At 43.4% G+C, this 72,089-nt stretch overlaps 2 protein-coding genes across 2 annotated transcripts in view; both read right to left on the bottom strand.

Annotated features, from left to right (window-relative positions):
• Positions 1 to 5,404, bottom strand: part of PLAC8L1 (PLAC8 like 1) — a 13,961-nt gene extending 8,557 nt beyond the window's left edge. The window contains exon 1 of the mRNA XM_040976057.1: positions 5,140 to 5,404. Coding sequence (XP_040831991.1) covers positions 5,140 to 5,264 — 125 coding nt within the window. The 5' untranslated portion in view covers positions 5,265 to 5,404. The remainder of the gene's footprint in view (positions 1 to 5,139) is intronic.
• A 7,128-nt stretch (positions 5,405 to 12,532) lies between these two features.
• On the bottom strand, positions 12,533 to 63,129 carry LARS1 (leucyl-tRNA synthetase 1). Its single transcript, XM_040999143.1, has 32 exons — positions 62,981 to 63,129; positions 57,747 to 57,865; positions 54,781 to 54,868; positions 54,325 to 54,405; positions 51,980 to 52,117; positions 50,006 to 50,167; positions 49,366 to 49,478; positions 47,827 to 47,890; positions 45,783 to 45,850; positions 45,463 to 45,688; positions 44,139 to 44,226; positions 43,983 to 44,059; positions 43,474 to 43,527; positions 42,340 to 42,480; positions 40,222 to 40,299; positions 37,194 to 37,279; positions 37,043 to 37,108; positions 36,870 to 36,952; positions 36,341 to 36,479; positions 34,471 to 34,683; positions 32,289 to 32,346; positions 30,455 to 30,518; positions 29,652 to 29,835; positions 28,376 to 28,466; positions 27,343 to 27,483; positions 25,992 to 26,132; positions 25,362 to 25,472; positions 23,502 to 23,612; positions 22,368 to 22,472; positions 20,435 to 20,530; positions 18,641 to 18,773; positions 12,533 to 12,919 (listed from the first exon to the last, which is right to left on the bottom strand). Exons 1-32 carry the CDS (start codon positions 62,984 to 62,986, stop codon positions 12,714 to 12,716), a joined length of 3,531 nt encoding a protein of 1,176 aa, XP_040855077.1. The 5' UTR covers positions 62,987 to 63,129; the 3' UTR covers positions 12,533 to 12,713.
• Positions 63,130 to 72,089: the final 8,960 nt, after the last annotated feature.

The raw sequence follows: 72,089 nt of genomic DNA, 5'->3' as shown, positions 1-72,089 counted from the left end.
TTTGCCCTGTCTCTCCACTCATGGCTTTATTATTCCAAATCCTTTCTCTCAAATTCAATACAGTCCGCTTCTGTGGTGTTTCACAACAGTTAAGTTCACAAATTGGAAGCCAAGAGGTCTCAATTCAAATCCCAGCCTGCCAACTCCAGAAGCCGTGATCGTGGTTAAGAGGCTTAACCTCTCTGCTTTCCATTGGTTCAGATGAAAGAAAGAACTACTGTGGTGACGGAAGGACACGTAATTAGTTTACCGTGCCCAGTGGGTGCAGAACCAGGTGACCCTAAGTGAGCTGTGCCCTGAGGTTTTGTACTCTTGTTAAAGCGAGACTAAAAACTAACCAGACTGAGCACTCTGTCGTACCATTTTGAACTGGGAAATGAAGGCTCAGGGACTGGACTTTAAACTTGAGGTGAAAAAAAAACCTCCTCTTGCTGAAGCTCACTGGAAGCAACTACTGGGACGCCTAGGGTAAGCCGCCCGGACCTCAGGCATGGGTCAAGAGTGGCCCCGGGATCCTGGCCTGGGTCTGGACATGGTGGTCATCACTATTCTGTGTGCTTCCTTGGCCTCACGAAGAATTTGTACCTCATGTTCTTTCACTGTGTGGTGTTTCTACCACGTTAGGATGCAGTAAAAAGACCCTCACCACACACGGCTTTCAGAACACTGGGTCAGATAAACTCCATTGCTCACAATTTTATTCCTTATGTTTTCTTAAAGATTTATTTATTTATTTGGAAAGGCAAAGAAAGGGACACAGAGAAGGATATTTCATCTGCTGGTTCATTCCGCAAATGGCCACAATGGTTGGAGCTGAGCCAACGCTAAGCCAGAAGCCAGGAGCTCCTTCAGGTCTTCCATGTGAGTGCAGAGTCCCAAGGTTTTGGGCCATTCTCTACTGTTTTCCCAGGCCACAAGCAGAGCAAACAGGAAATAGAGCAGCCAGGACACAAACCAGCACTCATATGGGACCCTGGAGAATGCAAAGCGAGGTTTTAGTCACTGAGCCATTGCCATTAAGCCCACTGGTTACAATTTTAAAAAGAGACAAGCATTTGGTGATGCTGTTTGAGATGGCTACATGCCATATCAGTGTCCCTCAGTTTAGGCTCATGCTCTGCCGTTAAGAGCAGCTTCCTGCTAACCCTAGGGAGCAGCAAGTGGCTCAAGAACTTGGGTTTGTGCCACCTATAAGAGATCTGAACTGGACCTGGTGCAATAGCATAGCGGTTAAAGTCCTCGCCTTGCACACACTGAGATCCCATATGGGTGACAGTTCTAATCCCAGCAGCCTCGCCTCCCATCCAGCTCCCTGGCTGAAGCCTGGGAAAGCAGTCGAAGATGGCTCAAAGCCTTAGGACCCCACATCCACATGGGAGACCTGGAAGAAGCTCCTGGCTACTGGCTCTGGGCTCCTGGCTATTGTATTTGGAGAGTTCACCAATGGATGAAACATCTGTCTCCATCTCTTTCTGCCTCTTTCTCTTTCAAGTAAATAAATTAAAACAAACAAAAAACTTTCCACCTGATTTCGTACTAGAGACATACTTTTCCTGTAAAAGTTGTGACCGAAACAGTCATTGAATTGGAGCAGCTGGAGGCCAGAGTAGAACATACGGGTCCCCCTTAAGGCACTGAAAAGCATTGTGGAAACAACTTGGGAGCTCTTGGAGTGCCTAATCTAAAGCTAACGGAATTTTATGATTTCAGAATATGCACTGTACTGTTCCCATCATTGAGATCCACATCTCATTTTGGTTCTACCAATTCTGTGTAAGTCTACACCTTCTCAAACAAGATACGCCCCCCAACCAACATCAGAAGGCCTGGTTTGGTTCCTTGCTGCTCTGCTTCCCATTCAGCATTCTGCTAGCGTGCAGCCTGGGAGACGATGGTGGTTCAAGTGCTGGGGTGCTTGTCACCTGCATGAGAGACCCCGACTGAGTTCCACGCTCCTGGCCCAGTAAGGCCCTGTCCAGGCTGGTGCTGGCATGTTGGAAGCAAACCAGAAGGATGATCTTTTTTATTAGTCTCTCTACCTCTTTGTCATTCTGTGTCTCAAATAAGATAAAAATAATTTCTTAAATAAAACATTTACACCCATGTATTCCTATAAAAACTATCAATTATAATTCATAAAAATCTAGCATATCAATTTCATTGTATAATTTAGAATTCACAAATATTTTTAAAAACATGTAAATTCCCTTCCTTTGAAAAATTCCCAAGTATGAATGTGTTACTGACAGGTAGTAGCCAGTTGTAATTAAATGAGTTACTCAGATCCCAATAATTTTAAAGACAAAATTACAAAAAATATTTTCACTTACTATAGAGTAATATATACTTATATAAGGATGTAACATATGGTATAATCACATTTTAATATGTCAGTTATGATGTGTTAGGGTCTATTGCTGTGGGCTAAACTGTGTTCCACAAAATTCATAAGCTATAGCCCCAGCCTACAAGGTGACTGTATTTTGGAAAAAGGCCCTTAGGAAGTGATTAAAGTTAAATGAGACCATGGAGGGCAGGGCAGGAACTGTGGCTAAGTAGGACTGGTGGCCTTCTCGAGGAGGGAGAAAACTCTTTCTCTCTGCCTCTCCACACGGACACCTGGAAGACAGGCCACGTGGCCACACTCTCAGGACAGGAGGAGAGCCCTCGCCAGAAGCCAGCAATGCCTGTACCCTGAGTCCAGACATTCAGCCTCTAGACCAGGAGAAAATGAATCTCTTTGGTTTAGGCTACCCACTCATTCTATGGGATTTTGTCATGGCACTCTGAGCAGAAAAAAAAAACACCTATAGAGGTTTGTAATTGGGCCTGAATGAGCTCTTCCTATGCATTTCCTATTTCCTGATCTCCATGGGAACCCTTGAGGTCAGAGGGTGGCACAGGCTCTTCCTCCCAGCAGCCAGTCCACTACCCTCTCATCTAAATGACGTAATTTTGATTGTGTTTCACCGTCTGGTGTGCACACAACTGTGACATGTGAAGTGATGAAGTAAAAGCAGAGGGTGCCCAAAAGCTTTCTGCCTCATTCCACACAATCTAAGACATTTTCCTCTCACTGTGACGCCCACACGGCAGGACGTCCACCAGTGTGCTAACTGCTTCCATCGTGTCTGCTTTAGGGAGAGGGATTTATTTGGGCTGAGCTGCCTGGATTAGATTTTCCCCTGAAATGAACCACTTAACGGTTTGCAACCTGGAATAGGATTTGTTGTGTCTATCTTGGTATTATGTGCATAACACCTTTTATGATGGCAAGGAAGTCTGTCTGCTAACCCAAATCAGACAACCAAGGGTACAGATTTTCTTTGGTGGACAAAAATATTGGGAGAAGGATTGTCTTGTTTAACTTCGGACTGTAGAAGTATAGCATTTCTTTCTTTAACACACTGAATCTTTGGTGGTTTTTATATTAAAAATTCTTGGATGTATATAATTAGCAAAAACATTTTAAGATTATTGCCCATGTGTCATAACTTAAACTACAGACAGAACAACTCTTGACTGAGCAGCTTCTGTGCACCCAGCACTTACTAATCCAGTTAAGAACTGAACCATTCAGGGGCAGTGACAGTGATCAGCCTGAAGTAGCTAATGCAGCTTCCAGGACAGAGAACCCTAGGTCATCATGAAGAATAGCAATGAGTATGGAAATGGTGGGTCACTTAATGGCCACAGAGCTTTGCAAAACCAGAGAAAACTATCCATTTACCATCAAATTCAGCCAGTTTTTCATTTAGCAGAACGCACCTAGATTTTTCCATTCAAGCAACATTAAAGTTGAAGTGTGGTTCAGCGGCATTCTGCTTCACATTGGGAAACTCAACCTATCACAGCATTCAGTCCCGGTCTCTCCATAAAAACTGGTCTACAAATATCCTGGCAGAGTGGGCATTTTGTGTAGCATATAACATGCCTGCAACCTATTTTGAAGTAGCTGGGTTTGAGTCCCATCCCTAGCTGCGTGATTTCCTCCCAACCATGTGGAAGACATGAACTGAGTGCCTACCTCCCAGCCTCAACCTCAGTCCCAGCCCAGCAACAACCATGTGGGGATATGAGAAGTAAACCAACCAAAGATTTTTCTCCCCTCCCCAAAGCCTTTTCGCCTTTCAAATAATATGCAAAAGCTCCTGAGCTGCCATGACGACTGTTAAATAAGACCCGTTACCCAGCACACTGCAGACACGCAGCAGTGACAGTGAAGAATTTTCTGGTAACTTCAGGGTCCCATACATTTAGTGGGAATATTCTGTATATGACAGCACTTCAGAAATTTCATGAGAATATTACATTTAAACACACACATACACACATACACATTTTCCATATTTTTGAAGACCCCCCTCCTACTTTTTTGAAAAACAAAGAAAGGAGGAAAAGGATCTGGGCCAGAACCTCAGTTTTCATGTGGTCCTCAAATACCTTAAAACTTGGTCAAGGTGACCAATCATCCTGGTTTGGCTAGGACTACAGGTTTTATCAGGATGGGGACATTTCAGTGCTAAAACCAAGACAGTCGGTTAGAAGCAGAGGAAGTTCATTCATGGACAGGAGGCTGACTACTCAAAGCCAGAATCCATCCCTCACGAGTAACTGTGTCAGGAAAGGGAGGAGTACACGCCCCTCCTCTTCAACTCTACGCTAACCCCCTCATCTCCTAACAGGTGCGCCCCTTCCCCAAGGCACAGGCCTCACGGCAAGGACTTGGGCCTCGGGTTTCACAAACACTGTTCCTTGGTCAAAATTGCAGCTCCCAGGATTCATTCTGCCTTCCACTCAGGCCTCTTGATCATTTCAGACTCTTAACTGAAGCCAAAATTCTTCACTTGATTTCAAAGAGGTGGAAATTACTGGCAGGCACCAGAAATAAAGTTCCACTTGGTTAGGGTTCAACATTTTCAGGGAGGAAAAGACACCTCTCCGCTGAGCCAGCCATGCTCTTCTCAGCAGCCAAGTAAGCCCAGAAGGAACTCATCAGCTACCCCCTTTGGGAGCACACATGGAATCACTTAGCAAACACAGTCTGCCCAGGCCCCGTCTTCTCCCTGGATGCTGAGGTTGATTTGCTGTATAACTCAAGAGCAAATACTAAGGGGAAAAAATCATCCTCCTTCCTACCTCAAGTTGGAAAAAAAGTATCGTTCATCTTCAGACGATATGAATGGAAACAAAAGCGGTGAATTGGCATGGGATAAAGAATCATCCACAGGATGCTTCGAGAAAAAACGTGCAAGCCAGTTCATTGGCAAGGTGTTTTCTTTTGAGCTGTCCTTTTCCCAGCCAGATGACTGATGGTAAACTTGGGCTTGATCCAAAGAGATATATCTCCCTGAAGGGATGCTGCCTTGGAATTCTGGAACCTGAGGTCATAACACATATAACTGACAGACACTGCTTTAAAGACAGACACACATCTAACGGTGGCCATGTCTACTTACTAATCCGAAAGGAACTATCCCAGAGGGAGAGGGAGAGCGAAGAAGAGGGAGAAAAGGGAGAGAAAAGAGGAGGAAAGAAAGAAAAAGAGAGATGAGATGAGAAAAGGAGAGAAGAGAAATGAAGCTGGCCCAAGCATGGTAACCTAGCAGCTAAAGTCCTTGCTTTGAATGCGCCGGGATCTTGTATGGACATTGGTTCTAATCCCAGCCACCCCGCTTCCCACCCAGCTCCCTGCTTGTGGCCTGGGAAAGCAGTCGAGGACTGCCCAAAGCCTTGAGACCCTGCACCTGCGTGGGAGACCCAGAAGATGCTCCTGTCTCATGGCTTTGGATCAATGCAGCTCTGGTCATTGCGGCCACTTGGGAAATGAATCAGCAGATGGAAGATCTTCCTCTTTGCCTCTCCCCCTCTCTGTGTATCTCACTTTAAAATAAACAAATAAATAAGTCATCAAAAAGAGAGAGAGAGAAGAGAAAAAAGACAGACACAGATTTCTAGTAAGCACATATCTAGCAAGGTGCCAGTCGGCCTTTCCTTGGAACTCAGAGGCTGCAGATTTCTGCCATATCCTATGGCTGAGAGCCCATGGGAGCCTGCCTTCACTGCCTTCCCTCCCAGGAGGAAAATCTAACTCAGCAAGATGATGCAAAATCCACAACTAACCCAAAAGTAGACAGAAATATCCGGAGCCCATGCATCAACCTGGAGTCACTCTCACAAAAACGAACTCCTCACGAGCGGGCTATGGCAGGTGGTCCTAAGCTTCCAAATCTTTCTGGAATGTGTAGAGACCCCCTGCTCTACCAGAAACTTCTTTGACAAAGCCAGGAACATGGTGTCTCTTAATGAGCAAGCCCAGGAGGAATCTGTGCAGAGAGCTGAGACTGGCTGGCAATTCCCCTCCTGATGCTCTGAATCTGCAGGCTCTTGCAGCTTCCCAACCATGGCTCTAGCACCTGTCCTGTGGAAGCACAGAGACCAGAAAAACAATGCAATGTCTCCAGAAGACAAGAGCATTAGATGAAATTACACACTGAGAGAAGGCATCTAAAATCAAAATGTTCCATGAGGAAGACAACAGGAGGAAATTGCCAACAACCGTGTATATGTTTTTCATCAGAACCCATCAAGAATGATTAAGTTCATGACTCTAGTATCTTTCCACTCAAGATTCCTCAGACACAGTTATATAAATTACCTACTTTCACAGAGTTCTAGGAACCTGTCTTTGTTTTTTGTTTTTTCAAGATTTATTTATTTTTATTGGAAAATCAGATTTACAGAGAGCAAAAACAGAAAGATCTTCCATCTACCTATTCATTCCCCCCAAGTGGCCGCAACGACCAGAGATGTGCCGATCCGAAGCCAGGAGCTTCTTCCAGGTCTCCCACATGGGTGCAGACTCCCAAGCCCTTGGGCCGATCTCTCCTGCTTTCCCAGGCCACAAACAGGGAACTGGATGGGAAACGTGGCCGCCGGGACTAGAATCATTGCCCATCTGGGATCCCGGTGCATGCAAGGCGAGGGCTTTAGCCACTAGGCTACCATGTCGGGGCTGCAACTGCCTTAACAGCAATCCAAATGCATTCTCCAGTCAGCATAGCTATGCTGCCTCTGCTCACATCTCTCTTCCAAGGCCTTACCAGTGTCTGGCATTTAAACTCTCAAGAATATGTTGAATATATGTGCTATATATGAAAACTCAGGTTGTAAGAATAACAGAAATTAAGAAGTGATTACTAGCTTTACAAAAAAAAAGGTTTACAATAAATGCCCCTTTTGAAGAGAGAACAACCATTACTCATGTATGCTATGATTCTGTATTTTAAACTTCGATTCGCACGCAACTTTGCTAATCAAACATCTATTGTATGCGGTGACTAATGCACATGCCACACAGCTAACACTTCTGTTTAAAAAAATTAATTGAAAAGAAAAAGAAATATTCTTTACAAAAAATGACAAGTATTTATGACAAAAACAGCAGTAGATCATCATTATTTTTGCATAACCCCAACATAATAACTTATCAGGAAAGGATCTTTAAAAGTTCTGAATCCATTAGGTTAAAAAAAAAAGATTGGAAATAGAATATTTCCAAGGTGCCAAAGCATCACTCTACTTGCTTCTAATTAAACACACACACATACACACTGTACCTTCACTCAACAGAGTTCTAAAAGTACTCAGAATGTCTCTTTCCAATGGAAAGTTCTGAAACTGCATTTACAAAGGAAAAGAAGCATCTTTATCCTAACAACTTTAAGTGATTTCAACAGAATGCCTTGAAGTAAATCAGAGGCATTTTAAACGTGAAGAATTTTGGAAATTATCAAACTAAACATCACTACCAATGGGGGTGAACAGATTTTATTTTTTTAAAAGATTTATTTATTTAGGGGCCAATGGGATAGCCTAATGGCTAAATCCTCACCTTGTATCTGCTGGATCCCATATGGGCACAGGTTTGTGTTCCGCCTGCTCCACTTCCCACCAAGTTCTTTCTCTCTGTATATCTGCCTTTCTAATATAAACAAATAATCTTTTGTCAAATTTATTTATTTGAAAGAGTTAGAGAAGTAGAGACAGAGATCTCACATCAGTTAGTCTATTTCCCAAATGGCCACAGTGAATGTGGCTGGGCCATGATGGAGCCCACCTGGATGGAGGGTCCATCTCTCCCTGCTTTTCCCAAGACATTAGCAGGGAACTGGATCCGAGTGGAGTAGCCAAGACTCCAAGCAGCAACCACATGGGAGGCTGACATCACAACCAGCAATGTACCTTTTCCCCCACAATACTGGCCTCAATTAAATGTTCTGTTTTGAGAGAGAAACAGTTAACTGAGAGCTCCTATCCCCTCCGGACCACGGCTGTGCCAGGAATGCAACCCAGGTCGCCCACACAAGTGAAAGGAACCCAGTGACTTGAACCATCACTGCCCGAGTGGGAAACTAGTGTGAGGAATCACACCCAAGCATTCTGATGAGGCACACGGTATATCTCACAACTGGATTAAACACCTGTTCCTACAAACGTTTCCTTGTTTTGTTTTTTGAAAGACAGTGTGGCAGGTGTTCAGATGAGTATGGATCTTCCATTCACTGGTTTATTTCCCACGTAGCTGCAATAGCCCAAACTGGCCAGGTTGAAACCAGGAACCAGAAACTGCACCTTGGTCTCTGACATGGGTGACAGCGGCTCAAGTCCTTTGGCCCAACTTCCATTGCCTTCCCAGGAATGCTAATAGGAAGTTGGACTGGAAGTGGAATAGTTAGGACTCCAACCCGCACCCTGGTATGGAATGCCATGGTCAGGGTGTCTTCAACTACTACTCCAAAACAGTGGTCCTCCTGTATAATTCTTGACGTGATGCAACTCAAGAAATGTTTAGCTTAGATTAATCCAGTCTCTAGACCATACTGTCCAATTGAATTACATATGCCATATTTTTTTTTAAAGTACAAACAGGTGACATTTAATCCAAGACACAAAATGCTACTTTACTATAGTGTGTAATCAGTATTTCTTAAATTACTGAGATACTTTATAACCTTTTTGCCTTACCATCTTTGAAGCCTAGAGTATATTCTGCAAATTACAACACATCTCATGGTCACATTCAAGCACTCTATGGCTAGTGGCCAAGGCACTGGTCACCACAGCCCCAGGCCCACCTTCCAACACAGGACATCTAAGCAATGGAACAACAAGCCACCATCTGCTCCTCCTTAATGAAAACACAGTAATGACTCCCTTTCTCATGCCCAAAGACCTGTAGAGTCAAGAGTCATGTGCTATACAGATTTTTATTCTGCTTTCACCCCACAGCTAAGCTCCGTGTATAGCAGCGTGCAACTGAGGACTTACTGTTGCTACTTCTGCAGTATTTTCTAGTACAAATGGGAAGTTATACCCAGTGATAGTAAGTAGAGGAAAACCAGCTTGACAAAGCTGCTAGATACATGTCTGCAAGACGCAGCCACACGCATGATGCTGAGTGAATTTTCTAAGAGAAAAAGCATAAGGGAAGAACTACAACAGATTAGCAGAAGACATGAAGGAACACATCAATTTCACTCCCACTTCAAAAATTAGCAGTGTCTCCACAGTCAATTGATTTAAACTTCAACTTTCATCCTGGAATCCAGGATGGGTTTTTTAAGAAAATCCATTTTACTTGCCTGTTTCTAATTTTTGTATACATCCCCTTTTGCATTATCTCAAACCAGTCACACATTTGTTGTCACCCAAAAGCCCTTATCCACATTTTTTTTTTTGAGATTTATTTACTTTTATTTGAAAGACAGAGTGACAGAGAAAGAACAAGTGACTGTGAGAAAAAGAGGTTTTTCACCTGCTGGTTCACTCGCCAAATGTTTGTAAAAAACCAGAGCTGGCTGGTCTCCTGCCTGAGTGTCAAGTGCCAAGCGACTTGAGCAATCTTCCACTACCTCCCCAGGCAAATATTAGGAAGCCAGATCAGGAACTGAGCAACTGAGGCAGCACTCCAATAGGAGAGGCTGGTAGTGCAAACAGTAGCTTAACCTGCAGCACAGCAACATCAGCCCCTACCCAACTTAAGGCAAACATGTGGTATTTAACCTTTTGGGATTGGTTCATTTCCCTTAACATAATGGTTTCCAGTTGGGCCCATGCCTGTCTGGTTCTAAGCTTTCCTTGCAATGACCATCAGGGTTGCTCCGAAGCCCCCGACCCCAAACACACACACACACACACACACACACAAACACACAAATTAGAATAGATAGAGAACAACAAGGAAAGCTTAGAACCAGACAGGAATATGGTCAGCGTGGACTCACACATACTTTACTAGGTAGGACACAAAGATTAGTTACTCCTCACTAAGTTACTGAAGATTTCTCTGTACACCCCTCCTAAAACTGTTCTGCACTTCAACTGTTGACATATGCATTGTTAGAGTTATAAACCAGTTTAGAATTATCCTAAAATCTGCCAAGTTCAGCAAAATTATGCTTCAACACTATGAACTGCTAAATATTAAAATGAAAATAGACACAAGGGCCCGGAGCGGTGGCGCAGTAGTTAAGGTCCTCGCCTTGCACGCCTGGGATCCCATATGGGCGCCGGTTCTAAGCCCAGCAGCCCTACTTCCCATCCAGCTCCCTGCCTGTGGCCCGGGAAAGCAGTTGAGGACGGCCCAAAGCTTTGGGACCCTGCACCCGTGTGGGAGACCCGGAAGAGGCTCCTGGCTTCGGATCGGCATGGCATCGGCCGTTGTGCTCACTTGGGGAGTGAATCATTGGACGGAAGATCTTCCTCTCTGTCTCTCCTCTCTGTATATCTGCCTTTCCAATAAAAATAAAATAAATCTTAAAAAAAAAAAAAGAAAATAGACACAAGACAGCTGAATAGTACCCTATAGCCATTTTAAGGTGTATAGCAGCTAGTTCTGTTATAAACTAAAATTGAAATGTCAATGAAGTAGCCACAGGATGTGGTTGAGAACTTGCATTTTTTAAACATATTTGTTACTCAATACCATGTCAATTAATTCCATAATGTTGTAAATTGTTGTTGATGTTATGTTGTGGCTTTAAATTGATTGGGATGATATTCTGCGAGCTCTACCTTCAGACCAGAGATGGTCTCCCCAAGAAACCACTGACTGAATTTATCGGGACAATAAGATGCTGGACTCTATGCTTGCAATGAAAGAATATTGACTGAATTTGAACTGTAATACTGCACCAAGGTGGAGGAATCCACCATGGGTGGAGGGTATAGGGAAGGTTGGGGGAATCCCAGAGCCTATGAAACAGTGACACAAAATGCAATGTAATTAATTTTAAAAAATTTTAATAAAATAAATAAAAATAAAATACATCTTAAAAAAAATAAAACTCGGGCCTGGCACAGTAGTCTAATGGCTAAAGTCCTCGCCTTGTACATGTCAGGATCCCATGTGGGTGCCAGTTCTAATCCCGACAGCCCTGCTTCCCCTTCAACTCCCTGCTTGTGGCCTAGGAAAGCAGTTGGGGACCCTGCACCAGCATGGGAAACCCAGAGGAGGCTCCAGGCTGTTGGCTTAGAATTAGCACAGCTCCGGCCGTTGCAGCCACTTGGGGAGTCAATCAACGGATGGAATATCTTCCTCTCAGTCTCTCCTCTCTGTACATCTTTCCAATAAAAATAAAATAAATCCTTAAAAATAAATAAATAAAACTCAAAATACCAGGACTATTATTTACTACTTCTTGTTTTTGAAACAATACAGCCAAGTCTTTAATGGATATACTATAAACACCTAATGGATACTCTTTAGCCTTGTTCAACACTATGACGTAGATCCCATACCTCTTTTTAAAAAAATAAATAAAAGGCATGCAAACACTTGCATAAAAACACTGGTTTTTATATGTAAACAAAAACATTTTCACAGATTATTAAATAAGACTCAACCCTAGGATCAAAGCTAAAATCTAATAAATCCTGGGGGATCCGCTGATGCTTGGGATGCCTGGCCTGGGTCCTTGGACTCGCATGCAAGAACATTTCCTACTTAATGAAAAAGGTGGAGCAGTGTACACAGGTCCTGTTGTAAAAGGAGAATATGGCAGCTCATTTGGTGCTGTAGCACAAGAACAGAACTAACTGGACAACTACCCCAAACAAATGACAGCATAAAATCTTGGTGAACGGAGCCAATGGACATTGGGAGGGTGACATCATCCTCGGATCGGTGAAATCGATAGCATGTCAGAACTATTTTAACCACTTGGTCAGAACCCTCGAGATATGCACACATTTGAGACTCCGGGTTGATATGTGGTGGCGGTTCCTCATCCCCGGATACTGGGATGTACTGAAAGTTATGAGTGGTTTCCCCCTTTGTCTCTCCCCTTTCCCCAGAAACAAGAAGAAGAAATAGCAAACTCGGAAGCAATGAGTACATCCAATTTCCCCCAAGCCTCAATCCTTCCCACCCTGAACCACCATGTAATCATTATAAAAAATAAAATTTATTAAAAACAAAAAACAAAAAAGGATGTCACAAACCATTTCTCTTCATGATCCAAAGAAGAGGAAAAAATTTATTAAAACCAGAAATTAAAGACAAGTTCATATACCTATGGTTACACGTATGACTGGATGGTTAGACATGAGAACTACGGGAGTCTAGCACTGGGTTTTCATGACCAGGCAACAGACACGGTCACAGTGGTAGTGTCTTGACACACCAGGATGAGTCTCCAATCTGCATGAGTTTAATGAACCAGATATATCATTGTGTCGCCAATATCTGTCTGTAGCCCATTTTCAGTAAGGTGGATTTTCTTGCTTGTGAGGTCCACATGGAAAACAGCATGCTCAGAAATAGAAGTCTTTCCAGTATGCTCTTTTCCAAGGACAGGAACTTGCCGAGGCCCCAGCAGTGGGTCATCAAATCTCATCAGTTTCACTTTGGAAAGGTCTAGAACAAAAAAGTATATCAATATGAGTCTTTACTTATAGCTACTGACCCAAATCATCAGTGAAAACATGACCACATTTTAAATCCACTGGCTTTTATATGTAAATAAAAATATTTTTAGCAGATTATTAAATAAGACTCAACCCTGGGATCAAAGCTAAAATCTAATAAATCTTCATTCCCTTTCAGCTTTTACTCAAGATATTGTCAAAGTCTGGAGGCTGGCGTAATGGCTGTGGCTAACCCTCTGCCTACAAGCTCTAGGATCCCACATGGGCACCCCGGTTCATTTCCTAGATGTTCTATTTCCCCTCCAATTCCCTTCTTGTGACCTGGGAAATCAACAGAGGATGGCTCGAAGCCTTGGGACACTGCAACTGCATGGGAGACCTGGAGGAAGCTCCTGGTTCCTGGTTTTGAATCAGCTCAGTTCTGGCTATTGTGATCACTTAGGGAGTGAACCAGCAGTTGGAAGATTTTCCCTCTGTCTCTCCTCTCTGTAGATCTGCCTTTCCAATAAAAATAATTAAGAAAAAAAATCTGACTTTCCGGGCCTTATGTGATAACCTAGTCACTAAATCCTTGCTTGCATCCGCTGGGATCACATATGCTTTCCAGTTCTAATCCCAGCCTCTCCACTTCCCATTCAGCCCCCTGTTGTGGACTGCGAAAGCAGCAAAGGATGACACAAAGCCTTGGGACTCTGTACCCAAGTGGGACACCTAGAAAACACTCCTGGCTTTGGATTGGCTCCACTCTGGACATTGCAGCTACTTGGGAAGTAGACCAGGGGACGGAAGATCGTTCTCTTTTTTTTCTCTCTATCTCTCCCCATTCACCCTTCTTCTCTCTGTGTATCTGCCTTTCCAATAAAAATAAACAAATATTTCTTTAAAAATAAATCTGGCTTTTCAATAATAAAAAAAACTGTCAGAATCTGTCTAACCTCCTGGAATAACAAGCCAAGACAGGAGAAGAACTGTGTATATTTCTGAGCACGATCCTATATGATCTCATACAGTTTTATATATGCTTTAATTATTACTCAAAATATCAAAAAGCTTATTTTTTGTTGGAATACACGAAACCTATAAAATCTTTTTTTGGACATACTTTCTGAGAAAAAGTATTCTAAAATGCAATTCTAAGAAACAGTATTACCAGTTTCTTGTTTTGCTCAAAGGATGGAAACTATCTGACAAGGTGGTGAGAGATAAGGACAGCAAGGCAGAAGGACAAGGCGCAGCCTTTAGAACTTGCAGCCTGAAGACACACTCCAGTCCTACCCTACTCTTCCTGCTCCCTTCCCCCAAACAAGCAAAACCAAAAAAGAGAAATTGTCCTTTGAACACATTTAACAATCCAACAAGCTTGCCAACAATTGAGCCCAAAAGAATTTAAGAAATTCTGAGTTTTCAAAACAAAATGGCTTTATTCCATATGGTAGGGAAACATATAAAAGGCTACAAATGCTGACTCTAGGTTTGCATTTCACTGTTGAGTATGGCACGGCTAATCATGCTTAACCTGATCCACAGGAATAAAAGATATTTCTGAATCATTACCAGCTCCTTTCAGAAATAAATTCCTGGGTGGTCCTTGGGCTACACTCCCTTACGTTGGCTGATGAACACAAAGCTTAAAACAAGAGGGATAAGAGATTAAAGGAAGTATTAATGCAGTTGGCAACTATGCTGGGAATACAACTTATGCAGGCAATCTACTGTCTGGGAAACGACGACTGAAGAGCAGCAAGTTTATAGAAAAGATCTTGGGGCTTATAGAGCAATTACCTGCAGCCACAGTGAAAGCAAATCCTGTCTGAGCATATCCGCCGAGACTACACCATCTATTCCCGGTGTACCACAAACCCGAGAGCGCAAACAGGAAAGTATGCACAGCTCCACGACAGCCAAGCTTTTACGTTAATAATAAAACTCATTTTAACAGCTATCGCAACTCAACTTGCGCACCAGTGGTACCAGTTTGCTATAGAAGCACTGACAGGTCCTACTAGTAGACTTTATGCAAAATCTTCCACTTAAGGAAAAAAAAAAAACTTCACTGCAAATCTGCTTCTTTCTCAATTTCCCCAACAGTCCTTCTCACTACTGCAACCAATTCAAATTCAAACCATCTCAAAGAAACCTTAATATTCAACCAGGCTTCTAAGTGACAAAACACATTTTCTTTGATGTTTCACCGTGTAGTTCATTACTGCCCATAAATTCTTAGCATTTTCTTGGTGGTTTTACTATCTTTTCTTATGCCAGATTGCTTTTATCATTGAAAAGGTTAAATCTAAGTCCACAACCATGCAAGATTCAAGGCACTTAACAAAAAGATGAGAGTGATTCAAAGTGCCCAGGGATTGATAATGTGAAACAGACCTCTTCACCTCCAAGTTATTAGTTCATATGTGGCATGAGCTGTGAGTGATTTCAAGTCATTATCATCAAATAGTCGCTCAGAGGCCTTCGTGGAGTGAAACAATGGTTTTGGTACAGTTCCTCCTAGACCTGGCTCATAATCACCCTCAATACAATTGGCACTAATTGGACGACTTGCTGGCTATTGTAGCAGGCAGACTGAGAACTACATTATTGAATTCCATTCTTTACTGTATTCAATATGCTCAGCCCCCTTAGATATTAAAGCACCCTGAAGACTATTAGAAAAGTACCAAGGTTATATTTCTTTTGTACAGAAATATCAATTTCAAACTCCTCCGTTTCTGCTCTCTAAAATTTATAGCAACTAGTAACACCAAACTTAAAACACTTTATGATAACATTATTCCAAACTAGCAATGATAAAGGAGGCAAGAATTACGCCAGAGGGCCAATGAGAGAAAAAACATTTCAGCACTATTCTGTAGAACCAAATAAGTGCACATTTAATAACTTCAACATGTTGTTATATGATTCTCAATACGAGAATACACTCTCCTGTGTGCTAATATCTGAGCATAATCAGTTCCAATGTCCACACAAACATCTATTTTCTTTGAAAACCACCCAGTGCGCCCGGCATGACAGCGTAGTGGTTAAAGTTCTCGCCTTGCAAGAGCCAGGATCCCATATGGGTACCAGTTCTAGTCCCGGCAGCTCCACTTCCCATCCAGCTCTCTGCCTGTGGCCTAGGAAAGCAATCAAGGACTACCCAAAGCCTTGGGACCCTGCACCCATGTGGGAGACCTGGAGGAGCTCCTGGCTCCTGGCTTGGGATCAGCGCAGCTCTGGCCATTGCGGTCACTTGGGGAGTGAACCATCAGACAGATCTTCCTCTCTGTCTCTCCTCCTCTCTGTATATCTGACTTTGTAATTAAAAATAAATCTTAAAAAAAAAAAAAACACTACAGTATTCTTTAAGGCAAAAAATTCTTAAACACAATCTTCTCATTACTGAACATATTAAGCAAAACTGCAAGCTATAAAATGGCTTCCTGTGAGTTCTTATTTTCAAACATTTAAGTTGTGCTCTTATGGCCCATAAGCTCTAAAAATGGAGCCATCTAGCTATAATTTGATTTACTGAGTGAACATGATACATGTAACAACATGAAGAACACAAGAACCTTTCACTAAGGGAATTAAGATAAACCAAAGAGGACAAATACATACCCACCTTATAGAAGGTACCAAGAGTCAGAAAGCATAGCAGGGGTTATCAGGGAACAGAACGGGTTAGAATGGGCAGTTACGTTTTCTAGAGAAAGATGGTGATGCTGGCTTCACAACATAAAATGCTAGATGTCAAGGAATATACACTTAAAAATGACAAATTTTCATTGATACAAAATTTCCCACAATTATAAAGTATGTCTAGAACCAGACCATCCCTAAGCCAGGTACCTTCCTGGTAACGACACCCTGTACACAGTGAACCCAGTGACTGGCCTGTCCCTCCTAGCACGCCATGTGCCCTCACCTTACATATGTGAACTTCTCAAGGCCCACCCAAGCAGTATTTCCTCCATAACTTGATCTCTGCTCACCACAGCTGAAAATAATCCCACCTTCCTCTCAGCTGCACCTGTCCCCTGTGCCCTGTGATGTTCCAAGGTGGTAACTACGTGCCTCAGTAGCCTAGCCCCGTGCCTAGAAGCAGAGCTAACAGTACCCTGTGCGCACCCCAGTCCTCCAGATCACAGGCTGCCCAGGGAATGCAGCTAAATAACCAAAAGCACACAAAACACTGGGTAGAACAAACTGCAAACGGTTATTTCAAGACTTATATCTTAAGGAATTACCACCTTGATCAAGCATAATTCCATAAATCATTTCACTGTCTGGGGTTCATCAAAACACTTTAGAAAATATTTATACTGATAAAAAGTTGTCCAAACAACTTTTGATTGTTGTCCAAAAAGTGCAAGAAGAATGCAAACTAGAGAATATCAACACTAATTTGTCTTCATAATTCAGAAGAAAAGTAATGCAGAGACACACTAACTTCCTTAATATTCTGCTCAGTGTAGGACTTAGCTGGGGGCGAGTGGGGGGCAGCATTAGTTATCACTTTGAATCTAATCACAGATGATAAAGCTTAATCCTGGTAAGAAATTTAGAGGGACTGACATATTTTACCTGAAGGCACACTATTACGAAAACCAAACATAAGCTTCTGTGTTAAACAGGCCTGAGTGTGAACTCCAGCTCCAAGATTTCCTAGCTGAATGAGCTTTTCACAAGACCCAGCCCTTCTGAGCCTTAACATCATCATATGTAAAAAAGGGGATAATTAATATTCTGTTATGGGGTTATAAAAATGTCAAATCATTAATGTGGTTCATGGTAGACAATCAAAAACTTTTATCCTGTTGTTCTTCCCCAGGAACAGATTTAACAGGATACCTGGTTTAAGATATTAAGGACACATGAGAGACACAAATTACTTGTTAAAACTTTACAGTGAGGCCCAGCGCAGCAGCCTAGTGGTTAAAGTCCTCGCCTTGCATGTGCCAGGATCCCATATGGCCACCAGTTCATATCCCTTTCCAGCTCCCTGCTTGTGGCCTGGGAAAGCAGTCAAGGACAGCCCAAAGCCTTGGGACCTTACACCCAAATGGGAGACCTGGAAGAAGCTCCTGGCTCCTGGTTTCAGATCAGCTAAGCTCCAGCCATTACAGCCACTTGGGGAGTGAACCAACAGGTCAAAAATCTTTCTCTCTGTCTTCTCTCTGTAAATCTGTCTTTTCAATAAAAATAAATCTTAAAAAAAAAAAAACTTTACAGTGAGGAGTCAACACTGGTGTAACAAGTAGTCATCTCCTACAGCGCCATCCAGCTCCCTGCCTTTAGTCTAGGAAAGCAGCAGAAAACGCCCAAGTGTCTGGGTACCTGCATCCACCTGCAAGACCTAGAGAAGCTCCCAGGTCGTGGCTTGAGCCTGGCCCAGCCACAGCCATTGTAATCATTGGGAGATGAGGCTGTAACTCTGCCTTTCAAATAATAAACTTTAGAGCTAGACAGAGTAAATCCAATGTCCTCGTTTCACTAAAACAGAAGTCAGTTTAGAGCTGAGGTGACATGAGAACGTCACCAGGCAATACGGCCAGAGTCCCACACAGAATAGGTTTTTTGATTCTGGACTAGTACTCAGTTCACAGTATCACACCACTATTTCTAAGGAAACCAGTTATTTTCAATTCACCCTCTTCTAGACAATCATCAAATCCACAAGCTCCTGCCAAATGGGAGCTTCAGGAAAGTGACATACCTTTGATTCCTCGGTCCATTTTCATTAAACGCCTGATTATGGAATCACAGTTGTCTCCTTGCCTGATTTCCATTTTGGTTGAGAAGTGGCCATTGGACGGCTGGGGATTCACCAGAGAAACTGACACACCAGGCTAGGAAAGCAAAGAGTGATATTTGTGATAGCAAGTAAGATGTGAATGCTACCAAGGGACAGTTCGAGAATCTCTGCTATATTTTTAATAATCAATGAAAGATATCTAACGTCACTTTTCTAAAATCATGACCTTAAACATGAAAGAAAAGCTGCACATGCTTAGACATATATTCAAATGCCTGGGCCACGTCCACATATGTCAGCACCGACGACGGACAGTAACAACAGCTACATTTTCTCCTCCAGAATCACCATTAGTCACTGAATTCCTACTATGTGGGAGACACTGTGCTAAGTACTTCACAAACATGAGTTCTGCATTTTAAAACATAGTTCTTTCAGATAGCATTTTGTAAATTAGAAGCTCAAAACAAGAATGATCAAGAAATCAGTTCAAGTATCACAGCTAACACGTGGCAGGGCAAGGATCAAACCCAGTTTTACACCATATTCCCTTCCAAATTATAAAAGCTATACTATAGTCAAGGGCTCAGTTTATGATAGAAGTCAGCTGAGCTTTATGAAAGATTTACAGACATGGTAGCTGAACAAAAAACTTTACAGTGGTTTAAGTAAAATGAGGGTACCTCAAGAAGTTCATGAAAGGAGCAGGCACTGAGGCACAGCCGGTGAAGCTGCCATCTGGGATACCTGCAGCCCGTACTGCAGTGCCAGCCTGAGTGTCAGCTACTCTGCGCTTCTGCTCAGCTTCCTGCTAATGTGCTCGAGAGAGGAGATGGCACAGACTTGGCTTCCTGCCTCCCATGAAAGAGACCAAGTTCTTATTTCCAACTCCTGGCTTTGGCCTGGTCTAGCCCTGAGGACATTTCTATGTCTCTCCTCTTTGTAATTCTGCCTTCCAAATATTAAATTTTTTTCAAAGATAAGGCAGAGTGCCTGAGAGAGAGGCAGAGACAAAAGGAGAGCAAGGAAGAGATGGTCCATTCACTGGTTTGCACCCCAAGTGGCGGGGACCAGGCCAAGCTAGAGCCAGGAACCTCCTGTTCCATCAGGCTCCCACATGGTGGCAGGGGCCCAGGTCCTTGGATTAACAGATACATGACTGTAGCCTCCTGCATGCTCCCAGGCATTGGCAACTGGAATGCTTTGAGACTAAATAAACAGTATATTCAACAACTATAACATCCTTTTACGTTCAATGACAAAGGCCAAAATTTAATGGGGGGAGAGGGAGACTTCAGTGCAATTTAAACTGATGCATTAATCTGGCTTATGCCAAAAACCAAAAACGCCTGAATAAAAATTAAACTAAGCTTCACCTTAAATTTGGAAGTTTTGTTTTTTTGTGGGTTTTTTTTCTGTTTGTAGTCTTAAATTTCTAATTGTCCTATATATTTTTTTAAAACACAAACACATTTCTGAAAACATACTTTTATCTTTAAAGTCCACAAATAACATCTGATGATTTGTTATATCCGCAACAGTAAAATAACAAAAAAAAATTTTGTACCAACCTGGGAAGCAGAAAACCCTAAATCCAGCCCTACTTCTAACAAACTACGCTGCTGGAACAGACCAGCAACTTACCTTCTCTGGACCTTACTTCCTTCCATATTTAAAATGATCTCTTCACCTTTAATGATGTCTAAGGTCTCAAGCCCTAAAATGCAGTAATCCAGTGAGCCCCGTTCAACTCACCTCTGTTCTAAACACAGAGAGTGGCTTTCCAGGACAGCAGTCTTCCCTGACTTTATCTTCTGCTTCGGAAGCAAGCTTTACTTCTATGTGTTCCAGCTAAACAGAGGGGAAAACACGTCATTAGTATCACTTAACATGACTGAAATTAACCTTCATTTCACCAAAAGCAAAACTAGATTACCTACTTAGCATGAAATGGTCTCTGAAATTTTATTATTTTCCCAATAAACATTAAAGGAAATTTGTTATCAGTCAGTTTAACACTAGTCTAAGATATTTCAAAGCATTCTTACTTAAATGATTGCATTTACCATTTTCCGAAATCCAGCATGTTATCTATCAGTGAAGAAAACATGGAAATCCACAGAAAAAGCTTATACTTTGGTAAACAGAAGTTTAGAAACTTACCATTCAGGGGAAAAAAAAGGTTCAACTTCAGTTAATGGAAGTAAAGATCAGAAATGTAGCACATTACTTATGGAAAATGATCCTGAATAAGATGTGTCCCCATGGCCCAAATAAAAAAAAAAGCCACATTTTTTTGACCCACATAAAAATACATTAATGCTTAGAGATCTACATAAAATAAGTATCTATTAATTCTCTTCAACACATTCTTTCTTTAAAGTATTTAGCTTAGTGGCTGGCTCTAACTCCAGCTTCTCACAGCACAAGCCCTGGGAGGCCGTGATCATGGCTCAGGGAGATGTCCTGCGCCCCTCTGGTGTGCTGCATTCCTGGCTCCAGGCTTCCAGCCCTCGCTGGGCCTGAGGCCACCAAAGGAATGTGGAGGGGAAATCAGTGGATAGAAAGTCTCTCTCCCTCTTCCTTTTTCTGTCTTTGTCTTTCAAATAAATATTTTAAAATAAAATGTTTATTTAAACTTTCATGTCCATATTTCATGAAACAGTTTTATCCAAGTTCCAAACCTTTTTTTTCTTACTTTAGTGTTTTTATTACCACTGGAAGTACTTTTTAAGTCCTCTAACACAGTTTTCTAGAGCATATTATTTCTCCTTCCACCTAAGTTGTCTAAGAGAAAGCATTTTTAGAATCTATATTTGAAGTGGTAACTGGGGCAGAAACGGGATGGGGAGACGCTCATGGGTGCATGGAAACTACGGGAACTGCTCTAGTTTTTTAATCGGACAGTAAAACTGAAGCAGGTGAAGAGGGGAGTCAGAAAGGATTAAGGAACCAAAGACAGCCAACAGCCAAGCCAACTGCACCGCCCAAATTCCCTCACTTCCCATGCCGATCCCGCAGTGCTAAAGTCTCAGCACGCCAAGATCACGCAGCTAAGCCTGACTTTCCTGGAAGTCGTCACACACAGCGGCACCAACCCAAACCCTGCCTCCTTTGGATCTTCCATCAGGCCCTCTCAGGCTGGAAGCAATTCTTTCGCTAAAGGTTGAACACATTTATGTCTTCAGGTATATTATCTCTCTGGCTTTCCTTAAGTCCTGCTCTTCTGTTCACTTCCACCTGTGTCTCGTGGTTGTATTCTGACATGCAGAAAGACAAAAACCTGGACTAAGTCCAGCTGGCGAGGGTCTCTCTGGGTGCAACCAGGACTCTCAGTCCCCACAGGAGACTCAATCTTGTGAATCCTAGGTCTGCACGGAGGAGAAAGTCAGCATGGTATTTCAAAGCTCTTCAGTAACATCTTTCCCCCTTCACTTCAAAATCATATGAGCAGGAATACCCAGTCATACACAATTGGTTTTTTTTATATACAAGATATCTGATAAAGATGAGGATAGATCGTTTTTTCTTTCTGCAATTTTTTTTCCTGCCCATTCTCTTTCCCTCCAAAAAGTATCTTTGATATATTTGGCAAAAATACAAACCACATAAAGATGAAGTTATATAAGAATAACTAGACCACCGTTTGCCACGGATGACTGCAGACCACACTCTCTGGTCCTCTCACCTCCAGGGAGTTAGTCAGGTAGACGATATTCTCCAGTAGCACTGCCTGCTCATCAAATTCCAACTGCAAATCCAGAACACGAGGCCCCATCTTCTCCAGATTTTCCTGTAGCCAAATGGTTTCAAAACACAAAATTAAGAATCTGTTGAACATGTTATATATCCTTCAAAGCACTCTCCTCTCAGTTTAACAAATCTTCAAATTTTACAATTAAAGGGAGGGCCTTAGACTCAAGATTTCCCTTAGCTATTTTGTTCATTAATGGACTTGCCAGAGCAGAGTAATTATTATTTAAAGTAAGGTATGATTGAGCAGCACTGCAAATAATGCAAAGCATGGTTTTTAAATCTTTAAAACAGTGGTAAGCGCCATGGTGTAACACACCAAGCCTCCGCCTGTGGCACCAACATCCAAAATGGGTACTTCCAACTCCTGGGTAGCAGCCTGGGACACACACTTAAGATCCAAAGAAGCTCCTGGCGCCTGGCTTTGAATCAGACCAGTTCTGGCTGTTGCAGCCACTTGGGGAGTGAATCAGTGGACGGAAGAATTCTCTGTCTCTCCCCCTTCCTATCTATCCCACCATAACTCTAGCATTCAAGTAAAATAAAATAAATCTTAAAAAGTAAAGCAAAACAAAACAAATAAACAAAACACTCAGTTTCAGATACTGCTTCTCCAAATCTAAATGAGAGCCTTCACAACAAAGAACATGCAACTCAAAATACCAATGGAATCCTTCATAAGAAAATCTAATCCCTTTTACAAAGGATATTTATCCTGTTAAGCTAAACCTATACAATTGTAAAATCCTGGTTCCAGGAATAGGATCTAATGAAATACATTAATATAAACCAAAAGAATATGCTTCCTCCCCAAATTGAAAAGGAAAACAATTTGAAGAAAATAATTTAAGACAGCAATTCTAAACCAATTTGTCTTCCATAAAAAATATTTTCACATACTCAGCCATTCCAGAGGTAAAACCCAACCCTGACACCTCATTTCTCACAAGCTCAGATTGTAAAGCGCTCTTTTAGCAGGCTGCTGGGCGATTGCCAGGGCTTACCCCTTCCGTCTGGTGTCCCTTCTTCCATTATTCCTAGTCAGAGCTGCAACAGCTCCACAGCTTACCTTGATCATAGCAACAAAAGGCATCACTTTCTTCATGTATTTCTTTAATTCCGGCAAATTGCCTAGTTCACTAGCAATGACTTTGTTATCAGGCAATTTTCCACTGTTGGCCTAAGAAGAGGAAGAGCAGAGGGAAATATTTTAAATATAATGCCAGATAATGAATGAAGCTGTGGGAAGTCTGCTAGACCAGGAATGGTGGCCTCTACCACTGTCAGAGCAGGAGAGGGGTATGCAGAAGGAAATGATGAACAATGCAGAAGAGTCTCCTCTTTCCTCTAAACTCAGGAAATGTGTTTTTGTTGAGCACAATATACTGCATATTTAGGCTTTCCTAACAATAGGAGAATCTCTAGGACCATAACATTACATCTTCCTTAATTAAAAATCTCTTACAAAAAAAAAATCTGTTTTCAACTTCTGAAAGAATGTCAAGAGTTTTGCTAATACAAAAACTATACAACTGTCATAAAGATTTATAAACAGCTGCTTTTGAACACTCTCCCTTACGAACTGTTGCCACAGGCCCAGCATGATGGCTCAATGGCTAAATCCTTACATTGCAAACACCAGAATCCCATATGGGCTCCAGTTCATGTCCCAGCTGCTCCACTTCCCATCCAGCTCCCTGCTTGTGGCCTGGGGAAGCAGCCAAGGACAGCCTAAAGCCTTGGGACCCTGCACCCATGTGGGAGACCCAGAAGAAGCTCCTGGATGCAGACTGGTTCAGCTCTGGCAATTTGTGTCCATTTGGGGAGTGAACCAGTGGATGGAAGATCTTTCTCTCTGTCTCTAAATCTCACTTTCTAATAAAAATAAATAAATCCAAAAAAAAAAAAATCTCATGAGTAAATACTAAGTAGAAAGTTAACTTGGAACAACATGGAAGAAATGCGTTTTTAATACCTGGACCATTCAATACTAAAGTTGATTCTTCTACTGCTTTGTTAAAATTGTTAGTATAAATATGGAATCCACTTCATAGTTCATTTCTCCACCTACCACAGCAGCTTCTCTCTTCTGCTAACTATGACTCAAAACCTGCGAGCAGATTCTAAAGCCTACTATTTCTATTACAGATGATCAAAGGTAGAGGAGTTCCCAATAAAAATAGATTCACAAGGATGAACAAAATTTGCTCTCTTTTTCCCTCCACGTTACAAAAGATATTTAATTAACGAGGCAAAATTCCAATGAATATCTGAAAACTCAAAGATTCTGTTTCCACATTATTAACTTGCACTTTTACCAAAAACCCAATTTTGTCTGCCTTTGTCTGAGGGCACCTTGATGGTCCAGAACTATCAAGGACAGTAATATAAAGACAAATGACATATCACATTTTATTCTCACATTCTGAAAACTAATGATATTTTTCCTTTAGAAAAACTTAAAACTAAGTTTAAATGTTAAGTTAATATACAGCTGTAATTTTTAACAGCTTTCATTTCTGAGTTTCTATATGTAATTACCAAATTGAATATTAATAATCTTATGAAATATTCAGGCTTACATTTCTGTCAAGCATAATGAGGTTAAAGCTTCATGAATCTCACTGCACAAACCATAACAAATTCAAGAGGCAAATCCCGTGCTTTTCTAAATTGTAACCGCATGTATGGAACGATTCTGTCCCATACAACGACAGACTAGGCTCACAGTATTTTTGCATAAAGGATCCATCGTGAGGAAAAAAGCAGCTTTGCCACGGTCTCCATCTTAGAGCTGGACTCTCCCTGCTGAGAGGGAACTAAACAGAGTTGCCCGGCTTCCCCCAAACTCCTCGGAACAACATCCCAACAACGAACCCACAGAAACATTCCACACGACAAGGAGGAACTAGTCTAGCAAGTGCATCACCTCAAAGTGGTTTCGCAGAACCGACAGGGTCATGTGCTGCCAGGGAGGGTAGTTCTTGGTCACGAAAATGGTGCAGTGTGACGGCTTCTGAGGTGGCTGCTTGTCTGTCTTCTAAATGATAGGAAAAACAGAAATTTTCTTGAGGGCAATTTATGCAAACCAAACACACTATCTCTGTCTTTAATAATGAAAAGTAGGCAGCAGGACCAGAGCACAACGGCTCAATTAGCTAATTCTGCCTTGAAAGCGCTATGATCCCATATGGGTGCTGGTTCATGTCCCAACTGCTCCACTTCCCATCCAGCTTCCTGCTCATGGCCTGGGAAAGCAGGAGAGGAAAGTCCAATGCCTTGGGACTCAGAAGAAGCTCCTGGCTCTGGATCAGTTCAGCTGTAGCCACTGCGGTCATTTAGGGAGTGAACCAGTGGATGGAAGATCTTTCTCTCTGTATCTCCTTCTCTCTATAAATCTGACTTTCCAACAAAAATAAATAAATGTTTTAAAAGTATGCATCTTAAATAACTATATTAGCGGTGAATATAATAGTATACATTTTAACTAGTCTTGTAAAATTTCATTACTGTTACATGACTAATATCTTAAGGGACAATCTTAGAGCACAGCCCTTACCTTCCCCTTGGCAGGCATCATATAGCTCTTGAGTCTCAGTCTGAGCTCGTGCGCTACCTCCATGAGGTATTGAGAGGAGCGTATCAAGACTTCATCCACAGGACCTGCCACAGGCCAGGAAGCAGTCATAATTGAGTCAGGCTTTAAGAGAAAAGAGACACAAAGGCAGGTTTGTGAGATCAAGCCACACAGCTATTGCATGATTCTGGATCACAGGTCCTCACCAAGGGAACGCCTCTGCAATGGCGTGCCCAGAGGACGCTCAGGCCTGACTGACTACAGTTCACACACGTCCCCAGCCCTGGGCTGTGAAGTCTGACTCTACAGTCTTAATTAGCACCCATTTAAACAAGTGTATTAATACCCACACACATATGCTCACTTTCAAACAAAATTATGTAATGCTAATGTGCCTAAAGTTAATCACTAGTGTATAAATTAGGCATGTTCTCAGTTTTCCTTCTATTACCACACGAGGTATAGGCAGAATGGCTACTCAGTGTATGGAGCATGAGCACATCTTTCACTCACGCACTGAAAAACAGAAGAGCGAGCCCAGCTAATAAGGTTGAAAAGGAGTGACTGAACCAGCCAACTGACTTACGTGCAAGCCTGGGAGAAACAAATGTATTTCTCTTCCCAGCAAGGACGCTAATATAATACCCCTGAATATACAGTCCTATACATGCCAGGAGTTTCATATAAAACAAGAATATTCATGCAAACACACACTTCCAGCTTTGTTTATAAGCAGTTCCTAACAGTTGCTTATATAGTTTTCCATCTTTTTACATTTTTAGCAGCTGAGAAGAACAGTATTAGCTACAAATGTATTAAAAATGTATACCTGAACATATTCAAATACACTAGCGCACTTTCTAGCAGCTGGGAATTGAGTGATAAACATTATGCACATAATCATAGCCTTTACAATACATATTTGGTTATGTTTATAAATAAACCTATATAAACAACATGTCTGTCTACACAGGAGGTGACTCTGATTTGTATTTGAACTACTGTAATAATTCCGATGAAAAACCTGGCATTCTTTCTGAAATACTCATTTTCAGCTTTTTTTCTCTCTCTCTCTTTTTTTTTTGTAATTATTTTGATAATCTTTGCATAACTGATTAGGGACCAAAGGGTCAAGGGCTACAGGAAAGTGGGTAAGACCATTGTTTCCATATTATTACTATTATTTTTTCTGTATCTGGGGTAAGGAGAGAGATAAAGGGAGAAGGCCTATCCAGCCTCCCACTCTTCTTAGATACTATGTTCAGTATACACTGTAACACTGGATGAGGCCAAAAATAAAACCATCCACTACATGCTAAACACATAACGGTACCTTTCCTAGAAGTGTCCAGACATGTTCACACAAATGTGGACAGAACGGAGCCAACAGGAGTGTCTGAACTTCAATGAACCGGAACACGAGTTCTCTGTGCATGCCTTCCATGGCCAATTCACGGTATTTATCTTTCGCGGCCTACAAAATTTGAAATCATCTATCATTTCCCTTATATCTCTTCTTTAAAACAAAGAAAATAATTGATTTTAATACATTTTTAACTTTTTAGGCTTTAAAAACTCAACAAGCTAATACAAAATGTAAAATGTATTTACTAAATTTATTCAGTGGCTTTAATTTTTAAAACCTGTAGGTGAATGCATACCAATCTTTGTTCAATAGATATTGAAGCTTTGTATCAGTAATCCCCAAAAAGCATTTTTGAAAAAGATATTCTGCAGCTGAAACAACAAGTTGAACAATTTTAACTGTGTACTAAGCAAGAGTGAATGCTCTGAGCAGCTTATAGGAACAATATTAAATATCAAAAAGGCTATAAATACGACACACTGCTACGCTCAGCACTTATCCTTACTTAACCACAGCTCTCAAAATCAAGTTACATAAATCTCAACGTGATGTTTCACAAAACAGAATAAAGTTACATTTTTATACTTGAATCACCTGAAATCAAACTTGAGGAAACACTGACACCTGGTGGAAACCCTGAGAATACATTTTAGATTTTTTTTTTTTTTTGTGCTGAAACTTTGCCAAGAACTACAACTGATTTTTGTATTTCATCTCTTTATTAATGTTCACAGGTCAAACAAAAGTCTTTATATTAAATGAAGACAATTTAAAGAAACAGAAAAGTATTTTTAAAAATTAATTTTATGGAAAAAATACACAAAATAGTTTAAAATCAAGAATTAATTATGAATTAAAAATTTTCTTGGCAAGCTTTCTCATAATGTTCACCTCAAATATGCAATTATGTTACGTAATTGAAAGGAAAAAAAAGGGGAAAACACATCTACATCATTTTCACACAAAATATGTTTTATAGCCAACAAAAAGGATAGCCTACCTGAAACTCAAAAAACCCTGTTTTCAAAGCTTCTTTAAACATCATCTTTTCATAGTTTTGATCTGTTTTTATAATTCCTGCATTCATTTCACTATTGAAAGGGAAAAAGAAAAACCATTACTGAGTATGAAGGCAATGATCTACAGGTATAAAACGCTGCTTCTGCGAAGGGGAACGAACACGATGCCTGACACGTTCCAACCTGCCTGCATGTAACTGTCTTCGTGGTCCTTACACTGCCATCTTGGCTGTCTCTCCATCATCAACGCCCTCAGCAGACACTGCAGGGTTCCTGCTGGTAATGTTAACAAAGCACACTCAAGAAGTCCTTGGTAGGGACCAGTGCTCCGGCCTAGCCTCACTGCCCTCTGCCTGCCAGCACCAGCATCCTATACGTGCACTGTTGCACTGTTCGTGTCCTGACTGCTCCATGGGGAAGCCAGCGCTAGGACCTTGCATACAGCCTGGGAAAGCAGCAAAGGGTAGCACAAAGCCTTAGGACCCTTCTGCCATGCAAAACAGTTCTTGATTAAAAATTTTATTCCAAACAAAATGCAATATTCAAACAGCTGGGTTAGGTTTTAATTGCTCCATTTTAAGCAACTGGCACCAAATATTAGGGGGAAAAAAACCTGCTAATACCACCTCCAGCTCATCTTAAGTTAGCCTATTCCAGCACAACTTGCTTCATCTACCACCTCTGCCTTCCACACACTGCACTTCAGAGAAATAACATTCCCTTTCCACAACTTAAAAGCAAGCTTTCTCTTTCCCCTGCAAAATCCTGTTAATTTTTTCAAGAAATCCAGAATTCACAGGACACTGTCTCCAAATTTTCTTTAAATCTGTAGTGTATTCCTACTGAGACAGGTGAGTGCTTCTCTCTGCTGTGAAGCACATCAGTGCGGAGGACATCGCCTGAGACAGAGGCCGACACACAACCTTGGTCAGCGCAGTATGCCCCGCAGGTGTTGGAGAACAGACAGGAGCAAGTCCACACAACAACTCTGCAATTACTAGCTTTAGTAATTCAGCAATGGGGAGTTTAATGAAATAATTTTTCTGAGATTCAATGTCTTTATCTATAAAACAGAACAACAGATTTGAGGGTAAAGTTGGAGAATAGACGCCAAGAACTTAGCATAGTGTCTGCAACAAGTGAGCCCCCAGCAAAAAGCAGCTATCGTTAATATCTAATTAATTTCAGGAAACTTTAAAAATGCACCCGGGACTATGCAGCTCTATGAAGTACAAGGTGGTTGGGTCCACGGTTTACCTGGCAAACACTCTATCATTGAAAGAGCTGGCAGGACCACTTCTCAGGCTGTCCCTGCTGGCAACCATTTCTTTCACCCATTCCACCCAGGTGTACAGACGGAGAATGCCTGCATCTGCCATGGCTTCCACGAAGTTGGCATCTTCCACGGTGTCACCGGCATCAGCCAGCGCCAAGCGCATGCCTAAAACAAACACAGTATGTGAGTTCTGGCTTCTTGAGTCAAGTCACCACCTATAACACCATTATCCTATAAGGATGCTGCCAGTTTGAGTCCTGGCTGCTCCACTTTTGTTCTTTCAAGATTTTTTTTTCCTCTATATCCCCCTTTAGGCCTTGAACCTTTTTTACCCCAATTAAATTTGTAAGGATTGTCAAAAAAAAAAAAAAAGATTTATTTTTTTTTAAGGTTCCTTTTTCTTGTCAGATATGCAGAGAGGAGGAGAAACAGACAAAGATCCTCCACCTTTTGATTCACTCCTGAACCAACCACAAAATCTGGAGCTGCACCAATACAAAGCCAGGAGTCAGAAGCCTTCTCCAGGTCTCCCACACGGGTGGCAGGGTCCCAAGGCTTTGGGCCGTCCTCGACTGCTTTCCCAGGCCACAAGCAGGGAGTCAGAAGGGAAGTGGGGTCGCCGGCAATAAAAGCAGCATCTATATAGGATTCCAGCGTGTGCAAAACAAAGATTTTAGCCACTAGGCTACTGTATCAGGCCCTGCAACACCAATTTTAACTTGCCTTTTTTTACCTGAAAAGAGTGAGACCCTACACAACAACAGTAACAAAAAACCATACTCACCATCAGCTGAAAATTTTTCAACAGCTTGCGTCAAAGTGAGGAAGTTGCCAGTGGATTTTGACATCTGAAACAGAACGCCAGCAATTAGGTTATTAGTAAGAACCTGTATACATGAATCGAAATCAAACTAAAAAACTAAATAAAAACAAGCAAATAAACTGACATATGGAAAGATGAGCCCATAAAATGACTTGTCTGAGGTGGTCAGCTAACCAGACAGAACCAGGACAGGACGTCCAGCCTGCCCCTCAGACCACTGTGATTCCCCCTGGCCTGTATTTTCCTCAGGAAACGGGATTAAACATGTAGGACGATTCAACTCTATCTGGAACACGTCAGCTGGTTACATAAGAAAAAGCATCAAAGTAATTAGTCATAGAAAGGACAATCTGAGGCGGGACTAGCTTAGATGCAGAATTTTAGGAACCTCCTTGAGGTCAAGTCTCAATAATTGATTGTTGAAGCTGCATTTTTGACTTAGAGCAGCATGGATCAGGCACCACTCCTAGTCTAGCAACCTTTACAGTTCTAAAGCTTTCATATTGTTACCACAGCTCTACTGATGCCAAAGATCATCACATCATTTCTACCACATGGAAAGAGTAGTTTGTTCTAATAAAAACAATATAGCAATGCTTAGAAACACACAAGAATATACCATTTCTAGCAACATCTATTAGAAAATGGCATTTTCAGTTCTTACGTAAAAAGAAAGGAGCTGGGCCCGGCGGCATGGCCTAGTGGCTAAAGTCCTTGCCTTGGATGTGCCGGGATCCCATACGGGTGCCGGTTCTAATCACTGCAGCCCCGCTTCCCATCCAGCTCCCTGCCTGTGGCCCGGAAGGCAGTCGAGGACGGCCCAAAGCCTTGGGACCCTGCACCCACGTGGGAAACCTGGAGGAAGTTCCTGGCTCCTGGATCCTGGCTCCTGGCTCTGGACCAGCACAGCACCGGCCATTGTGGTCACTTGGGGAGTGATTCATCAGACACAAGATCTTACTCTCTATCTCTCCTCCTCTCAGTATATATATATACTTTGTAATAAAAATAAATAAGTCTTTAAAAGAAAACAAAAAAGAAATGAGCTTAATAATCAAAAGTCGATCTAACAAAGTCTATGAAATAGTCAATGCAAAGCAGACAATTCTCAATAGCAGTTTTCCTGTTTGGTGTAGATTGTTTGGGGTTTTTATTTATTTTATATATATATATATATATATATAAATCTTTTTTCATGTAAAAACTGTAAAGGCAACTTATTAATAAATCATTAAAAACATAGCCTCTCTAACAGAAAAAGAATGCCCCCACAGAAGCAAAATTGCAAACAGAAGGTTATTCGATAAATAGGATTAACTGAATGTTGCTGCTGCCATTTCAGGAGTCAGACCACCTGCCACTCGACAGAGAGCCCCTTGTACCCCAGAGAGCTCCAGAGGCACCACCTCCTCACCCCCATAACCTCCCTCAGCATCTGTAGTCAGAGCTCGTGTGTTCTTGAAGGACAAAGCGAAGCACTTTCAGGAGGTTCTGTACCTAGTTATTAGCCTGTTACTCCTGCCTGCACTTACAGCTTACTTAGATAGGCTCTACATTTCTGTAAGACTTTAAACTTCATGCTGCTGGTTTTATTACATTTTTTAAAGGCAGAGAGAAGAGAGATGGAAAGACAGTCACAGGAAGTTCTTTCTATGACTGCAAGAGCTGGGACTGGACCAGGCCAGTCAGTGAGCCAGCAGATGGAAGAACTCCCTTCATCTCTCCCTTTCTGCCTTTCAAACAAATCACTCTTCAAGGAAAAAGCTCATACATGCTCAGGAGGAGTGAGCCTTACCTTCTCAGAGTTGAGGAGGAGATGTCCATTTGCTCTCACAGCTGTGGGCCATTTGTCACTTGACAGATAAACAGAGACAGAAAACAAAAACTAAACACATAGTTTAGACTTAAAATTTTAAGATAAACGCCAACAAGTTCATAAAAGTTTGTTAAGGACCTGGCACAGTAGCCTAGTACCTAAAGTGAGGACCTTGTATGCACCAAGATCCCATAATGCCGGTTTGTGTCCCAGCAGCCCCACTTTCCTTCCAGCTCCCTGTCTGTGGCCTGGGAAAGCAGTCAAGGATGGCCCAAAGCTTGGGACCCTGAACCCACATAGGGGACCCAAAAGAGGCTCCTGGCTTTGGTTCAGATCTAACCGCTATGGCCATCTGGGGAGTGAACCAGGGAGGGAAAGATCTTTCTCTGTCTCTCCTCTCTGTAAAATCTTTCAAATAAAAATAAATAAAATTTTTTAAAAAAATATAATTGCATAAGGATATTTACCACAGTCCTTTTGTAACAGGAATCAAAGCGACCAACAGACTAGTTATATAAACTTTGATACAAGCAAATAATGAACTCAGTATTTAAAATACAGTTACCATATAGATAGCTGGATATAGAAGGATAGAAATAAAAAAAGACTTTAATTCTTAGGTGAAACAAGACAGCACATACAATATGGTACCTTAGTATAAATTTTAAAATACAGATCTTGATATACATGAACAGCTTTTCCAGAAGAAATCACAAGGAACAAACAGCAGTGATGAGCTTTGGGAAATGGAGTGGTAAATGGAAAAGCTAAAGGTCACTGCACTGCTTACTTTAGATCTTTCCATTTCCAGACTGTGTATTTTTCACTCAGTCTCTTTTTATAAGATTTACTTATTTAAAGGCAGAGTTACAGAAAGGGAGAGACAGAGAGATCTTTCATCCACTGGTTTACTCCCCAAATGGCCCCACTGAACAGGGATGGGCCAGCTCAAATCCTAGTGCCTGGACCTCCCCTGGGTTTCTTGCATGGGTAACAGAGGTTCAACACTTAGGCCACCTTCCGTTGCTTTCCAAGGAACATTACCCGGGAGCTCTGATCAGAATTCAAACCAACGCCCATACAGAACATGGGTCACAGGCAATGGCTTAACCCATTTCTACCACAATGACAAGACCCAGTCACTGATCCCAATAGTAAGAGTACAGGACATCACAGGGTTGAAAGCACGAGCTCTGGAGGGAGATCCTCTGGATTTGCACCCTGGCTTTGCCATTTCCTGTCTTGGCAGCTCTGGCTAAGTTATTGGACCTTTTTAAGACTCAGCAAGGTCTCTTGCCTGTAAAACGTGCGTTTCATAGCCCTTCCTGGAAGTTACAGTAAAAATCAAACAGCATTCACTAAAAGTGACTAGAATGGTGCCTGGCATAAACACTTGATAGTAATAGTTATTTGTAATGATTAAAAGCCTAATAAATATAAAACCTTGGTGTAAAGAAATGAAGATTCGCTAATTAGTAAAAGGTATTTCTCAGATGCCCAATCTCCTTAAAAACACGTGTGAAACAATACACAAAAATAACTGGATGGCAAGTAGCATAACAACCACATTAGATTTTACTCCCTTCTTAAAAATCTTCCTTTTCTTCTTGAAAATATCGTATTATTCTGAATAGAAAAAGTCAGATACTAGATTTCATAAGGGAAATTTAAGTAGCCTGAGGAATTTGTTTCCTCAGCTACCTGAGGAACTAAAAGAAAAATTGGAAGCAAGTCTGGTTAAGAAGGAAAAAGAAACGAGGATTACTCTGGAACACGGACATGGCATGGCTGGACTCAAAACGCTACCAAGCAGTGTTGGAATTTTGGGTCTCTCCACTCTAAAGGAAAGGATACCTCTGGTTCTAACTTTCCAAGGCCTATCTTGGTGTTACACTCGCAACAGTTGGGTCCAGTGTACTACTAGCAGACCACCAATACACCTGAATTAGATGTGCTTTAGCAGCCAGGAAAAGGTAGGACAATTTCTGGATAAAATAGATAAGATGAAGTGTGCTTACTGCTACAATACACATTTAATATAAGAAAAGGAATGCAACTGGCAAGCATATCTTTGACTTCCATCATTTCTTAGATTCTTGCAGTTTCAAGTCACTTTTGATAACAATCCGTAAACCTAGGCCACATCTGCTTTCCCACTTACCTTTGTTCTGGCCACATAGCCACATGATTATAAAGGTAATAAGAAAGATGATTTGGCACAAGATCCTTGCCAGAGACACGAAGATCCACTGGATACCAGAACTCAAATTCCTGTTTCAACTGATCCAATTTTTCCTTTGGGATTTGAGTCTTAGGAAAAGGAGCATTCTTGAAGAAAATATAATCCCAAACTTCCTTGGTCATCTGCTGTGGCCTGTATCAAAAATAAAGCAAACAAACTAGATGCATATAACTCCTTTGAAAGAATCATCATTCTAATATGCTATGCATTAGGTAGAAATATCTTTTATTTAAGTTTTACTTTTTTAAAAAAATGTATTTACAGTCAGGAAGGATAGAAAACAACCTTTCATTTGCTGTTTCATTCTCTCCTTGGCAAAACTAGCCAGGGCTGGTGAGGCTGAACCCAGGAGCCTCACAAGCATGGCAAGACCCACCCAGCTGAGCCTCACAGGACTAAGTTAGCAGAAAGCTGCAGTCAAAAGTGGATCTCGGACTCAAACTCAGGCAACAATAATATGGGTATTCCAAGAAGCATCTTTTTTTTTTTAAAGATTTTATTTTTATTGGAAAGGCAGATTTAGGGAGAGATTTATGGAAAGAAGGAACAGATTTATGGAGATTTATGGATTTATGGAGAGAAGGAAACACAACCGCCCACTGGTTTCCTCCCCAAATGGCTGTAATGGCCAGAGCTGTGCTGAGCCAAAGCCAGGAGCCAGGAGCTTCTTCCAGGTCTCCCATGCAGGTGCAGGGTCCCAAGCCTTTGGGCCATACTCTGCTGCTTTCCCAGGCCATACGCAGGTTGCTGGAAGGAAACTGGGGCCACGGGGACACAAACCAGGCCATGACACTGGCCTTCCAAGTATCATCTTTTATTTAGTTCTTTTTAATTGGAAAGGCAGATTTACAGAGAGAAGGAGAAACAGAAACAACTTCTCTCCACTGGTTCACTCCCCAAGGAGCCGAAACAGCCAGAGCTGAGCTGATCTGAAGCTAGGAGCCAGGAGCTTCTTGCAGATCTCCCACGCAGGAATAGGGTCCCAAGACATTGGGACATCATCAACTGCTTTCCCAGGCCAGAAGCAGGGAGCTGGATGGGAAGTGGAGCAGCTACAAGCAGGAGTTGGATGGGATACAAACCAGTGCCTATATGAGATCCCGGAGCACATAAGGCAAGGAGTTTAGACACTAGGCTATGGCATCGGGGCTCAAGTAGCATCTTAAACATTACACCAAATACCTACCCCAAACATCTCTAAACATAGTTATTAAAACAAACGATAACAAAAGTCTCCCACAAGAATAAAGAATGGATAGTAATAGATGATGACTATGTATTCATTCTCCTCAGTTCAACAATACAAAAGAAAAAACATTATAATAAATTTCTGTTAAATGAGGGCCCAGAGCAATGGCCCAGTGGCAAAACCCTTGCCTTATGTGCTCCAGGATCTCATATGGACACCGGTTACAATCCTGCTGCTCCACTTCCCATCTAGCTCCCTGCTTGTGGCCTGGGAAACAGCAGAGGATGGCCCAAAGCCTTAGGACCCCCGCACCTGTGTGGGAGATCTGGAAGAGGATCCTGGATCCTGGCTTCAGATCAGCTAAGCTTCAGCCATTGTGACCACTTGGGGAGTGAATCAGCGGATGGAAGATCTTTCTCTCTGTCTCACTTTCTCTCTATAAAGCTGCCTTTCCAATAAAAATAACATATCCTAAACAAAAATTCTGCTAACTGAAGGCTTATGAAGATTAAATAGAATAATGGAAAGTTTTTCATATGTAAAGAAAAACTGCAACTCTTGCTAACAAAGTCCCCTCCTTGGCTGGATCTATTTACCAACCTGATTCCTAGCGGCGATTCTGCCTGCCCACGCAAGTTACCTCCCTGCAGCAGGTGGGCGACTGTGTAAAACGCCATGTAGATGGTGGAGTCGGAGAGCGACTCAATCAGCCACTGCTCGTCCCAAGGCAGGCGGGTGCCTACAGAGCGAAAACAAGAAAACTGATGCAACAGAATCTCAGAGACTGATGCAACCCAGACTCTCAACAAGAAGGCTAAGATATTTACACAGCTACTCACACCAAAAATCTTTAAAAATTAACTTGCATAAAATAAAAATAAAATGCCAGATAAAAACAAAATAGAAGCTTTGAGACCTCCTATGAAAGTCACAGCACAAAAACTGTGTGGATTAGAGAGGACTTATTTCCCATACCAGGGTGATGGTGGGGAACCACATCCTAGTTTTCCTCCATGCTAACCAAACTCAGAAAACTCCAGGAGAATACAAATAAAAATATCTATTTGCTGTATATGGCAGTCACTTGGCCAAACAAAAACAAACAAAAAAGCTTTGAAAGCTCTGTTACCTAAACCGTAAGTTCTCGAACAAGCATGTTCTTGCAGCCAACCTAAGGTAGCTTCAAAATTCCTCCTGGTCTCCTCACAGAATCTAGAAGAGAGCAGAGGACTCTGGGTATCTGTCCACCACGACCATCTTGCAAACATCTTTCCCATCCCTCAACTCTTCCGCCTATCTTACGTTTCCATGTTCTTCAAGCACTGAGATGTCTGCTTCTTCCAGTTCTCTTCTCCATAATCCAAGTACCTGGGAGGAGATAAATTGATTTTCTTTTTAAGTTAGAAATTAGCGAAGGGATCAATGGAATTTTCTTGGTATGGGAGACACTAACCACTGGTCGCAAAGAGCCACCACGCATTCATCTGCAGACCTGGACATCACTTGCTTCTCTGGCTCCATGTAAATAAACGCATCCCCCTACACCAAGGTAAGCAGAAACAGGTAAGGCAACTAAATCAAACTAATCTTCAATCCTCAATCACCAAAACTGTGTTTTCATCATCTTACAATCAGTTACCCGCCACTCCTTCTATACAACACTTGATATGTAAAGACACACACTTTGCTTCTCGGCCTTTTGCTAAGATCAGTGAAAAGGCATACGCATTGGGTTAATGGATCACTTTCCCTGGCTACCAATTATTAGTTTGAGCAAAACAATGTTTAGCAGTTTCTCAGTCTATGTTTTAAAAAAATAGTTTACTTATTTGAAAAGCAGTTACAGAGAGAGGGTGAGAGAAAGTTCAGTCTTTTATCCATTGGCTCACTCCCAAACAGCTGCAATAGTGGGGGCTGATTAGGACAAAGCCAGCAGCTTTGTCCAGGCTTATCATGCCAACACAGGAGCCCAAGGAGTTGGGCCACGTTCCACTGCTTTCCCAGGCATGTTAGCAGGGAGGTGACTCAGAAGAGGGGCAGCTAGGACTTCAATCAGCATCCATAAGTGAGGACAGCCCTGCAAACTGCAGCTTAGCCCTCTCTATCACAATGCCAGCCCCCCAATCTAGGTTTGAAAATCAGGCTTCTATGGTAGCTCTTTATCCTTGTTATAGAAAGAAAATATCAAATTTTGAAAACCAGAAAGCAGGTAAGCCTGCAATAGTAGCCTAGCGGCTCAAGTCCTCGCCTTGCAAGTGCCGGGATCCCATACGACTCTGATTCTACGCAGCTCCACTTCCCATCCAGCTCCCTGCTTGTGGCCTGGGAAAGCACTCGAGGACGGCCCAAAGCCTTGGAACTCTGCAATCATGTGGGAGATTCAGAAGAGGATCTGGGCTCCTGGCTTCAGATAAGCTCAGTTCTAGCCACTGCAGCCACTTGAGGAATTAAATCAATGGATGGAAGATCTTTCTCTCTGTGTCCCCTCCTCTCTGTATATCTGACTGTCCAATAAAAATACAATAAATCTTTAAATATATATATATACATACTTCTCAAAATTTCAATAAAATGAGAAAATCAGTTTGGGTTTTTTTGTGTTTTTTTTTTTTTTACAGTACTAAACTACAGGGACAAGAATAGGAAAAAAGAAAATATCCAATTTTGAAAACCAGAAAGCAGGTAAGCGTAACTGCCTTAGCAGAAATGAAAAGCTCCAGGAAAACTGATCTTGAAGTATAGGTGGCTGAAACAACTCCAGGTTGGCCTTACGGATTCCCCAAGGGTCAGGGATGAGCGGCATGAGACAGCTCTGGAGGAGGAAATACAGTGACACCAGGAGAACCAATGGCAGCGGCTAGACTCCAGATACTCTAACTGCACACCAGGAGACCAGGCACGTGCGTGCCCTAAAAGGGGAGTGTCTGCTGAGCAGAGAACAATCCGGGGTGTGAGCATCACAGTGAAAACAGCAGGACACGTGAAGGCATCTCGTCAGACCAGCCACGCGCTCAAACCTAACAAACCCAAGAGTAAACTACAAAGGAATATATCCTAACTTTCCTCAAAGCCCAGTGGCCATTTCCAGACACCCTCCTGGCCAGTGGCCGGCTCTGCACACATGTCAAAAACCTCTTTTACGTACTCTACCTTCTTTAGAAAAAAAAAAAAACAAAAAGATAAAATCAAGATTTCACATCCACAAAAGGTGCTGGATTGACTGAGAGTTGGTCAAGGTGAGGTGACAGGTACACGCTCTCTGTGTAAACTTAAAATCTTCTGTGCCAGGTAGATTTTTTTAGAGTATTTAATTATTTATTTGAAAATCAGAATTACTGAGAGTGACAGAGAGACACACACAGAAAACTACCACCCAATGGATCACTTCCTGCTTAGCCTCAGTGGCCAGGGCTAGGTTGCTTATATGGGTGTCAGGGACCCAAGCACTTAGGTCATATTCCACTACTTTGCCCAGGCAATTATCACGGAGCGGGACTGGAAGTGGAAAAACCTATTCAAGTAAAAAAGAAAATAGAGTGGAGCAGCCAGGACACACTCTGGAGCCTATGAACAGGACGTTGGCACTAGAGGAGACAGCTGTACTACCACACCACATCACCCAAAGTAGACTTTTCTAAAATGAGATTTTAGGATCTATTTCTGTCTGTACAAAAAAGAAACACAGCAGAGACTGGCATTATGGCCATCCCTCTGCTTGGGATACCAGCATCTAGTGTCACAGCACCGTCACGCCAACCGTTTGAATTAAGTCCACTGGATCATTATCTTCCTGCACAACCATCAAATACAAAAAATCTAAGTACTTGTGTTGTTCAACAGCAGAGAGAATAAAATTAGAGAGATGAGAAGAGACTGAAAGTAAAAAGTACCACCAAAAGAGGGCTAGGACTCTTGAGCGAATATCTAAAATGGCCATGGCGAGCAACTGGTGTCGTACAGGTTAGACCACCACTTGCAGTGCCAGCATTCCATAGCAGAGTGCCAGAGTACCGGCCACTTTGCCACTCATCCGGCTTCCTGCTGGAAAAGCAGTGGGAGATGACCCTAGTACTACGGCCCCTGCCATTCACGGAGACCAGGACAGAGTTTTCAGTCCCTGGCTTTGGACTGAGCAACAAACTGTCATGGTGTTTCGAAGAGTGAATCAGCCAATGGAAGAGCCTTCTACCTCTCTCTTTCACTTTGTGTTTCAAATATATATGATAAACAGCCTTTGACAGAAACAATCACTCAACTTTTCAACATGCACACTTGTCAACCTCAAAACACTACCTACACTGTAAGTGTAAATCCAAGTTACATGAATTGTTACACAGATCTATATTCTCCCACAAAATGATACGCAATCTTTACTGTGCATCTTGGTCCTACTACAGAAGTCACTGCTGGCAGCATTGCCACGTCTATTAACTAAACACTGCTGCCATAAGACAGACTTCAAAGCACAGCCCATCACATACGGTGTCAATCATCTTTTTTTGAATGGTCTTCTTTACATCCTGGATCTTTTGTCCTTTAAATTCATCCACCAGCATTATCTAGAAGGATGAGAAGGGAAAAAAACACAAAAACAGCAGTTAAAATTTGCTTTACAACTACTCTGAAAATTCTCCCAACTAGATTTACTAGATCTCCACACACCAAAACATCTCTGTGACGCTTATAACATTCATAACCACGAATTCTATTTCAGTAGATCTTAGACATGAATATTTAGAATGTACCTGACTTCCCTTTAGCGTGACTGAGATGGCTGTGGTGAACCCAGTGAGAAGGAACACTCCGATCCTCAGCTTCCCACACGGATAGGCCTCCACTGACCAGTTTACCTCATTCCTAACAACTGCACAAGAACTGAGCACACATGGCTTAATGACGTGTGGCTCTCTCGTTCTAACCCTGCCTGCTGTTTTTCAACTCGATCTTACACTCCGTGTGACAGCACAATTGTACTGAAGTATCAGCACTGTTGCCACTGATGACGCTACTATCTCCTCCTAGCTGTCTGACCCCTGAGTTCTAAAAATTTCTACCATAAGTAGAAAAGACATGATGTTTTTTGACTCTCCAACCTGATAACAAGTCAAAATCGTTCATGGCTATTGAATAACTATGAAGCTGTATCTAGTAATCACTATGGCACAATGATTAAAAGAAGAGATCCTGCAGCAGGTGGGATTCTGCTAGGATGCCCACATCCCAAAGCCAAGGGTCTGGGTAAAGTTTCAGCTCTGCTTCCAATTCTGGCTTCCAGGTAATGAGTGATACTTCCAGTTGGTCTTAAGTCACTCACATGGCTGACTCAGACTGAGTTTCTGACTCTCAGCATAAACCTGTCCAAAGGCCTTGTTTTGACGGGCATTTGGGGAGAGAACCAAAGGATGGAGAATCTCTGTGTCTCTGTCTCTAGCAGAAACCTGGAGCCAGGCCATCCAGCTTGAATCCTATGTCTCAACTGGCTAGTTACCAGATTAATGTTAAGTAAACTACTTAATCTCTTCGTGTCTCAATTTCCTCATTTGGAAAGTGAAAACACCAATGCCCACCTGACAATTAACTTGAGAAAAAAGTTAATAAATACATATGTTATATACATGTTGGTTGTTACTACCATTCATAATACAAGTCACTTTTCAAAAGGCATAATTTATTCTTGGTTATCCAAGAAAATAAGGGAAAGGTAAAAATAAAAAACTCTCACTGGTGCCCTTAAGAAAAACACTCATTTCAAGCTTAAGCAGCTAACAGTTTGGGTACTTTCTCTAGCCCAATCTGATCTCCAGGGATCTATGCCACATTCGTAACCGCAGAGCGGAAGGGAAAAGGAACTGTGAGCATGGCCGTTTTGCTCTTAGGCCATTTATTAGGCACTAGGCAAGCAGATTAATGGAAACTCTTATCTAAAATAAGAATTCCTTAATTAGAAGCTAAGGGACCAGCAATTCTCACAGCAATAAAACTTGAGAGCTCACTGTAAACATAAGCTAATTTCAGGGCTGGCGCGGTGGCCTAGTATGCTAAAGTCCTCGCCTTGAGTGTGCTGGGATCCCTTATGGGCATCAGTTCTAATCCCAGCAGCCCTGCCTCCCATCCAGCTCCCTGTTTGTGGCCTGGGAAAGCAGCTGAGGATGGCCCAAAGCTTTGGGACCTGCACCCATGTGGGAGACCTGGAAGAGGCCCCTGGCTTCAGATCGGCTCAGCTCTGGCTGTTTCAGCCACTTGGGGAATGAAACATCATATGGAAGATCTTTTTCTCTGTCTCTCCTCCTCCTCTCTGTATATCTGCTTTTCCAATACAAATAAATAAATCATAAAAAAAAAACTAATTTCAAATTCCTGTTCAAGAAATTCATTCATTTTTTAAGATCCCTGAAATGTAATTTCTGAAAATGCGTTTGAACAAGACATGACTTTTAGAAACAAGCACAAATTTGGAAATAAAAAATCCTATCCCATACTAACCTATATTAACGGATAGCTGAAGCTAGGTCAAATTTTTTTATATTTTTCTTAAGCACTAAGAAGAAAATCACATAGTATGCAGTAAATCAATTAAAAACAATAAAGCTATTACTTACACCTTCATAAAATCCCTTTAGATATAACTTCTCCTTTGCTTCTGTAAGTTTTTCTCGGTCATTCTGGCTCTGAATTTTTAACTCATCACAAAGTGTTACAGCAGAAAGATCTCCAAAACCTGGGATTTCAATGACTGGTACCTATAGACAACAACAACGTGAAGAACTTGGTCACAATGACAACACAAGAACAGCCCGAGGAAGCAATGCTTCCGCTTCTTCAGTCCAATAAACCTAACTCCAGATGTTACATATCACAATGGTAGTCCAACACACGGACACACACCTAGTCCTCACAGAAGGACTAAACATCCAAATGTTTCTGTTCTCCTCAGTACAGCAAACCTCACCAAGGCATTCTCCAACTAAATACACCTCCCCAGCTCTCAACCCTTCCTCACTGATACACAATTAACTAAGTAAGGTGCAAAGTAGCAAATTGATTTATACAATTTTGCTTTAGTTCTCTGGATTGCTCAAATTGCTATTAATTTAATTTTTTTTCCTCTTGAAGACACTTACATGAAAACACAAGAAGCAAAAACCAGAAACCAGAGTTATACAGGATTTTTATAGTTAACTTTTGAAGCCAGGAAACTGGTCACAAGCTGCACAGTGGGGTAGATCCTGCTTGCAGCACTGGCCTTCTATGTAAGTACGAGTTCAAGTCCTGGCTGCTCCACTTGTAACCCAATGCCCTGCTAATGTGCATGGGAAGGCAGAGGGAAGACGGTCCAAGCTCACAGGCTCAGACCACCTATGAGGGAGCACAGCACGCTGCTTCCAGCTCCTAGTGTTAGCCTGTCCAGATTCGGTTATCACAGCCATCTGGGAAGGGATTCAGCAGACAGAAGGTGCTCCCTTCCTCTACTGCCTCTCAGATAAATACATTAAACAAAAATGTCCAGAACTCTTGAGTGCCAGGTTATGATAAGAAAATATTCACTATTAGTTCTTCTCTAGCTCTTGTAAGCTACAGGAGATAACAAACGAAAAGGAACAAATCCTTAAGCAAATGCCTTACTTTCACATTCTACCAAGTATTTAATTTTGTTGCAAGCAAACATATTAGCTCTTTTTTCCTATGATAAAGAAATCAATGTGAACATTGTGAAATATCTGGGTAATACTCACAGGCTCAAATGGCAAGACCATGTCATCTCTAATTCCATACTTGGCTCGTAAGGCCTACCAAAAAAATACACAACATTATAATCAACACTTTACAAGTATATGCATGAAAGAAGCAATCTCAAAACTTCCTTGAACTCTGATTGAACTCAACAATTTTTCAACTTTACCTCAAGAAGGGACTGATAATCTTTTAAAAGTCAGTAGCTTAAGTCACAGTGACAGCTTGAATGATGTATAGTATAAAACAAAATGCATGCACATATACGCTTGCGCGCACACATACACACTTTTAAACTAAGATTCATACTCCCAGTTAAAACAACAAAAAAATTAATATTCAAAAAACACTTTCTAGCTTCAATGCAATATTCAAAACTTCAACCACAGAAAACATACAAACATTCAAAAGGCAGGAGAAGGATAGCATTTTCACAGAGTGCCTTGGTATATCTGTGCTTAGCCAATGAGACCATGAAGAGGAAATAAGAGCGTGCAGTGCAGATCCTCACCTGCTTTTTCTTCAGGTCTCTGAGGGCAGCAAAGTCATCAGGAGAGTCGGAGGGAACACTTGTGACCACCCCAGTGCCTTAAAGAGACAGTGTGCAATTAACTAACAGCTAGAATGTAAATGCCACACTATTTACAAAAGTAAGCAAACTCTTCACCTTTATCCTCCTTAATCGTGAGCATCGGGAGAACATAGATCACTTTATAGGATGTCAAAGGTGCAGCAAGTGATGCCCCAAGTATTTCCTGTGTAAGAAAAAGATAAAGAAATTCATTTATAACTCCTTTACTATTTAAACCAATACTAATATTTTAAGTTTCAAGAAGCTGGTAATCGTGCTTGGACCCCTGCAACCATGTGGGAGACCTGTAAGAAGCTCCGAGCTCCTGGCCTCAGTCTAGCCCATCTGTAGCTCTTGCAGCCATTTGGGAAGTGAACTAGTTTCAGATGGAAGGTTCTTCCATCTCTCCTTTTCTCAGTAAATCTGTCTTTCCAATAAAAATAAATAATTAAAAAAATAATAAAAAGCATAAAATAAAAGTTTAATTTAAAAAGAAAACCAAAGAGACAATTTTGTTCATGTTTTTCATTTAAATGACTCTTTAGGTAGGAACTGCAGTGGAAAGCGTTAAGCCACAATTTGGGACAACTGCAACCCAAAGCAGACTGGTTCAGCTCTCAGCAATCTCCCTACCAAGTCAGCTATCTACCAAGCCTAGGAACACCGAATAATGGCAGAAGTACTTGGGTTCAATCCACCTGTGTGGGAGACTCAGATGGGGTTCCTGGCTCCTGGCTCAGCCTGGCTACTGTCAGCACTTGGGTAGTGACTAGAAGATGGAAAAATCTGTCTCCCTCTGTTTCCCACTCTGCCTTTCAAATAAGTAAATAATTTTTTTAAAAGATTTATCTTTATTTAAAAGGCAAATTTACAGAGTGAAGGAGAGACAGAGAAAAAGAGCCTCTGTTCTCAGGTTCACTCCCAAGTGCCTTCAATGACAGGAGCTAAGCCAATCTGGAACCAGGAGTCAGGATCCTCTCCCAGGTCTCCCATTTGGGAGCAGGGTCCCAAGGCTTTCAGCTATCTTCGACTGCTTTCCCAGGCCACAAGCAGGGAAGTGGAACAGCCAGGACATGAACCAGAGCTCATATGGGATCCCGGAGGATACAGAGTGAGGATTGAGCCACTAGGCTGTTACACTGGGTCTGATAATTTTTTTTTTAAAAAAAAAGGTTATTTCAGCCCAGTGCGATAGCATGTACCAAAATATCTCAATGAGCTCAGAGAAAACACAACTAAAGATAAATCCATATCAAAGCAAAAAGCTCAAACTCAATCATTGCTTTTTTTCATAAAACACACTTTCAATGAAGTTTCTGAACACCTCTCACATACCTCAATTTAAAAGTTTTTTAAAATACTATTTTCTAAGACCTCGCTCTCAACATTTTCCTCTAAACTCAATGGCTACTCAACTTACCTCCCCCATTAATTCCTTGACAACAGGCACCACTCCATTGTCTTTGGTGAAGCCCTGGTACGACATGTTTCTGGCTGCTCTTTGGGTACAGATGAATATATCACCATTCATCGTCTCAAATCCAATATACTTCACATCAGGATGAACCCAACAATTTGTCTGTCCAAACATGGTCTCAGGTCTGAGAGTGGCAGCTACCAAAAAGATATTTTTACCTTTCAGGCCACTAAGAAGAAAAAACACATGCTTGTGTTATGAAATACTGTGGATTCTATAGCTATTATTCAGAAACAATAAAGTAGGAACTTTGGCAAACTCACCTTAATTTGGATGGGTATGGCTCCAGCACTTTCAATTTGATTAGCGTATATTCCTGAGGTCCAACACCCTAAAAAAACAGACAAAACAAAATGGTCACAGGGAAAAAGAGCTGACTTAAGCCTACTAATCAAAGACATTCCTACACTGATTTGTGTATTACAATAATTCTCCCACTGAGGATACTGCCAGGGGTGTACTGGCCATATCCACATCTACTGTGCAGGAGAAACTTAGAGGCATCAACCGACGTGGCAGTCAGAAGACACAACCAGAACCAATCCTGTCCCCTAGGCCTGGACAGCTCCCAGAACACAGTCCGTACAGACACACTGGCCCAGGCATCAGATGACAGACACAGCTTGTTTCCCTACTAATGGCTTGACCCAAAGGAGTCACAAGTTCTCTGAGCCTTTCTTTCTTTATCTGTTAAATAATTATGCTATGCTTTACATGGGATAACCCTGAAGAATATACAAAGTAACAAACTGAAACAACATGAGAATGGAGCAGGCATCTCGCCTGGAGTTTGAAGATTCCATGGGGGACGTTGTCACCCCACCTCAAGGCGCCTGGGTCCAAGTCTCAGCTCTGCTCTGGATTCCAATGGTCAGTATGCACCTTGGGAGACAGCAGCTCAAGCACCTGGGTCCCTGCCCCGAGTTAGGAGACCAGGATGGAGTTCCAGGCTTCTTGTTTTAGTCTATGCCAGCCCTGGCTACTGCAGTCATTTGGGGAGTGAACCAGCAAACAGAAGATCTTTCTCCCTCTGTCTCACCCAGTCTCCCTGTAACTCTGCCTTTCAAATAAATAGTTTTTTTTTAAAAGCATCCTTTGGGCCTGGCGCTATAGCCTAGTGGTTAAAGTCCTCACCTTGAATGCACTAAGATTTCATATGGGTGCTGGTTCTAATCCCAGTGGCCCCACTTCCCATCCAGCTCCCTGCTTGTGGCCTGGGAAAGCAGTCGAGGACGGCCCAAAGCCTTGGGACCCTGCACCTGCGTGGGAGACCCGGAAGAGTTCCTGGGTACAGGCTTCGGATCGGTGTAGCACCAGCCATTGTGCTTACTTGGGAAGTGAATCATCGGATGAAACATCTTCCTCTCTGTCTCTCCTCCTCTCTGTGTATCTGACTTGGCAATAAAAAAAATAGTAATTCTTAAAAAAAAAAAAAGCATCCTCTAAGAATATAATGAGTTGATGTCATGAATGAGTAGAAGCACTATGAAAGTAAGTGAGCATATTATTAAAAGAAGTCTAAATGCAATCTATGAACAACTAAATCCTTTCCCACACTCTTTTCAGAGCTATGTATATTCCCAAATGGTTCTTCTCAAACATCAGTGTGCGTATGAATCATAATGAGAACTTGCAGACTCCCTGGTCCCACCCACAGATCTGGCACAGGGCACAACGTGCTTTTCCTTGTACCACTCTCAGAACTGTCACGTCCTAGGTGAGCCCTGCGTGCTGTCCTGTGATGATATACTGTCTCCCCCCTCCGTGCCCACCATCCACCAGAGCATCACGACCACACAGTTCAGCACTGCGGAGCTTTCTTAGGTTTCTAATTTCCTAACTCCTCAGGCAGATTAAAAGTGAGTCTACGAGCGGAAGACGTGGTAGCTCATTGGGGTCTGTGGAGGATATCTGGTACCATAGCACAGAATGGAGAACAGAATATATTGGACAACTACCTCAGCCAAACAATGACAGCAACTATTTGGGCTACTGGAGACTGTCAAGTCAATGGTGTCAGCCAATAGACACAGGAAGGAATTCCGAATCCACAGATCAGTGAGATTGACAGCATTTCAGAACTACTGCATCCACTTGGGCAGAAATGTAGGGAGGCTGGGCATGGCCTATCCTCCTATATCTTCCCTCCCCCCAGAAATGGGAAGAAAAAAATAGAAAATTTGGAAACAATGATCACACCCACCTCTGCCTAACCCTAGATCCTTCCCACCCTGACCGACCATGTAAACATCACGTAAAAAAATGTATAAGTGATTATTATAACTACTCTGTGTCACAACCAAGTACCTCTCCAGTCTGTCTGTCATGATCCATGCAAGGCTGTCCATCTTTGGGAGAATAAATGGTATACCTAAAAAATAAACAACAAATGACAAATATTTACTTATTTTGAAACTCAGACATACACAGAAACAAGGAAAAAACAATGACAGACATCTTTCACCTGCCGATTTACTTCCCAAATGGCCTTGGCTGGTCTAGACCAAGCCAGGAACCAGGAGCTTTGTCATCCAGCTCATTCACACGACTGGCAAGGATCCAAACATCCAGACCATCTTCCACTTCCCAGGCCATTAGCAGGGTGCGGGATCAGAAGCATGGAGCAGGTGGGAAACAAAGCTATGTAGACATGGAGGCCAGTGGCACAGGCAGCAGCTCCACACACCACACCACAACGCCAGTTTTCATCTCTTTTTTAAAAAGATTATCTACTTATAAGAGTAACAGACAGAGAAAACAGAGACTGGTTTCCTCCAAAATTGCACAATGTATGGGGCTGTGTTGGGGTAAAGTCAATAACCTGAAATTCCATCTTTCAGTGGGTAGCCAAGAACCAAGCACATGGGTCACCCTCCCTTGCACTCCCTGGAACATTAGCAACAAGCTGGGTCAAAAAGGGAGCACCTAGGACTGAAATTGGCACTCACTCTGATGCCAGCATCTCAAGCAGCAACTTAAACTGTTAGACCACAATGGCAGCTCCTTGTTCCTAGTAACCAATTTTCTAACAGAACAAGTGTCAATAACTATTACTTACACTTACATGGGCAGTTCTACCATCAACTCAGTTTTCAACAAAAGCTTTCTATCTTCACCTAATATTTGCTGTAAAATATGAACTGAGTTTTGCAGTATGAAAAAAATGATGATTAAGATATAAATTATGGTAAAGCCACCACCTACAGTGCTGGCATCCGATATGAGTGCCAGTTCAAGTCCAACCAGCTCCACTTCCAATCTAATTCCTTGCTAATATGTCTGGGAGAGTATCGGAGGACGAACCCAGCAGCCACATGGGAGATCCAGAAGAAGCTCCTGGCTCCTTGTTTCAGCTGACTGGCCCAGTCTCAGCCATCGCCATCACAGCCCTTTTGGGGAGTGAAACAGCAGATGGAAGGTCACACTCTCTCTGTAACTCTTTCATAAAATTGTTTTTTAAAAAGATAAAATCATTCTTAAAAAGATATAAAATCACTTTGGAAATGGAAATAGCTTTTATTTACATAATCAAGAAGAATCTTAATTTTAAACAAGAAAAGTATAAACTAAAGCAAATAAAACAACTACTTCTCTACTTGGCTAGGAATACTGAATACCATCTTTAGTAAGGCGTATAGAACTATTCTCATTGGTGCTCTGTCACAAACACTAAGCAGCTTAGAGAAACTTTTTCAAGATACTGCAAAATAAAGAAAACAAAGGTTTTAAAAGAACAATAATAAAACTATAAGAAGAGGACAACAGATATAAAGCAGCTCAAGAACACCAACCAGATACACAGGAATTTTATGACTTTTACTGTATTATATCAAATGACAAACTCACCGTTTTCCAAATTTAATTTTGTTCCTTTCTCTTAACGTTAAAAATTGCCACCTGACAAATGAATCATAGTAAGGATTCACATCAGTGGTGATGAAGGAACGCCGCCAGTCCACCTGCAAGAGAAAGCAAAGCAGGTTTCTGAGAAATACACAAATCTGTTTAAAACAGAACTGCTCTGAAGCAGTTATTTACTCATTTTCCAACTGAGAATTACCGCAGCTACAGAAAGAAAACAACTGAAGTTCTGCTTATTACATATTTTATTAATTTGTACTTACACTATTATTATGCTTTTGAGAATATTAGCAAATATCCAGGAGTGGCAATAAATTCAGAAGAAACTTAATCACCTTAATATATTTCTATAGGTTCACATTAATCCTTGGCTTCTTCATATTTATGACTAAAATCCTTTCTACTAGTTGTGAATGTATCAATACGTTTGTTAGCACAATAAACAGCAAAGCACTTCACCCCTCCATCAAGGCCCACTAGGCTCTCACCTAAGAGCACTGATTCCATAACGGTACACAGTGCAATGCAGCGATCTCAATTTACCAGTGAGTCTAGAGCCTTGTACCATCCACACATACGGATGCTCTCTCCATGTTATCTCTACTGACGGAGCTGACAGGCATACCTTCAAACCCATCCTCTTCAGATCCTGAATAGCCAGTGGTGGGAAATAATCAAGCCAATGCTCTGCTTCGGAAAACCGGACGATCTCTCCGTCCGACAGGCCCAGGGACTTCATGATGTCCCACTGGTACCTAGACGATCCAGCTTTGGCAGCAGCTTTACTCTGAAAGTGACGGGCACGAACACATTCCATCAATAAATAACCAACAAGCGCCTAACACTGCCACACATGGCAGGACTTACTAGTACTGTGTGATCCACCGACCTACATAATCAGATCGACACCAGCGAAACGAAACTGAGGGAACCACGAAAAGCTACCTCAATGCTAACCCTTTCCCCCTGCTTTTTTTCAAATCCCACCGACATCCTTTTCACTATAAATAAATCGCCTCCAAAAATTCCTTCCTTTTCCAATGTTAACCAATATTAAAATGACAAGCAAACGTCAGGGATTGCAGGCAGGGAATGAGAATCACTTACAAAACCATAAAAGGCAGAGAAAAGGAATTCTGAAAGTAAGAAAACTGCTTAATGGGTGCTGCAGTAGTAAAAATCCACAGAACTAAACCCTACAAACACAAACTTCACTTACATAAAAAGAAAAAAGTCAACTGCGTCAGTATGTTAGAGAATCAAAGATGGAATGCAGACTTTCACAAACATCTAACTGGGTCGTAACTATGATACAAATGCACTAAAGAGGTGGGGGAACTAAGAATGGGAATGAACAAAAAGAACAATACATAAACACTGTCCTTTGTTGGCTAAAACCATTTCTCCCAGGAATTTACATCAGCAATTCTGATACAATTTTGCTGGTAGACAAGCATCAAACAAATACATAACTCTACCTCAGATTAAAACAGCCAAGTTTCTAACTACTGTTACAAGAAATCAGAAACAAGGAGAAAATGCAGAAATAAGTTCCACGGTGCTAAAATCAGGCCACAGTTATCAATATGAAGTTATATGTTTTAAAATGGATTAACCTGTGGTGGCAAAATGAGGTAAGCCATCCCCAGCAATGCCAATATCCCATATGAATACTGTTTGAGTCCTGGTAGCTCCACTTCTGATCCAGTTGCTACTGACGTGCCCAGGAAAGCTGAGAAGTTGGCCCAAGAAGTTAAGCCCTGCACTGGAAGACCCAAACAAAGCTCCTGCTTCCTAGCTTCTGTCTGGCACTGCCCTGGCCATTGAAGCAATTTGTAGAACGAACCAAAGATTTAAGATTTATCTCTTGAGCTAGGCACGGTAGCCCAGCGGCTAAAGTCCTCGCCTTGCACATTCCAGAATCCCATATGGGCGCTGGTTCTAGTCCCAGCAGCCATGCTTCCCAACCAGCTCCCTGCTTGTGGTCTGGGAAAGCAGAAGAGGACGGCCCAAGGCCTTGGGACCCTGCACCCATGTAGGAGACCCAGAAGAGGCTCCAGGCTCCTGGCTTCAGGTCAACACAGCTCCAGCCACTGTAGCCACTTGGGGAAGCGAGGACTTTAGCCGCTAGGCCATGGCACTGAGCCCGGCTGCTGCACTTTTAATACAGTGTACTTTTAATACACTTTTAATACACTTTTAATTTAACCAAGTATATTACAGTCATGATTAGGTGATAAAGATTCACGTTTGTGAGTCAGGCTGCCGCCTGCAACACTAGCATTCTGGCTGCCTGCTAACCATCTAGCTCCCTGCTAACGTGCCTGGGAAAGGCAGCAAAAGTTGGCACAGTGTTTAGGTCCCTACACCCATACAGGAGACCCGGAAGAGGCACCTGGCTCCTGGCTTCAACGTGGCCTAGCCCTGGCCATGGGGAACATTGGGGCAGTGAGTCAATAAATGAAAGAGTTCGAGGTCTCCCTCACTCTACAAAGCTAACTTCTAAACAAGCATTTTTAAAAATCAGTTTTAAAAAGGAACACATGTATAAATCAGACAAATAGAAAACCTGAACCAACACAAATATCAATGACCAAACCTTTTTTCCTTTAGCTTTATCCTTAATTACTACATCTTCTGTTTTAACATTGACTTCCTCCTCCTCCTCTTCTTCATCTGGAAAATCAGGAGGACAACCATACAGCTCTATCTCTCTTTTCAACTTGTCAGCACATGCCTATAATACAACATTAGAGACAGTCAAGTTAAAATTCAAAACAGAAAACAATGTTTTTCAGATTTACTTATTTGGGTCTGGCACAACAGCCTAGCAGCTAAAGTCCTCTCCTTGAATACACTGGGATCCCATATGGGCACCAGTTCTAATCCCGGCTGCCCCACTTCCTGTCATGCTCCCTGCCTGTGACCTGGGAAAGCAGTGGAGGACGGCCCAAAGCCTTGGAATCCAGCACCCGAGTGGGAGACCCAGGAGAGTTCCTGGTTCCTGGCTTCAGATTGGCTCAGCTCCAGCTGTTCAACCTGACCCAGCCGTGACATCATGGCTTCTTAGGAGGGAACCAGCAGATGGAAGACCTTTTTTTCTGTCTCTCCGTGCTGTCACTTTGCCTTTCGAACAGTAAACTAAACCTTTTTTAAGTATTTTTCCCTTCCCTGTCTTTCAAATAAATAAGTAAATCTTTGTAAAAAGAGAGGACAAGGGGAGCAACGCTATTGCACAGATAACTAAGTGACCACCAGCTACACCAGCACTCCATATGGGCAGCAGATCAAGGGCTGGCTGCTCCGTTCCGTTTGTTTGTTGTTGTTGTTGTTGGCTGCTCCACATTCAATCCACATCCCTACTGTGCCTGCACAAGCAGCAGGAAACAGCCCAAGTGTTTAGGCCCAGGCCACTCAGTGGGAGACCCAGAGGGAGCCCTAGGCTTCTGGATTCAGCCTTGCAGCAACTTGGGGGCGAATCAAAAGCCTTTCATTTCAGTCTCTCCCCTTCTGTATATCTGACTGTCAAATAAAGATAAATTAATTTTATAAAGCAAAAAATTTAAAACAATAAACAAATCATTAAAAAATTAAAGACCCAAAAGAAAACTAATAATTATGTGATCCACAAAATAAAGAGGACAGGCTCTAATAGTGATTTTTTTTTTTTTGAAAGATGGAGTAACAGTGAGAGGAAAAAAGAAACAGATCCTCCATCCATTGGATCATTCCCCAGAAGGCTGCAACAGCCAGTTCTAGGCCAGGCTGAGTTATGAGCCAATACATCTCCATTCTGTTCTCCCACAAGGGTGGCAGGGGCCCTTCCCGAGTGCATCAGTGAGCAGCTGGATGGGAATCAGAAAAGCCAGGAATGAATGCAGCACTCCACTACGGGACGCAAGGGGCACCACAACAACCTAATGCTGCTTGGGATAATGGGACTGCGCTTATAAATTACGTTTGCATATTTAGAGGCGACACAGTATGATGTCTGTAACTTACTTTCAGAAAGTTCACAAAAAGAAAAGTGAGCATGCCTACATACACAGTCAAAGAACTAAAGCAAACATGGCAGATGGTAACACCTCATAATCATAAGTCAAGGGTATGTGAGTGTTGGCTTTATTAATTAAGTTTTTAGGACCAGAATGATGGTGCAATTGACTAATGCTCAGCCCGGCAGCACTGGCATCCCACACAGGCCAGGTTCGTGTCCTGGCTGTTCCACTTCCCATCCAGCTCCCTGCTTGTGGCCTAGGAAAGTGGAGGATCACCCAAAACCTTGGGATCCTACACGTGTGTGGAAACACGGAGGAAGGTCCTGGCTCCTGGCTTCAGGGTTCAGATCAGCTCAGCTTTGCAACCATTTGGGGAGTGAGCCAATAGATGGAAGATCTTCCTCTCTTTCTCTCCTTCTCTCTGTAAATCTGTCTTTCCAATAAATAAATCTAAAAATTTTTTAATTAAAAATAAACAGTTTACAAAATAAAAGGTTAGAGAATAAAAGAAATGAGAGTTTGATTTCTAATTCTATTACATTGAGGGCATCTTCACAATCCTGTTCTCTAACTCACTCCACAGTGAGAATTACCTGTAACATAAATTGGTGAGAAATGAAGATATTTGCATAACCGATCAAAATACCACTTAGCTATTTATCACCTTATGCAAACACTGCATAAATGCACAAATCACTGATCACCCAATTTCAACACACGAGTATATAGTCATCGAAAACATCAAAATTTTCTAGAAATCACTTAGACCTTCGTGTGTAACTCTTACTCACACACTGCTAACGCTGTTTAGTTAATCTTCACAATACACTGAACTCATTTCACAAAAACATCTTTGTATAGCAATATCTGAAAACCCCACGTAAGCTTCTGCACTAGATTCTGCTGTGAGCTAGACAACAGCACGCCGCCCCACGGCCGACCCTACCTTTATGGGCATTCCCGTGCAGTGCAAACCAAAGGGAAACAGGCAAGCTTTGCCTTTCAGTCTCTGGTATCCAACTGCAAACTACAAAAAGACAAAATTAACAGTCAAAATTACAGTGGCAAAAAAATAAATAAATAAATAAGCTGGCTCTTTACGAAGAGTACTAACTTAACTTTCCTATAATAAACATCTTCCTTTGGAAAAGCAGCTGGTGTTACACCATGCTGACCTTCTTGTCTTTCACCAAACCTAGGAATTACTGTTGAACATGCGCACACGCGCAGGCCTCTGCAGGCCTGTACACATGGTACATGGAAGCTAAGTATAAAGAAGAGCTAAGTATAAAAGTCATGCTTAAACAGAAGGAATCCCAAGTTCTTCTAGTAGGAGATAAGCTCTAAGACGGCCCTCTCCTAAAAATAAATCCCATCACATTAAAAATAGAGGAAGCTTTACCTCACATTTGGATAAAGAAAACGTGTGTCCCAAATGAAGACGCCCATTCATATACGGATATGGAAATGTTACAAAGTACTTGGCCCGGCTGCAAGCAATCACATGAAAAGAAAAACAGAGACAGGAAAATGATAAGCTCCTTTTGCAAAGGGTGGACAAAATGCTTAGCATAAATTAACTTGCTGAAATTTTTATTATTAAAAGACACTGAAAAGCAAATTTATAAATACAGAAATTTAAATTTCTTAGAAACTGGAGTGTACTTCATAAAATTTTTTTTAAAGATTTATTTATTTTTATTGGTAAAGCAGATAAGATTTACAGAGAGGAGAAGACAGGAAGATCTTCCATCCACTGGTTCACTCCTCAAGTGGCCACAATGGCCTGAGCTGATCTGAAGCCAGGAGCTAGGAGGCCCCTCGGGGTCTCCCACGTGGGTGCAGGGTCTCAAGGCTTTGGGTCATCCTCTGTTGATTTCCCAGGCCTTAAGCAGGAAGCTGGATGGAGCAACTGCAACATGAATCAGCATCCATCCTGGATCCTGGTGTTTGCAAGGCGAGAACGTTAGTCACTGAGCCATCGCACCAGGCCCATAAAATTATTTTTGAAAAAAAGTGTAATAAAAAGACAGGAACGATCTTAAAACTGCTGGTTCACTCCTCAAAGGATGCAGTCGTCAAGGCTAGCCAGCCCAAAGCCAGGAGCCTAGAGCTTCTTCGTGCTCTCCCACGTGTGGGGAACCATTGGAGCAGTCAGGTCGTTACTGGTGCCCACACAGAATGACACTTGTATGGAATGTTGCTACCACAGGCAACAACTTTACAAATTACGCCACAGTGCAGGCCTCTGAAACTTATTTATTTAAAAACAATAAGACATTCATTGATGGTTATTAATAAACAAACATCCTTGGATGGATGCTGTGGCACAGTATGCTAAGCTGCTGCCTGGAACTGTTACACTCCATACAATAGTGCCAGTGCAAAGCTCGGCTACCCAACTTCTGATCGAGCGCCCTGCTAATGCACTTAGAAACCTATGGATGATGGCCCAAGCACCTGAGTTCCTGCCGCTCACATGAGAAACCCAGGAGTTCCAAGCTCAGAGGCAGGTCCTAATCCCGGCTTCAGCCTAGCCCAGTCACAGCTATCATATGCATACGAGGGATGATCCTAACTGGAGACCGCTGTCTGTTTCCTTGCTTTTTTAAATAAATAAGTTAAAGATACCACTCTTAAATCAAACAAATAACAGGGAATATATATATTCTAGTAGAGTGTAGTTTAGCAGAAACAAGGATTGTAGAAACAGAACGACCTAAAAAAAAGACCAAACCCTGTCAATTCCTACTCATTCAACCATGAACTACTTACTTAGCAGCTTCGTAAATGAGAGTACTTTACATCCAGAAAATAAGAGTAAAAAAAAATATGTTAACCTTAAAGGAAAGTTAAATAGATTAAATGAGAACATGCATGTAAGCACCCATTGGGTCTGGGGGTGTGACACACTTAGGCAAGCCACAGTACCCATGGGACGTGCACTAGGGCTGGATGGGGTGTGGGCTGGGCCGTCAGGTGGACCGGGGTAACCAAACCACAGCCACAGTACCCATGGGCTGCACAGGAGAGTGGGATAGGATGTGGGATCTACCGAGCTAGGCCACAACACACGCAAAACCCGGGACTGGGGACGTGCGTGATGAGGATTACTGGAGGTCACCCCAGTAGGCCAGGCCCCTGGACCCACGTGGCTGACCTGGAGGAGGCTCCTAGCTCCAGATCAGCTCCAGCCATTGCAGCCACTTAGGGAGTGAACCAGTGGATGGAACATCTTTCTGTCTCTCCCTCTCTGTTAATCTGCCTTTCCAATTAAAAAAAATTTAATCTTTTTAAGATTTATTATTTATTTTTATTACAAAGTCAGATACAGAGAGGAAGAGAGACAAACAAGGTCTTCTGTCTGCTGATTCACTCCCTATGTGGTCGCAACAGCTGGAGTTGAGCCAATCTGAAAGCCAGGAGCCCGGAGCCTCTTCCAAGTCTCCCACATGGGTGCAGGGTCCCAAGCTTTGGGTCATCCTCGACTGCTTTCCCAGACCACAAGCAGGGAGCTGGATGGGAAGCAGGGCTGCCAGGATTAAAACTGTTGCCCATATGGGATCCCGGCGTGTGTAATGACTTTAGTCACTAGGCTACAGCACCAGGTCCAGCACATCATTTCTGAAATAAGAGTTTCAAATATAGATATTTTTCATAATTTGTATTTGGGGGCCAATGCCATGGCAAGGCCTGCATGTAAAGCAACAGAATGCAGTGCTGGAATCCCATAGACACCTGTTCAAGTCCCTACTGATTCACTTCTCAACCAGCTTCCTGCCAATGCTTTGGTGAAACTAATGAAATGGCCCAAGTCCTTGGGACCCTGCACCTGCATGGGAGGGAGACGTGGAAGATGCTCCTGGCTCCCGGCTCCGGATCAGCACAGCTCTGGCTGTTGCAGTCACTTGGGGAGTGACTAAGCAGGTGAAGATTTTCCTCTCTATCTCTTTTCCTCTTTATATCTGACTTTCCAACAAAAATAAATAAATCTTTAAAAAATAAGTAAAAGTAAAAAAAAATTTAAAAACCTGGTAAGTTCTGGGAAGTGTAAATAATCACAGAATTTTTAAAAATCTATTTCACATTTTCAGAAATAATTATCAGTATACTCAGACTCTAATAGATTAACTTTCTTTAATCAGTCAGCAAAGACAACATTTTAAAACAGTCTCCCTATCAGAAAACAAAAAAACAGTAGTGTAACTTTCATCCAGGAAAAACAGGAGTTTAAGACTAATCCAGAAAGAGCAGACGTACAGCCTGCAGTGTCCGGCTCGTGTCTTCCTGGCCACGGGGCCGTTCTGCCCGCGAGGCCGAGGGACTCCTTTACAGGGACCACACGCCGCGCGTCCCCACCGCGCTCACCTGGCCTGCTGCTCTGCGTCACGTGCATTGACCTCAAACACCTTCTCAGCCTCCCATCTCTGCTGGATCTCTCTCTCAATCTTCTTCAGGAAGTCCACTTTGGCCGTGCCTTTTCTCTCCTGGTAGACACAAGCAAAATGAATAGCCACCCTACACTTCAGCAAAACCTGCCATTCAAATATAAATCAATCAAAAATGTATAAATAAATATGTAAATGAATCTCAAAGGAATAAAGATTTACTAAATATGTAAAAACCTTTGAAATACCCTTTAAGATTAGATATTAAAATGTGACACTGTTACCAAACATTCCTACTTAAATCTAAGTATGAAGGCCTGACACGGTAGCCTAGAGGCTAAAGTCCTCGCCTTGCATGCTCCAGGATCCCATATGGGTATTGGTTCGTGTCCTGACAGCCCTGTTTCCCATCCAGCTCCCCGCTTCTTGTGGCCTGGGAAAGCAGTAGAGGATGGCCCAAAGTCTTGAGATCCAGTACCCACGTATGAAACCAGGAAAAATCTCCTGGCTCCTGGTTTCGGATCGGTGCAGCTCAAGCTATTACAGGCACTTGGGGAGTAAATCAAAGAATGGAAGCTCTTTCTCTGTCTCTACTCTCTGTATATCTGACTTTCCAATAAAAACAAATAAATATTAAAAAGCAATAATTTTTAAAAAGTCTAAGTATGCTTAGAGAAGTATAGGATGAGGTCTGGCGTCATGGCATAGGAAGCTAATCCTCTGCCTGTACACCCACATCCCATATGGGTGCCAGTTCAAGTCCTGGCTGCTCCATTTCCAATCCAGCTTCCTGCTAAAAAGACTTGTTTCATTTGAAATAAGAGAGAAGGAAACAGAGATTGTCCATCCACTGGTTCACTCCCCAAACAGCTCAATGGTCAAAACTGATCCAAAGCCAGCAGCCAGCAGCTTCTTCTGGGTCTCCCACGAGGGTGGAGGGATCCATCTTCCTCCAGCCAGCCTCCGCTGCTTTCCCACCCCGTAAGCAAGGGAAGCTGAATAGGAAACGAAGCAGCAGGGACACTGACCAGTGCCAATATGGGACACCAGATGGCCCCAAGTTGTAGGATCCTGACCCATGGGAGCTAAACTGTCTTGCTTCTGTCTGGCCTACCCATAGTCACTGCAGCATCTGGGGAATGAACCAGCAGATGGAAAGTCAGCCTCCCTCTCTTTGTGTAATTCTGCCTTTCAAGTAAATAAAAATCAGAAAAAGTTAGTTATGAACTCAGTAATATATTCATCCCGATATGAATGTAATTTTTAATATTTTTGGAGAAAGATCTACAAAGGCAAATATATCACAAGATTCCTGAAGCTGCACCTCCCATGCTAGGGTCATGAGTCATATGAAATCTCACTGTGTTATTACAAACTTGAGTTGACCTGGTCATATGCAACCAAATGATTCCTAGGACTTTATCCAGGTATCCACTGGCTTGTAAACTCATGGCATAAGGAATTTTTATATCTTGTCTAGTCACCTCAGCACCCAGGACAATGCTATTAACTCAGAAGTTACATGACAAATATTTTTTGCTTCAAAATGATATCATCGCTTTAATGAGTAGTAGTCTTCACAAATTACTCAGAAGTATGTGTTTGTTTTCATTGTTCTGAACATGCTCAATAACAAATCCTCTGGTGTTTTGTTTCTCAGAAAAACCTGTTCTTCAAAACCTGGAAGGAAGAAAAATGTAACACTGGGTGCCAGCACTAACTTGTTCTACAGATTGAACAAATCACTTGATTAATCTGGTCTTGGTTTCTTCTCTGGCAATAAAAGGTTACTTAGCTAGAAGAGAGTTCCTAAACTTTGGCATTGTGTCATTCGGGGACAAACAATTCTTTGTTTTCAGTGGTGGACTTGTGCATCTGTGGTTTCCAGCACAGCCTTAGCAGTGACAATCGGGTGTCCCGTGACATTGCCAGCTGCCTCCTGGCAGGCGAAATCACTCCAGAATGGAAGCACTGAACAAGGTAACAAGCCTTCTCATGCATTCATGGCGCGACATGGTCACTAAAACACTTGAATCAGCCTTAAACTATTTGATCTTGGCAACAACCCTAACAAGTGGGGAGGGCAGTGAGGAGCATTTCTAAGTGCAGAGAACGAGGCAATAAATGGTGCAGTTGGACAGAAACCTTCATCCGTTCACCTATTTCTGCTTCCTCGGGATTGTGCCAGATCCTGGCTCTCCAACCCGCAAGCTGCAGAATCCCGTACCAGTTCCACCAGAGTTCTCTGTCTCTAGCAGTTCAGCACTCTCTCAACTGCCCCAGTCTTCTTCCCACACGCCGAGCGGCCTCTGGTAAACTGCAAGGTGCTAAGTGAAGCTGGTGTGTACTGTTACACTTTACTGAAGGGCAGCATCATCAGCCGCCACCTTCCGACATCAGCATCCCAAACTGCAGGTCCCGTTCACTGAGATCCCTAAGTGGCCAGAGAAGGCAGCACAAGATGGCTCAAGGACTGGGGTCCCTGCCATCCGTCAGAGGCACAGGTGGAGTCCTGGACTCCTGGCTCACCCTGGACCAGCCCCAGCTACCATTTTAGGGAAGTGAACCGATGGATGGAAGGGAACTGCCACCCTAACTCAGCTTTTCAAATAAATTAATCTTGGGGGAAAAACAAAGTATCCTTAATGTTACAGGATCAAATTCCCCCAGTGGGAATCAGATCAATATCTAACTTACACACTCTCATTATCTTGCCAATTTTCAATAGCCAAATAACAATCATTTCCAAAGTTTCAACACAAAGATGATCGGTCAAGAGTTCCAACTCCATGGGCTGGCATGTTGCGATAGTGAGTTCAGCCACTGCCTACAATGGAGGCATCGCAGCTAATGGGCTTGAGAAAGCAGCAGCCGGCCCAAGGCCTTGGGGCCCTGCCACCCACAACAGGAGACTCATGGACCGCCTAGCTTCCGCCTGGCCCAGCCCTTGCTTCTGGGGCCATGTGGCAAGTGAACCAGCAGATGGAAGATTTCCGCTCTCTCCCTTAACTCAGCTATTCATATATATAAATTTTTTTAAAAAATTTTAACTCTAGGAACTAGCAAGGTAGTATAGCATGTTAATCCTCCACCTGTGACACCGGCATTCCGTATGGGCACCTTTTCAAGTTCCAGCTGCTCCACTTGCAATGTGCTGATGGCCTGAGAAAGCGGCAAACAGGGCTCAAGGCCTTGGGCCCCTGCACCCGCATGGGAGCCCCAGAAGAAGCTCCTGGCTCCCAGCTTCAGACCAGTTAGCTCTAGCCACTGCAGCCATTTGAGGAGTGAAACAAAGGGTGGAAAATCTCTGTCCCTCTCTGTAACTCTTTCAAATAAAATGAATAAATCTCAGGAAAAAAAAAATCCAAGTCCACTAATTCTTCAGCCATGTTACTACCTTTTGATCTTGACTCTTTTCACTAAACCTGAGTCACCACGCCCACCTTGTCCACATCTTCACCTCTCCCCTGCTCCCAACCATCGTTCCCTCATCATTGTTCCCCAGAATGACTCCAACCCTCCGAGCCACCTCCTCTGCCACTTCACCCAGGCACCTGGAAGTGGCACGGGAAAACGCCACACCCTGCCGAAGGAAAGCAACTTCAACTCATGACCACAAGCACCACGGCTAACTTCGAAATCCAATTAGCCACTCCTGCACCAACGCCTCTCAAACCTTAATACGCATTCTTCCCAATACAGTGGCCAGTGGATACGTGTGTCTTTTTTTATTATTTTTATGTAAAAGGAAGAGTTATGGGAAGGGAAGCAGAGATACTGCTTCCATATACTGCTCCATCCTCCAAACGGCCCAAACAGCTGGGCGTGGGCCAGGCCTAAGTCTTGTGCACCTACATGTGTGGCAGCAGCCCAAGTTCTAGGACCATCTTCCCACTGCTTTCTAAGCTCCTTAACAGGGAGCTGGATGGGAAGCACAGCAGCCAGGCATGACAAGCAGCAATGTACCCTACTGTGCAACAACAACAGCCTCTTTTCCCATTCTTAGACTGGGCTTCTGTCCACTGCTCCTCAAAAGTCTTCAAATGACCTCCTTGTTTATAAATCCAAGAATCCCTGAAGTATTTTCTTAGCCCGGGTTCCAGAATGCCACCTGCTCCAGTTGCCTCTTATCTCACTATTCCTTCCTGCTTGGCTGCCTTTGCTTAACACATCTCATCTCACTTTCTGGATCTTGAATCTCTTACACACGCCCGATATATGCCTTAATGACCTCATTCAATCTACTGCCTTTCACTCTCTTCAGCATCATAAACATCACCCAGACCTCCTGTATCCTAAATACCTATTCAGCGCCCCACGTTAAACACCTAATAAGCATTTCAGACATGGCACGTCCAGATAAAGAACCTCCTATCAGCCACACCACAATCAAACCTTGTTCTTTCCACAGTGTTTCAAGCCCTCAGCATCACCAAATCTTACTGGCCGCCCTTTCAGTCTTTGTCCAGAACCCAAGACTCCTCGCTATTCTCAAAATCTTCCCGTTCTTTCCAGCCCGCTCCCCAGCTGCTTCCTCAGACCCCCTCACTGACCTGTCTGCTTCCAACAGCACGGGGAACATTTCTAAGCGAATAGGGTCCGGCCCTCATCCACGCATACCCTCCACCCCACCGCTCCGAGAGCTCGCAGCAGGTCCTCACAGGGACCTCGAGGTCGTCCGACAGAGGCCAGCGACCCTGGTCAGCCCTCAGCCCACCACGCACACACCGCTCGGCCCGCTTGCCTCTCACCCGCACCCTGCTTGCTGCAAATCCCTTTCCCCAAACACCCAGCCCAGCTCGCTCCCGGACCTCTGCCGTGCCTCCTTCTTGGCCACGCCTCGCTGGACCACCATTGCCACTCTACCTCCACCCTGCACTCCCCAGCCTCCGCTTGCTCCATTTTTTTTTTCTATGGCTTTCATGGCGCCTGACATCGTTTTCCATGTATCTCGGGACACACTCAGTGCGCCGTGTGAGGGGGAGAGGACCCAAGCTCGGGCTCCAGGACACCTCAGCAGTCCGTCAACTCAGAGACGGCAGTTCCTGCCTCAACAGCTGGCTTCTCCAAGCAGCCATGCCTTCCGCGGAGCAGGGCGGAAGGGAGGCTTCCACTTTGGAAAAGGGCTTCTCCCACATGGACAATGGCTACCACATGGACAGCTAGCTGCTAGAGGGGCCCTGCCCAAAACAGCTGTTTCCCGCCCAAACTCACCGCCATGGCGCCGCCCAGCCGACTGCAAGTGCAGCAGAGCGAGCCCCTCCGAGAACTGGTTACACCTTCTCCTCACCCTCTCAAGGAAGCCAAGCTCCCCACCACACTAAGACACACGTTTCACACTCAAGACGCAACCCCAGGCTCCCTGAAAACTACAGCCGGGTGACTCCCTCGGCCCGCCGGGAACTGTAGTGCCTACACCGCAAACGCCGGCGTCCAGCAACCATCTGTTTACTACAAATCCCACAGAGCGCCGGACTACCGGAAGTCGCCTCTTTAGGCCCGCTTTTGGTGGCGACGGACGTGACGTCACGCGCATGCTAAACTACAACGTCCGTGATGCAGTTCGGGACGTTGAACTACAAAGTCCGTGGTGCAGTTCGGGAGGTTGAACTACAAAGTCCGTGATGCAGTTCGGGAAATTGAACTACAAAGTCCGTGGTGCAGTTCGGGATCGTGGCGCACCGCGCGGGCGCTCTGGGGAAGATGCAATTTCCTTGAACCTTTTCACCTTGTGGCGCAGGGTGTTTGCTGTATGCAAAGTTAATTACTATTCAGTGAGGGAGGTGCTGATTATAGCTTGCCACTATGCACGGATATTTATTACTGTCGGCAGCTTTTGACAGCCCAGCGTTTAGACATTTTATAGCCACTTATTAACAACCATCTCCAATTTTTTTTTTTTCTTAATGTATTTTGGTCTGCTGGAAAGGCGAAGGAAGATTAGGGAGATGGAGAGCTCCCGTCTTCTGTGTCGCTGCCTGAATGCCCACCACAACCAGGGCTGTGCCAGATGGAAGGCGAACCCAGACCTCTATGCGACTTGCATGGGGGTGGCAGTCATGGAGAGCCAGAGGTCCCAGAGCTGGGCTCACATCCCAAGCCGCGGTAGAACAGGTTCTTACATCTCCAGACACACAAGGAAACAAGAACGGAAAAACAGGATTATTGAAAAGGGCAAAAGGGGGCCCCGCGCGGTGGCGCAGTGGTTAAGGTCCTCGCCTTGCAAGCCCTGGGATCCCATATGGGCGCCGGTTCTATCCCAGCAGCCCCGCTTCCCTTCCAGCTCCCTGCCTGTGGCCCGGGAAAGCAGTCGAGGACGGCCCAAAGCTTTGGGAACCTGCACCCGCTTGGGAGACCCGGAAGAGGCTCCTGGCTTCGGATCAGCATAGCATCGGCTGTTGCGCTCACTTGGGGAATGAATCATCAGACGGAAGATCTTCCTCTCTGTCTCTCCTCTCTGTATATCCGCCTTTCCAATGAAAAAATAATAAAAAATAAATCTTAAAAAAAAAAAAAAAGAAAAGAAAAGGGCAAAAGGTACATACAGGGGCCAGCTTTGTGGCGCTGGAACACTGGCAGCCCCTCTGTGTGCAGGTTCAAGTTCTAGCTGCCCCACTTCCCATCCGGCTTCTTGCTAAAGACCTGGAAAACCAGAGGATGATAACAAAGTGAGTGAGCCCTGCACCCACATGACCAACCCCAATGAAGCTCTGGGCTTTTGTGCAGCCCAGCACAACCAAGAGCTAAAGAGCTCTCTCTGTAACTAACTGACTTTTAAATAAACATGTTGGGGGCCCAGCATGGTAGCCTAGTGGCTAAAGTCCTCACTTTGCATGCATAAGGATCCCATGTGGGCCCCTGCTCATGTCTGGGCAGCCCGGCTTCCCATCCAGCTCCCTGCCTGTGGCCTGCGAAGGCAGTCGAGGATGGCCACAAAGCCTTGGGACCCTGCACCAGCGTGGGAGACCTGGAAGAATCTCTTGGCTCCTGGCTTCGGATCAGCTCAGCCCTGGACATTGCAGCCACTTGGGGAGTGAACCAGCAACTGGAAGATCTCTCTGTCTCTCTGTAAATCTGACTTTCCAATAAAAAAACAATAAATTAAATGCATCGGTAATATCTCTTGGGTACGTGCTCAAACATGAGTGTGGGCAGCCACAGCACAGAGTTGCTAACAGACAGTTTGTATTTTTCAGCAAGGGACTAGAAATCTTGTACCTGTATCTGTAGTTCCCAGCCACATGTGGCAATTTAAACTCCGCTTAATTAAAATCTCAAATTCCCACCAGCCACAGTTGATGTGCAATAGTCCACGTGGCTGATGCTGCAAACACAGCACGTGTCTGTAACCACGCAAACAGCACTGGTGAACAGCACTGACGCGAGGCTTGGTTCTGCCGTGCTTATTCCCGTGTGCTCCTTACGAGGCCTGGCAACCTTGCCCATGTGCGCGTCAATGGAAGAAAAGCCCAGCCCAGAGGTGTGTCCACCTAAGGGCCTACAAGGAACTTTTTTTTTTTTTACATTTTGCAAAAACTATTTTTTAATATAAATTTACTGATGGCTTATCACCATGCTCTGTGTGTGACAGGAACTCAATAAAACTTTCTTGAAGTTAACAAGGAATCTTACACAACAAAGAAGTACAGGCAGTTCTCTTGGACTCTGGGATATTTTTTTAAGATTTATTTTATTGTATTTTTTCCATTGGAAAGTCAGATAAACAGAGGAGAGGAGAGACAGAGAGGAAGATCTTCCTCCTGTGCATTCATTTCCCCAAGTGGCCACAATGGCCAGAGATGAGCCAATTCGAAACCAGGAACCAGAAGCCTCCTCTGGGTCTCCCATGCAGGTGCAGAGTCCCAAGGCTTTGGGCCGTCCTTGACTGCTTTCCCAGGCCACAAGCGGGGAGCTGGATGGGAAGTGGAGCAGCTGAAAAGTTTCAACCAGTGCCCATATTGGAACCCTGTGATGCAGGCAGTCTTAGCATGCTAAGCCATGGCACTGTGCCTCATCACACAACTCTTTTTAAAGTATTCTCTGAAGATCCCACTTCCTGCCAACCCCTTAGAAAAATTCCCTCTCCAAATTTAGCTTCAGAGTCCAGCATGGTGGCTCAACTGGCTAATCCGCCCCCATTGCAAGCCCCAGGCTTACAAATCAGGGATGAGTCTTCATCCTGCCCAGCTCTTACTACTGTGGACATACATTCCTGTTCAATTCTGCTCTAAGCAGAATTATTTGTCATGTTTGACTCGATACCATGAAATCTACATCACGAATTGAAATTACTCGTACAGGAAATACTTATTGGACACCGTCTATGAACCTGACAAAGAGCTAAGATAGAGTAATAAAAGACGTAGTCCCTGCCTGCATGACGCTTACAGTCTCACAGGAATGTGATGTTAAAGCACAAAGCCGAGATGGAGAAATGTGAACAGATTCAAGAGATGCTTAGAAAATAAAATACACTACAGATTAGTAATAGGGATATTTAATGAGAAGTGTCTGACACTTGCCTGCATGAAATGAAATCAGAAATGTGCCATGGTGGGTAAGAGGCCGGGCTCTGAATCACGCATATTCTCTTCATCATTTACTCGTTGAGTGACATAAGACAACTCACCCATTCTATAAAATCAAAACAATGTCGGCACATACCTCATAGGATTGCTATGAGGAATCTTTAAATATGTGTATAAGTCACTTATGTCTGTGTATAGAAGGGGACTTCAAAGGTTGGTGGAAAAACAGAATTAAAGGCTAACATTTTTTTTTTTAAATATATACCTCATTTCTCATTTCTCCATCAAGTTCAAGACACTTCTGTAAGCAATGAAAACAGTCATTTAATCCGTAAAAAAGAGAAAAAAAGACAAAGAAAAAAAGTCCTTTAAAAAATCATTTAATCGTTTCTTTAAAAAAAAATTTATTCATTTGAAAAAAATTCGAGAGGGAAGGCCAGAGACAAGCTCATCTTCCATCTGCTAATTCACTCCCTGAGTGGCCGCAGTGCCTAGGGCTGGACCTTGAGCAAGTCAGGAGGCAGGAAAGTCCTCCCGGCACTTGGGCCAGCTACTGCTGGTTTTCCGAGGCCATTAGCACAGTGCAGAATTGGAAGAGAGCACCCGGGACTTGAACCGGTGCCCATATGGGATGGATGCTGGAGTCACAGGTGGTGGTTTTACCCTCTGTGCTGTTGGCCCTGGTGTTAAACTATTTCACGCAGGCCTTTTTACATTACCGACCCCAGTGAGTCATCAAGTGAAATCTCTGAAAGTTCCAAGGACCAGACATTCCCACCTGTGCTACGTGTCTGCAATCATCCTGGCACAGCCATGTTTCAACTCCTGTTACCATTCTTGAAAGAAATGTCTCCAAGTCTTGATCCTCCTTGCTAAAAGCATCCATGGAAAGCTCATCTCTAGTGGTGGGGAAGTTGTGGTCCAGTGGCTGAAGTCACTCCCCGGGAGGCCTGCATCTCACATGTGAGTGGTGGCTTGACTCTGGGCCTTTCTGCGCTTCAACGCCAGTTTCTTACTAGCGTGTCCTGGTGGCAGTAGATGAAGGCTAAAGTACCTGAGTGTCTCTCAGCCCTGTTGGAGATTAGCATGGGATTTCTAGCTCCATCATTACCATCCCCCCCTTTTTTTTTAACTTCATTTTTACTTAAAAAAGCAAAAACAGGGCCCGGTGCGATAGCATAGTGGTTAAAGTCCTCGCCTTGCACACGCTGGGATCCCATATGGGCGCCTGTTCTAAACTGGTGGGCTTACTTCCCATCCAGCTCCCTGCTTGTGGCCTGGGAAAGCAGTCAAGGATGGCCCAAAGCCTTGGGACCCTGCACCTGCATGGGAGACCCGGAGGAGGCTCCTGGCTCCTGGCTTCGGAATGGCGCAGTTCCAGCCGTTGCAGCCGCTGGCGGAGTTAACCATCGGACAGATCTTCCTCTGTCTCTCCTCCTTTTAAAAAGAGAGAGAGAGAGGAGAAGATACAGAGAACAAAAGATCTCCCACGCACTAGTTCACTCTCCAAATGGCCAAAACAGCTGAAGCTGAGTCAATCCAAAGCCAGGAACCAGGAGCCTCCTCAGGGTCTCCCACATAGATACAGAAGCCCAAGGACTTGAGCCATCCCCTACTGCTTTCCCAGGTCGTAAGGCGAGAGCTACGTGGGAAGTGGAACAACCGGGATACGAACTGGTGCCCATAAGGGATCCAGTGCTTGGAGGGGGAGGATTAGTCAATTAATTCATTGCACTGGGCCCTATTTAATTTTTTATATAGTTATTATTTTATTTGTTTGAAAGGCAGAGTCACAGAGAGGGAGAGTCAAGAAAAAATCCTCCATATGCTGGTTCATCTCCAAATGGCTGCAATGTCCAGGGCTGGGCCAGGCCAAAGCTGAGGTCAGCAGCGTTCTCTGGACCCCCCACATGCATGCAGAGGCCCAAACACTTGGACCACGTTTCACTGCTTTCTAAGGTGCATTATCAGGGAACTGGATCAGAAGTTGAGCACCTAGGACTTGAACCACCACCCAGATGGGATGTCAGTGTTGTGGGCAGAAACTTCATCTGTGACCCCACTATGCCAGACCCTAAAATCTTTGAGATGTCAGGTGTTGGGGTTGGTGTTGTGGCTCAGGGGATTAACCCATCACTCGGGACACCCAGGCATCCCATATCGGAGCATCAGAGTCTTCTGCTTCCAAACCAGATTCCTGCTAATGCAGCTGGGAGGCAGCAGATCATGGCTCAAGCGCTTGGTGCTCTGCCACCAATATTGGAGCTACGGATGGAGTTCCAGGCTTGCAGCTTCAGCCTGATCCAGCCCTGACTATTGACAGCATTTAGAGAGTGAACTAGGTGGTGGAAGATATCTCTTCTCCCTCTCTCTCTCTCTCTCCATGTCTCTTTGTTATTCTTCCTTTCAAATCAATAAATAAGTCTTTAAAAATGTTAAAAATGTTTGGGCCAGCATGGTGGTGTAACAGGCTAGTCCTCCTACAGCAGCGTTGGCATCCCGTTTGGACACCAGTTCAAGTCCCAGCTGCTCCACTTCTGATCCTGCTCCTTGCTTATGGCTTGGGAAAGTGATGATGAAAGGCAGTTGCACAGAGAGAGAAACAGCCAATGACCTTTTTTTTTTTTTTTTTTAAAGATTTATTTTTATTATTTTTTTATTGGAAAGGCGGATATACAGAGAGGAGAGACAGAGAGGAAGATCTTCCGTCCGATGATTCACTCCCCAAGTGAGCGCAACAGGCCGATACTATGCCGATCCGAAGCCAGGAGCCTCCTCCGGGTCTCCCACGCGGGTGCAGGTTCCCAAAGCTTTGGGCTGTCCTCGACTGCTTTCCCAGGCCACAGGCAGGGAGCTGGAAGGGAAGCGGGGCTGCCGGGATTAGAACCGGCGCCCATATGGGATCCCGGGCGTGCAAGGTGAGGACCTTTAACCACTTGCGCCACCGCGCCGGGCCCAGCCAATGACCTTTTAATATCATTAATACCATTATTGGAAAGATGGTCTCTGAACATTGGTCTTAATAAATTGGAAAAAGCTAACCTGTGACCATGAGAATATCTTCCCTGGCCTGAGTTGGTTACCATGATTTTATTTTAGAATTTATCTTTTCTGACAACTGAACCGTATCTTCCAAATCCCACAGCAAAACTCAATTCCTTTCTGCTATTTCTTTTCACAGACTCTCGTCCTGGGTCACTCTGCCGAGCAGAGGGAATTTTTGCCAGCGTTCCTGAATTTAGGCTCCTAAGGATGTGATCAACTGTGGCTTGTCTCCATGCCCTCCGTGTTCGTTTCTGCTGCTTGTTTACCCGAGTTCCCTCCGTTTAGAGGAGCAGGAACTGCGCAGGCGCGGCTGTAGACACTTCCGGTCCTTAGGCTCGTGGTCCTCGATGAATGCTTCCTCACTCTAGTAGACACTTTCTGCTTTTCTGCTTCGTGCATGCCTCTATGCTTCCTGAACTGTGGGCAGATCTATTCATTAAAGGACACAGTGGTGAATAGAAGTGTGAGGAGAAGAAAGAAGAGCCTTGCTAAGACTTACGAGCTTAGTTGATGGTGGACTCACCCTACATTCAACTGCTGACCCGGTGAGTCGGCAGAGGACAGCGGCTGCAGTGACGGTGTAGACTGTGAGGTCAAATGCCTGGGTGTGAGTTGGGACGTGGCGCTATGCTGGCTCCATGACGTCGAGCACGTCTCTTTTAGCTTGGGACCTGTGAGTCCTCATGCGTGAGCTATATATAATAAGAATACCCAATCCCCCTGTGTTTTCCTGTGAGAATAAGACGCCCCAATATGAGATATTGGCATTGCTGGCAGCTGCTTAGTCAACTGTACCACAATGCCTATCCTATGTCACTCGTTCTTGCTATGCTACACCAGACTCAGAATCCACAAGAATCAGCCTGCCATGCCATTGGCATGCCACAAGGCATTGACAACTCAGTCATGGCTTCCAGGGGCAAGTGTGACACCTGAGTCATACAGATGCTGCTTGGTCCCCATCTAGTCTACCTACCCAAATTGCCACCTGCTTACCGTCATTATTATGATGCAACCCAAAGGCTGCAGAAGAAATGGGGAGAAAGGGAAGATGGAGGCAGGGCAGGTAAGAAGAGAAAAGAAAGAAACAAAGAGAAACTAACAACAACAAAAAAAAACTGGCAAAGAGTACCAATCACACATTACTGACATTCCCACCTCACTTTTGTTTTTTATATAGATTTATTATTTGAAAGGCAGAATTAGAGAGAGAGAGAGAGGAGAGAGAGAGGGCCTTACCTACCATTTCATTCTGCAAAGGGCTGTAACCAGGAAGCTGGAAATGTATCTGGAAGTCCTAGCTGGATGGCAAGGATTCCAGCACCCAGGCCGTTTTCTGCAGCCTTCCTAGGCACATTAGCAGCGAATCAGACAAGAATGGAGCAGTCTGGTCCTGAACCAGTGCCCACATCTTACGCTGGTATGCAGACAGCAGCTTACCCTGTGGTGTCACAACACCGGCCCTGACTTTTTCTTCACTTAAAAAAATGCATTTGAAAGGCACAGGTATGCGGAAAGTGCTGCCAAACAGAAATGGCTTACCACCTAATTCATTCCTCAAATACAACAGTAAGGTTCCTATTTCCCCCGTGGTGGCAGGGAGGTGCCCACCAGGGCCGTCCTATGCTGCTTCCCAGAGCATGCCTTAGTAAGTAGCTGGATGGAGAGCAGAGTGGAACGGGAAGGGGAAAAGGAGGGGAACCACTCATCTGGGGCCCAGCATGGTAGCCAAGCTGCTGAAGTCCTCGCCTTGCATGCACCAGAATCCCACATGGGCCTCGGTTCATATCCAGGCTGCTCCACTTCCCTTCCAGCTCCTTGCTTGTGGCCTGGACAAGCAGTAGAGCGTGGATCAAGTCCTTGGCACGCTGCACCCACTTGGGACACCTGGAAGAAGCTCCTGCCTCCTGGCTTCAAATAGACTCAGCTCTGACTGTTGTGGTTATTTGAGGAGTGAACCAGCAGATAAAAGATCTTTCTGTCTGTAAATTTCTCCCTGTAAATTTGCCTTTTCAATAAAAATAAGTAAATATTTTAAAAAATTATTCTGTGTGTTCGCAAATTTAAGATTCCTATCTTGTGAATGGCATTGTGGCATGGTGGATAAAGCTGTGCAGTGCCGGATTCCACATGATCACGTTTCATTTTTTAGCGGCTCCACTTCCAGTCTCACTCCTTTCTAATGGCAAGGAAAAAGAAGACTGCCCAAGGGTTTGAGCTTGTTGCCCATGTGGGAGATCCAGAAGTGGCTCCTGCCTTTGGCCTGGCCCACTCCTGGCGATTTCAGCTATACAAGGAGGGAAACAAAGAATATAATTCTGACTTTCAAATAAACCCATCTTAAGGCCAATACCATGGCTTACCAGGCTGATCCTCCATTTGTAATGCCAACAGCCCCACCCCCCATGGGTGCTGGTTTGTGTTCCAGCTGCTCCACTTCCAATCCAACTCCCTGCTCATGGCCTTTGAAAGCAGGGGAACATGCCCTGGGTCCTTGGGCCCCTGCACCCATATGTGAAATATGGAAAAAGCTCGTGGCTCCCAGTTTTGGATCTGCTCACCTCTGGTTGTTGCAGCCTTTCGGGGAATGAACCAGTGGATAAAAGACCTCTCCCTGTAAAATCTGCCTTTCAAAAACAAAACAGAAAACAAACAAAAAAAGCCCAAGCAGCAGCTGGTAGGTCCAGGAGCAGCATCGAATGAAAATGCGAGCATCCTCCAAGTGGCAGGTCCAGTGGTCCTCATTTCCT

The sequence above is a fragment of the Ochotona curzoniae genome, unplaced genomic scaffold, assembly GCF_017591425.1.
Source record: "Ochotona curzoniae isolate NIBS_2020 unplaced genomic scaffold, NIBS_Ocur_1.0 contig_1, whole genome shotgun sequence".
Lineage (NCBI taxonomy): Eukaryota > Metazoa > Chordata > Mammalia > Lagomorpha > Ochotonidae > Ochotona > Ochotona curzoniae.
The sequence above is the reverse complement of the archived record's forward strand: the minus strand, read 5'-3'. Positions and strand labels throughout refer to the sequence as shown.

What these genes read in the sequence shown, in the direction of transcription:
- LARS1 (XM_040999143.1), bottom strand. An exon ending in GCTATGTGGCCAGAACAAAG is followed by an intron (nt 32,347 to 34,470) that starts GTAAGTGGGAAA and finishes TTATCTGTCAAG; the next exon opens with TGACAAATGGCCCACAGCTG. An exon ending in TCTCTGTGTTTAGAACAGAG is followed by an intron (nt 18,774 to 20,434) that starts GTGAGTTGAACG and finishes TTGCTTTCCTAG; the next exon opens with CCTGGTGTGTCAGTTTCTCT.